This window comes from Arachis ipaensis, chromosome B6, assembly GCF_059453495.1.
Source record: "Arachis ipaensis isolate K30076 ecotype BB chromosome B6, ASM5945349v1, whole genome shotgun sequence".
In the NCBI taxonomy this organism is placed as follows: domain Eukaryota; kingdom Viridiplantae; phylum Streptophyta; class Magnoliopsida; order Fabales; family Fabaceae; genus Arachis; species Arachis ipaensis.
In genome coordinates this window covers 55,407,300-55,479,388 of record NC_142441.1, presented here as the reverse complement: position 1 = coordinate 55,479,388, position 72,089 = coordinate 55,407,300, and the positions used below count along the sequence as shown (strand labels likewise).

At 37.6% G+C, this 72,089-nt stretch overlaps 4 non-coding genes across 4 annotated transcripts; 3 read left to right on the top strand and 1 right to left on the bottom strand.

The window, feature by feature from the left end:
• Nucleotides 1-14,953: 14,953 nt before the first annotated feature.
• On the top strand, nucleotides 14,954-15,061 carry LOC148555652 (small nucleolar RNA R71). Its single transcript, XR_015886979.1, has one exon. It is a non-coding gene; the product is annotated as a small nucleolar RNA R71 (small nucleolar RNA).
• Nucleotides 15,062-40,097: 25,036 nt separating this feature from the next.
• On the bottom strand, nucleotides 40,098-40,204 carry LOC148555651 (small nucleolar RNA R71). The gene has a single exon (XR_015888093.1). It is a non-coding gene; the product is annotated as a small nucleolar RNA R71 (small nucleolar RNA).
• Nucleotides 40,205-43,860: 3,656 nt separating this feature from the next.
• Nucleotides 43,861-43,968, top strand: LOC148555650 (small nucleolar RNA R71). The gene has a single exon (XR_015887079.1). It is a non-coding gene; the product is annotated as a small nucleolar RNA R71 (small nucleolar RNA).
• A 23,138-nt stretch (nucleotides 43,969-67,106) lies between these two features.
• Nucleotides 67,107-67,210, top strand: LOC148555649 (small nucleolar RNA R71). Its single transcript, XR_015886366.1, has one exon. It is a non-coding gene; the product is annotated as a small nucleolar RNA R71 (small nucleolar RNA).
• The last annotated feature ends 4,879 nt before the right edge of the window (nucleotides 67,211-72,089 follow it).

Sequence of the window (72,089 nt, the reverse complement as noted above, 5' to 3'; positions counted from 1 at the left end):
ACTCTGTAGGTTCTTCCTGTGGAAGACCGGAATACTGGCAACTTTGCTGCACCATGATAATGAGCTGAGGATTCAACTCAAAGCTACTGACTCCAATGGAGGGTATGCAGATGCTACTCCCATATGAAGCAGTAGAGGGGTTAGAATATGACCCCAGAGTCCTCCTGGACTGTTCATTTCCGCTTAGATCCATGATGGAGAAAGGGATATGATGTAAAATAGACAAAATATTTTTATTTATTTAATTTATTTATTTAATTCGAAAACAAAATAAATTAAAATAAAATAAATAAAAATGGGTGTAGATTTTTGAAAAAATGAGGAGAGAGAAAGTGGTTAGGATGTTTTGAAAAGGATATGATGATTTTTGAAAAAGGTTTTAAAATTAAAAAAAAATCTGAATTTTAAAGGAAATTTTTGAAAGATTGCTTAAAAATGGAGAGAAAAAATATTTTTGAATTTAAAGAGGAGAGAGAAAAACAATAAGATAGCACAAGATTTAAATTTTTTAGATCTGATGCTCCTTGTTTTCGAAAATTTTTAAGGAAAAACACTAAGGAACACCAAACTTAAAATTTTTTAGAAAACCAAAATAAATTTTCGAAATTTTTTTTTTTTTTGAAAAATCAACAAGAAAACACCAAACTTAAAGTTTGGCACAAAATTTAATAGAGAAAATATTATTTATGAAAAAGATTTTAAAAAGAGTGTACCCAACTGCCACGGGCTTAGACTAATGCTCTAGCCAACTGGGCAGTAAATGTAACACTTGTTTTAAAGAAGGATATTTTTAACCAAGAACAATAATAAGAGACTCTAAACCAAAAAGAAAAATTTTCCTAATCTAAGCAACAAAATAATCCGTCAGTTGTTCAAACACGAACAATCCCCGGCAACGGCGCCAAAAACTTGGTGCACGAATTGTGAATCACACTTTTCACAACTCGTACCACTAACCAGCAAGTGCACTGGGTCGTCCAAGTAATACCTTACGTGAGTAAGGGTCGAATCCCACGGAGATTGTTGGTTTGAAGCAATCTATGGTTATCTTGTAAATCTTAGTCAGGAAGTCAATTATGTTTATCAGTTGAATTGCGAATAAACAAGAGAGCATGGATTAAAGGTTACTTGTTATGCAGTAATGGAGAATATGTTGGAGTTTTGGAGATGCTTTGTCTTCTGAATCTCTGCTTTCCTCTGTCTTCTAATTCACGCACGCACGTCCTCCTATGGCAAGCTGTATGTAGGGGATCACCGTCGTCAATGGCTACATCCCATCCTCTCAGTGAAGAATATGCTCACATGCTCTGTCACAGCACGGCTAATCACCGGTTGGTTCTCGATCCGGTTGGAATAGGATTTACTATCCTTTTGTGTCTGTCACTAACGCCCAGCCTTCAGGAGTTTGAAGCTCGTCACAGTCATTCAATCATTGAATCCTACTCGGAATACCACAGACAAGGTTTAGACTTTCCGGATTCTCATGAATGCCGCCATCAGTTCTAGCTTATACCACGGAGATTCCGATTAAGGAATCTAAGAGATACTCATTCAGTCGGATATAGAACGGAGGTGGTTGTCAGGCACACGTTCATGGTTTGAGGAAGGTGATGAATGTCACGGATCATCACCTTCATCACAGTTAAGCGCGAATGAACATCTTAGATAGGAACAAGCGTGTTTGAATGGAAAACAGAAATACTTGCATTAATTCATCGAGACACAGCAGAGCTCCTCACCCCCAACAATGGGGTTTAGAGACTCATGTCATCAGAGAATACAAGGGTTTGATCTAAAATGTCATGAGATCCAAAATAAGTCTCTAAAAGTTGTTTTTATACTAAACTCGTAGCCTAGGTTTACAATAAATGAGTAAACTATGATGGATGACGCAGAGATCCACTTTTGGGGCCCACTAGGTGCGTGCTGGGCTGAGAATTAAGCAATCCACGTGTAGAGGCCATTTGTGGAGTTGAACGCCAGTTTTTGTGCCAGTTTGGGCGTTCAACTCCAGCTTTTGATCCTTTTCTGGCGCTAGACGCCAGAATTGGGCAGAGAACTGGCGTTGAACGCCAATTTACGTCGTCTATCCTTGTGCAAAGTATGGACTATTATATATTGCTGGAAAGCCCTGGATGTCTACTTTCCAACGCAATTGGAAGCATGCCATTTCGAGTTCTATAGCTCCAGAAAATCCACTTTGAGTGCAGGGAGGTCAGAATCCAACAGCATCAGCAGTCCTTTTTCAGCCTGAATCAGATTTTTGCTCAGCTCCTTCAATTTCAGCCAGAAAAATACCTGAAATTACAGAAAAACACACAACTCATAGTAAAGTCCAGAAATATGAATTTTTCCTAAAAAATATTGAAAATAGACTAAAAACTAACTAAAACATACTCAAAACTATATGAAATTAACCCCAAAAAGCGTATAAAATATCCGCTCATCATTAGGCGCCGGGTACAATGATCACACTCAATTGGATTCGGCCAGGTTCAAGTTAGGTGCCACAACCCACCAAGTTAGGCGCTAGGTCAAGTAGTACACGCCCATTCCTTGCTGCCTCCTCCAAGTTAGGCGCCAGCTATCAGAATCAAAGTGGTCTCCATTCATTCATCAAAACCTACACGAGATATTAATTGATTTTGATTTAACTTTTATTTTATTTATAAATCGGAAAAGATATTATTTGATTTTAGAAAATATATTTTACATTAATTAGGATTAGATATAAAAGGGAAAAGAATCAGCCCTTGATGAGAGGACTTTTGTACGGTTTAGAATTCACAATAGATTCTCGTTGCAAGTATAGTTTCTAAACCAACAATAATCCTTTCATACAAAAATTTTGTTTGTCACTAGTACAAACCCTTAAAATTATAAACCGAAGTATTAAACCTTGGGTCGTTCTCCCTAGGAATTACAATAAAGTGTTCTTATTATTGGTTATAAGATGTATTTTGAGGTTTTGGGGATAATAGGCAAGAAATATAAATGGCAAAGGAAATAAACTAACAACTAGCAAAGCTATTGGCAAGATATGAGAACTAGAAGTCCTATCCTAGTTATTCTCCTCAATTGTGACCACAAATTGTTCATTGCTACCACTTAGTTAACCTCTACAATGGAGGAAAGTAAAGTGGATGAATTAACTTGATTTCACAAGTCCTAGCCAACTCCCAAGGGAAAGACTAGCTTTAGTGGTATCCAAATCAATTAGCAACTTCCAATTATCAATCAACAAAGGAATTAGATAACTCGAGCGTCACTAATTACTCTACCTAGGCCAAGAGGAATAAAAATCTATACTAAAGCTAAAAGAGGTATTTCATCAAACACATAGAAGGCAATAAAAGTAAACAACATGAATTGCAAGAATTAAAGAGAGATCTAACTAGAATAGCAAGAGATTAACAATAGAAAATCAAAGAAAGCACAATTATCATGAATTACCCCAAATTGAATTGAAAGAAAAGAGATGGAACAAGAGTAGATCTACAACAAAGCATAGAAACAACATAAAGGAAATTACAACAAAAGAATAGAAGAATGATGATTGCAACAACAAAGAATTGAGAAGGAGAAGTATATGAAAGCATGAATTAAACCCTAGATCTAAGAACTAAACCTAATCCTAATCCTAAACCTAGAGAGAAGTGAGAGCTTCTCTCTCTAAAACTAAACTAAACTAATCCTAATATGAATGAATGAGTGAAAGTGAGTGAGTGATGCCTTTCCCCTTCAATCCTTGGTCCTTATATGCATTTTGGCGCCAAAGTTGGTTGAAATTGGGCCCCACAGCTCTCAGAAATCGCTGGGCATGTTTTCTAATTAAAAAATCACGTGCGCCCATCGGCGCATACGCGTACAGTGCGCGTGCGCGCCCCTTGAAGTTTTCGCAATCCACGCGTGCGCTTACCGTTCGCGTGCGCGTGGATGATGTTTCTCAAATCTTTGGCTTTTCCATGTGTTCTTCATTTTGCATGCTTTTCTCTTCACTCCTTTGATCCATTCCTAGCCTTTTCAACCTGAAATCACTTAACAAACAAATCAAGGCATCTAGTGGAATCAAAGGTGAATTAATTTTTTTAGGTAATTAAGGGCTAGAAAGCATGTTTTCACACTTAAGCACAATTCAGGAAACAATCATGAGACCATGCTATTTCATTGAATAAATGTGGGTAAAAGGTGATAAAATCCCCCTAAAATCAATACAAGATAAACCCTAAATATGGGGTTTATCAACCTCCCCACACTTAAACCAAGCATGTCCTCATGCTTAAACCAAGAGAAAGCAAAGGGATCAACATTTATTCAATGAAATTTAACTAAATGCAATCTACCTAAATGCAACTATCTAAATGAATGTAATTGTTTAGTCAAAATAAATCAATTCCCAAGAAGTATATATACACAAGGGCTAAGGACTAGCAAGTCTAATCCACAGTTGAATTGAGTTATTAAATATTTTTACAAACTTGCATGAAGAATGATGATCATAGGTGAAAACCTGTAATTGAGCATCAAACCCTCATCGGATGTGTTTGTACTGTATTCGCTCAAGTGTTTAGGGTTGATTCTCTCAATTCCCCTCTATTTCATTCTTTCTAGGATTTATTTTTTCTTCTAACAATCAACATTTATTCAATGCATGCATACAAGTATCATGAGGTCTTTTCATAGGTTGTAACGGGGCTAGGGTCAAGGTAAGGATGCATATTTGGTCAAGTGAGCTTGAAATTTGAATCTTTGATATGCTTAAACTTCCCACCTAACCTATGACATCCTATACAATTTTAAAGCGAACCTAACTACCCATTTTTCCCACTTTTCACATACTCATTCATTTCCTTTTCATTTCACAACACTTATGCATTGACCCTTATTGAGCTTTGCTTGGGGCTTTTTGTCCCCATTTTATTTCTTTTATTTTTCTTTTTCTTTCTTTTTCTATTTTTTTCTTTTCTTTTCCATATATTTTTTTTCTTTTTTTTTCTTTTGTCTTTCTTATTTTTTCTTTCTTTCAAACTATATACAAGAACATCAATGCATAAGGTCTATACATTTTGTCAATATATGAGAATGTACCCAAATTTTAATAATTTCAATAGAAATAAAAAAATTACCCTTTTATTCTCCCAATGTCCCGAGGTTCCCACACTTGAATGATACACACACTAGCCTAAGCTAATCAAATATCCAAATTAAGGACTTTTATTGTTTTTCGCTTCAAGGCTTGTAATGTGCTAAATTAAGAACAAGTGGGTTAAGCGTAGGCTCAAATTTGCTAACAAAGAAAGATAAAAGGTAAGGCTTTTTGGGTAAGTGAGCTAAATGAAATGATGGCCTCAATCATATAAATACATGAATACACAAAATAATGGACATAAAGAATCAAACAAATCAAATATTACAATCATAGAAAGAGAATAATGCACACAAGAAGGAAAATAAGTGGTTATAAAATGTAACCACACAATTAGGCTCAAATCTCACTTGCTTGTGTTCTTAGCCCAAAAACATGATCCACAATATATTTATAATTCAAGCAAGTCCTATGAAAATTTTTCACTCAAATCAATTGATGCCCTATAGATAGAAATCTTGAAGAATCTCATTATTTTGACTAAGCTTATTGTATATATATATGCAAAATTAAGAAAATGCAACAAAATTCCTAAAAACCTAAAAAAATGACATGCAAAAGTGTTGAGATTAGAAACTTGTCACCCAAAATCGCCGAACGGTCGGACGACCTTCCCACACTTAAAAGTTTGCACCGTCCTCGGTGCACTCAAAGATGAGCAAGGGGGTATGGCGACTTTCTGGATTGCTACCTTCAGCTGGTAGATCAACTGGTTGCTGCGCGTTCTTTCTTCCGCTTCCATTTTTGCTTGCGGTGCATCATTCATGAAAAATAGAAAATAACACCATAAGAGGAGAAAACAAAAGCCAGGAAGCATACATTGTTGGCGACGAGGTACTAATCACTAGAGATGAGTGAGTGAATTAGTGTGATATTAATGACAAATAAGTGTGTGAATTCTAAATTGTGCGGTTTAGAACACATACTAGTACAAAAAAGCGATGTCACAAAAGAAGTATACACTTCACTTATCCTAGTGTGTTTGAGATGCTTTAAGTAACTTGTAAGGTAAAACAAGCATTAAATAAGCATGAGAGCCTTCAAGCTAAAAGCATATGGATGGATATGATCATGAAACACAATGCATTAAGATAAATGCACAACATCATCCATCAAGAAATTTCCTAATCGAGGAGAAGGATTCCAATTACATGGTGGCTAGCTACAGCATGCAATTCAAAAGAGTTACAAGCTCAAAGGCAATTCTCATCACTTGGTATTTTTCAAAAGGTAAGCATGAAAAACTCAAAACCAAGTAGCAAAATATAACCTCAATCATAGAATCCAACAAAGATTATCTAAAACTATTCATGCTAAAATAGCATTTAGGCAGTAAGGGGCAGCAATGCATAGTAACTGGTGCGCAGAAATCGTGACGGTTCCATTCCTTGGTAACGGCGCTGAAAACTTTATATGCACGTTCATAATCTTAATTCTTTGTCACAACTTCGCACAACTGACCAGCAAGTGCACTGGGTCGTCCAAGTAATAAACCATACGTGAGTAAGGGTCGATCCCACGGAGATTGTCGGCTTGAAGCAAGCTATGGTCACCTTGTAAATCTCAGTCAAGCGGATTCAAATGTATTAAGAGATTATAGTATACTAAAAGATAATTAAAATAGGATAGAGATACTTATGTAATTCATTGGTGAGAGCTTCGGATAAGCGTGTAGAGATGCTTTCGTCCCTCTAAACCTCTGCTTTCCTGCTGTCTTCATCCAACCATTCCTACTCCATTCCATGGCAAGCTTTATGTAGGGCATCACCGTTGTCAATGGCTACATCCCGTCCTCTCTGTGAAAATGGTCCAATGCACTGTCACTGCATGGCTAATCATCTGTCGGTTCTTGATCATACTGGAATAGGATTTACTATCCTTTTGCGTCTGTCACTACGCCCAGCACTCGCGAGTTTGAAGCTCGTCACAGTCATCCCTTCCCAGATCCTACACGGAATACCACAGACAAGGTTTAGACTTTTTGGATCTCAAGAATGGCCATCCATGGGTTCTAACTTATACCACGAAGATTCTAATATCTCGGACTCGGTCCTCTATATTAGATATCCAAGAGATATTCATTCTAGCTTGTTTTCATGTAGAACGGAAGTGTTTGTCAGGCACGCGTTCATAAGTGAGAATGATGATGAGCGTCACATAATCATCACATTCATCATGTTCTTGGGTGCGAATGGATATCTTAGAATAGGAATAAGCTTGAATTGAATAGAAAAACAGTAGTACTTTGTATTAATTCATGAGGAATAGCAGAGCTCCACACCTTAATCTATGGTGTGTAGAAACTCTACCGTTTGAAAATACATAAGTGATAATGGTCCAGGCATGGCCGAATGGCCAGCCCCCATGAAAGTCTAAGATAGCATAAAACTGATCAAAGATCCCAAATACAATAGTAAAAAGTTCTATTTATACTAAACTAGTTACTAGAGTTTACAGAAATGAGTAAATGATGCAGAAATCCACTTCCGGGACCCACTTGGTGTGTGCTTGGGCTGAGCATTGAGCTTTACACGTGTAGAGGCTTTTCTTGGAGTTGAACGCCAGTTTGTAACCTGTTTCTGGCGTTTAACTCCACTTTGCAACCTGTTTCTGGCGTTTGACTCCAGAATGCAGCATGGAACTGGCGTTCAACGCCAGTTTACGTTGTCTATCCTTAATCAAAGTATGGACTATTATATATTTCTGGAAAGCCCTGGATGTCTAAGTTCCAACGCAATTGAGAGCGTGCCATTTGGAGTTTTGTAGCTCCAGAAAATCCACTTTGAGTGCAGGGAGGTCAGAATCCAACAGCATCTGCAGTCCTTCTTCAACCTCTGAATCTGATTTTTGCTCAAGTCCCTCAATTTCAGGCAGAAAATACCTGAAATCACAAAAAAACACACAAACTCATAGCAATGTCTAGAAATGTGAATTTTAATTAAAAACTAATAAAAATATACTAAAAACTAATTAAATTATACTGAAAACTATGTAAAAACAATGCCAAAAAGCGTATAATTTATCCGCTCATCACAACACCAAACTTAAATTGTTGCTTGTCCCGAAGCAACTGAAAATCAAATAGGATAAAAAGAAGAGAATATACTATAACTTCCAAAATATCAATGAAACTTAGCTCCAATCAGATGAGCGGGACTTGTAGCTTTTTGCCTCTTGAATAGTTTTGGCATCTCACTTTATCCATTGAGGTTCAGAATGATTGGCATCTATAGGAACTTAGAATTTAGATAGTGTTACTGATTCTCCTAGTTCAGTATGTTGATTCTTGAATACAGCTATTTTATGAGTCTTGGCCGTGGCCCTAAGCACTTTGTTTTCCAGTATTACCACCGGATACATAAATGCCACAGACACATAACTGGGTGAACCTTTTCAGATTGTGACTCAGCTTTGCTAAAGTCCCCAATTAGAGGTGTCCAGGGTTCTTAAGCACACTCTATTTTTGCTTTGGACCTTGACTTTAACTGCTCAGTCTCAAGTTTTCACTTGACACCTTCACGCCACAAGCACATGGTTAGGGACAGCTTGGTTTAGCCGCTTAGGCCAGGATTTTATTCCTTTAGGACCTCCTATCCACTAATACTTAAAGCCTTGGATCCTTTTTATTTACCCTTTCCTTTTGGTTTTAAGGGCTATTGGCTTTTTTTTTTGCTTGCTTTTTCTTTTTCTATTTTTTTTTCGCCATTTTTTTTCTTTTCTCTCTTTTTTTTTCTGCAAGCTTTTGTATTCACTACTTTTTCTTGCTTCAAGAATCATTTTTATGATTTTTTAGATTATCAAATAACATTTCTCCTTTTTCCTTATTCTTCAAGAGCCAACATATTTAACATTCATTAACATCAACTTCAAAAGACATATGCACTGTTCAAGCATACATTCAAAAAACAAAAAGTATTGCCACCACATCAAAATAATTAAAATAGTTTCAAGGATGAATTCGAAACCATGTACTTCTTATTCTTTTGTAATTAAAATAGTTTTCATTTAAGAGAGGTGATGGATTCATATTCATAACTTTAAGGCATAGACACTTAGACACTAATGATCATATAGTAAAGAAACAAATATAAATAAAACATAAAGCTCAAAAATCGAAAAACAGAAAATAAATAGACAAGGAGATTAAGGAATGAGTCCACCTTAGTGAGGGTGGCATCTTCCTCTTCTTGAAGAACCAATGGTGCTTTTGAGCTCCTCTATGTCTCTTCTTTTTCTTTGTTGCTCCTCCCTCATAGCTCTTTGATCTTCTCTAATTTCATGGAGGATGATGGAGTGCTCTTGATGCTCCACCCTTAGTTGTCCCATGTTGGAACTTAATTCTCCTAGGGAAGTGTTGATTTGTTCCCAATAATTCTGTGGAGGAAAGTGCATCCCTTGAGGCATCTCAAGGATTTCATGGTGAGAAATTTCTTCATGCTCATGTTGAGGTCCATGATCTCTTATTTGCTCCATCATTTTCTTAGTGATGGGCTTATCCTCTTCAATGAGAATATCTCCCTCTATGTCAATTCCAGCCGAATTACAGAGGTGGCATATGAGGTGAGGAAAGGCTAACCATGCCCAAGTGGAGGACTTGTCAGCTACCTTGTAGAGTTCTTGAGGTATAATCTCATGAACTTCCACCTCTTCTCCAATCATAATACTATGGATCATGATGGCCCGGTCTATAGTAACTTCAGACCGGTTACTAGTAGGAATGATTGAGCGTTGAATGAACTCTAGCCATCCCCTAGCCATTGGTTTGAGGTCATGCCTTCTTAATTGAACCGGCTTGCCTCTTGAGTCAATTTTCCATTGAGCTCCTTCCTCACATATGTCTATAAGGACTTGGTCCAACCTTTGATCAAAGTTGACCTTTCTTGTGTAGGGGCGTGCATTCTCTTCCATCATTGGCAAGTTGAACGCCAGCCTTACATTTTCCGGACTGAAATCTAAGTATTTCCCTCGAACCATAGTAAGCCAATGCTTTGGATTTGGGTTCACACTTTGATCATGGTTCCTTGTGATCCATGCATTTGCATAGAACTCTTGAACCATTAGGATCCTGACTTGTTGAATGGGGTTGGTGAGAACTTCCCAACCTCTTCTTTGAATCTCAAGTCGGATATCTGGATACTCATTCCTTTTGAGCTTGAAAGGAACCTCAGGAATCAGTTTCTTCTTGGCCACAACTTCATAGAAGTGGTCTTGATGGATCTTTGAGATGAATCTCTCTGATGTTGTTTTTTTGGAAAATGAAAAACGAATTCCAAACACACAAATCTAACCGGCAAGTGCACCGGGTCGCATCAAGTAATAAAGACTCACGGGAGTGAGGTCGATCCCACAGAGATTGAAGGATTGAGCAATTTTAGTTTAGTGGTTGATTTAGTCAAGCGAATCAAAAATTGATTTGAGTGGTTTGTATTCGACAAAAGCTAAATTGCATGAAATTTAAAAGGGAGAGGGACAATTGCAGTAAATTAAAGAGCAAAGAAGGTAAATGTGCTGAATCTTAAAGAGCAAGAAATTAAATGGCAGAAACTTAGAACGCAAGAAATGTAAATTGTAGAATCTTAAAGTGCAAGAAATGTAATTGGCTTGAATGGTAAAGGGAATTGGGAAGTGGATTTGCAGAAATTAAACAAGGAAAAGTAAATTGCATTAATCAGACAAGTAGAAAATGACTTGAATTGAACCGGATCTCAAACGGAAATGTAAATGAACTTGAAAAGCTTCAAACAGAGAAATAAAAAGGGAATTTCAGATCTCAGGACCCAAGAGACTAGATAACCAAGTCTAGATCTCAATGCCTTCCTAGATCCAAATGTAGAATTCAATTTGCAAGAAATTAAAGATCAAAACAGAAGAAAGCTTGAATGTAAATCTCAATTCTCCAATGGTGCAGTAAAAGAAACAGAAAGAGATCTCAAGGTGAGATTGAGACAGAATTTCCCCAATTCTCAACACCCAAGACTCAAGACAAGTGTAATTGAAATTGAAAACAAGAAAACTAAGAAGAAGAGAATTCAATTCTCCTCCCCGAAACTCAGAAACTCAATATAATTCCAAAACCAAAAGCTCTCAGCAAAACTAAAACCGAAAAGCTCTAAAGGGAAAAAAACTCCTTGAAAACTTAAATCCTAAGCTATTTATACACTTTCTTCAAATGGTCTTCAAGCCTTGAATTGGGCCTTTGTTCTTGATGGAATTGGGTTGATAAAGGCCTTGGTTGATTGCTCTTGGAGTTGGAGAAAGATCCATTGTGAACCGGGTTGAAAAACATAAAAGCTTGAGTAAAAGTTTGAGTAAAAGTTTGTTTGAGTAAAAGTTTGAGGCAAACTTTTACTCAAACTTTTTATACCAGATGGCTTCACTTTGCTGCTACCAACGTTTGAGCCAAAGTTTGAGGTCAAACTTTTGCTCAAACGTTGGCCCCCTTGTAAATGTGTGTGGCGCCAACGTTTGCCAAAAAGCTTGAGGCAAACGTTGGCGCAAGCTTTTCTCCTCCAGGGTGTGCAAGTGTGGCGCCAACGTTTGAGCAAAAGTTTGACCTCAAACGTTGGCGCAAGCTTTTTCCTCCAGGGTATTGATTTTGTGATGCCAACGTTTGCCAAAAAGTTTGAGGCAAACATTGGCTCAAGCTTTTCTCCCAAAAGTTTGAGCTAAAGTTTGAGGCAAACTTTTGCTCAAGCTTTTTTCCTCTAGAGTGTTTTCAATTCTTCCAAAAGTTTGAGCTAAAGTTTGAGGCAAACTTTTGCTCAAGCTTTTTTTCTCTGGTATGTTTTCAACTCTATTAAAAGTTTGAGCTAAAGTTTGAGGCAAACTTTGGCTCAAACTTTTTGTTCTCTCTTGCTCCTAGCCATTCCTTCTTTCTTCAACCTTCTTCAAAGCTCTTTTCACCTATCATCAATCAATCAAACACATCAAAGCTATGCTCAAAATCATGAGTTTGTTATTCTTTCATAATATATGACAATTATAGCATAAAATCTCATGAAATTGCATTAATTCATACATGGTTGATTGAATCAAAGGAAACATGGAAATCTACCCAATTGGCTTGCTTATGGCTCAAGAAAGTGCATAAATCAATCGAAAACAAAAGAAAAAGGCTAGTGAAACTAGGCTAAGATGACTTGTCATCACTCTCTATCTTCCATGACTCAGAGGTGGAAACAATTGCCTTCCCTTTCCTCTTTCTAGAGGTTTCTCTGGCCTTAGGTGCCATAAATGGTTATGGAAAAACAAAAAGCAATGCTTTTACCATACCAAACTTAAAGTGTTTGCTCGTCCCCGAGCAAAAGAAGAAAAAAAGAAGTAGAAGAAGAAGAGAAATAGAGGAGAGGGAGAGAGAGTAGGTTTCGGCCAAGTAGAAGAAGAGAGGGTTGTGTTGTGTGAAATAGAAGAAGGAATGAGGGGTTTATATAGAGGTGTGGAGGGGTTTAGGGTTCGGCCATTTAAGGTTGGGTTTGGGAGGGGAAATATTTTAAATTTGAAGGTAGGTGGGGTTTATGGGGAAAAGAAGATGGATGTGAGTGGTGAGGGGGTGATGGGAAAGAGTGATTGAAGTGATTGGTGAAGGGCATTTGGGGAAGAGAATTATGAAAAGGGGTGAAGGGGAGAGAATAGGGTTAGGTGGGGATCCTGTGGGGTCCACAGATCCTGAGGTGTCAAGGATTTTTTATCCCTGTACCCTTTAGACGTGTAAAACGCCCTATACATGCAATCCTGGCATTTAACGCCAGACTGCTGCCTGTTTCTGGCGTTAAACGCCACTTCCATGCTTTGTTCTGGCGTTTAACGCCAGGTAGATGCTTGTTTCTGGCGTTAAACACTAGCTTGGTGCCTGTTTCTGGCGTTAAACACCAGACAGATGCTTGTTTCTAGCGTTTAAATGCCAGACTGTTCTCCTCCAGGGTCTGCTATTTTTCAGTCTATTTTTCATTTTGTTTTTGATTTTTTCAGTAGTTTTTGTGACTTCACATTATCATCAACCTAAAGAACACATTAAATAACAATGGAAAATAAATAAATATAATTAGATAACATTGGGTTACCTCCCAACAAGCGCTTCTTTAATGTCAATAGCTTGACAGTAAGCTCTCATGGAGCCTCACATATGTTCAGAGCAAGGTTGGAACCCCCCAACACCAAACTTAGAGTTTGGATGTGGGGGTTCAACACCAAACTTAGAGTTTGGTTGTGGCCTCCCAACACCAAACTTAGAGTTTGACTGTGGGGGCTTCGATTGACTCTGCAGTGAGAGAGGCTTTTCATGCTTCCTCTCCATGGTTACAGAAAGAGATCCTTGAGTTTTAAACACAAGGTTGTCCTCATTTAGTTGAAGGATCAATTCTCCTCTGTCCACATCTATCACAGCTCTTGCTGTGGCTAGGAAGGGTCTTCCAAGGATGATGGATTCATCCTCATCCTTCCCAGTGTCTAGGATTATGAAATTAGCAGGGATGTAAAGGCCTTCAACCTTTACTATCACATCCTCTACTTGTCCATAAGCCTATTTTCTGGAGTTGTCTGCCATCTCTAATGAGATTCTGGCAGCTTGCACCTCAAAGATTCCCAGTTTTTCTATTACAGAGAGTGGCATGAGGTTATCCCTGATCCAAGGTCACATAGAGCCTTCTCAAAGGTCATCGTGCCTATGGTATAAGGTATTAAGAACTTTCTAGGATCCTGTTTCTTCTGAGGCAATCTCAGTTGATCCAGATCACTTAGTTCATTGATGAGCAAGGGAGGTTCATCTTCCCAAGTCTCATTACCAAATAATTTGGCATTCAGCTTCATGATTGCACCAAGGTACTTGGCAACTTGCTCTGCAGTAACATCTTCATTCTTTTCAGAAGAAGAATACTCATCAGAGCTCATGAATTGCATAAGGAGGTTCAATGGAATCTATATGGTCTCTAGATGAGTCTCAGATTCCTTTAGTTCCTCAGAGGAAAACTCCTTGTTGATCACTGGACGTCCCAGGAGGTCTTCCTCCCTAGGATTCACGTCCTCTCCCTCCCTTGTAGGTTCGGCCATGATGGTTAATTCAATGACCTTGCACTCTCTTTTTGGATTCTCTTTTGTATTGCTTGGGAGAGTACTAGGAGGGGTTTCAGTGACCCTTTTACTCAGCTGGCCTACTTGTGCCTCCAAATTTCTAATAGAGGACCTCGTTTCATTCATGAAACTTAGAGTGGCCTTAGATAGATTAGAGACTATGTTTGCTAAGCTAGATGGATTCTGCTCAGAATTCTCTGTCTGTTGCTGAGTGGATGATGGAAAAGGCTTGCTATTGCTAAACCTGTTTCTTCCACCATTGTTAAAGCCTTATTGAGGCTTTTGTTGATCCTTCCATGAGAAATTTGGATGATTTCTCCATGAGGGATTATAGGCGTTTCCATAGGGTTTACCCATGTAATTCACCTCTGCTATTGCAGGGTTCTCAGGATCATAAGCTTCTTCTTCAGAAGATGCCTCTTTAGTACTGTTGGATGATTCCTTCAATCCATTCAGACTCTGAGAGATCATATTGACTTGCTGAGTCAATATTTTATTCTGAGCCAATATGGCATTCAGAGTATCAATTTCAAGAACTCCTTTCCTCATAGGCATCCCATTATTCACAGGATTCCTTTTAGAAGTGTACATGAACTGGTTATTTGCAACCATGTCAATGAGTTCTTGAGCTTCTGTAGGCGTTTTCTTTAGGTGAATGGATCCACCTGCAAAATGGTCCAGTGACATCTTTGATAACTCAGACAGACCATCATAGAATATATCCAGGATGGTCTATTCTGAAAGCATGTCAGAAGGACACTTTTTGGTCAGTTTCTTGTATCTCTCCCAAGCTTCATAGAGGGATTCACCTTCTTTCTATTTAAAGGTTTGAACATCCACTCTAAGCTTACTAAGCTTTTGAGGAGGAAAGAACTTGGCTAAGAAAGCTGTGACCAGCTTATCCCAAGAGTTCAGGCTATCTTTAGGTTGAGAGTCCAACCATACTCTAGCTCTGTCTCTTATAGCAAACGGGAAAAGCATAAGCCTGTAGACCTCGGGATCAATCCCATTGGTCTTAACAGTATCACAGATCTGCAGGAATTCAGTTAAGAACTGAAAAGGATCTTCAGATGGAAGTCCATGAAACTTGCAGTTCTGTTGCATCAGAGAAACTAATTGAGGTTTAAGCTCAAAGTTGTTTGCTCCAATGGCAGGGATTGAGATGCTTCTTCCATGTAAATTGGAATTAGGTGCAGTAAAGTCACCAAGCATCTTCCTTGCATTGTTATTATTTTCGGCCATGTCTCCTTCTTTTTCGAAATTTTCAATCAGATTTTCTCCAGAGAATTGTGCTTTAGCTTCCCTTAGCTTCCTCTTCAGAGTCCTTTCAGGTTCAGGATCAGCTTCAACAAGAATGCTCTTATCCTTGTTCCTGCTCATATGAAAAAGAAGAGAACATAAAAGAAAATATGGAATCGTCTATGTCACATTATAGAGATTCCTGTATGTGAGTATAAGAATAGAAGAATAGAAGAAGAAAAATTCGAACACCAAGAGGAAGAGAGGGTTTGAATTTTGAGATGAAGAGAAGTGTTAGTAAATAAATAAATAATTAGAAGGAGATGAGAGAGGGGGAATTTCGAAAATTAATTAAATTAAAAATAAAATTTAAAGTTAAATTTTGAAAATTAAAATTGAAATCAAATTAAATTAAAAATTAAAATAATTAGTTAATAAAAAAAAAAGAAATTTGAAAAAGAGGGAAGGGATTTTCGAAAATTAGAGAGAGAGAATTTGTTAGGTAGTTTTGAAAAGATATGATTGAAACAAAAAGATAGGATTGATTAAAAAAAATTTGAAAATCAATTTTAAAAAGGTAAGAAGTTAGAAAAGAAGTTAGAAAGGAAGTTAGAAAAGATTTTGAAATTGATTTTGAAAAAGATGTGATTGAAACTTAATTTGAAAAAGATTTGAAAAAGAAATTTAAAAAGATTTGATTTTGAAAATTAAAGTTGATTACTTGACTAACAAGAAACTAAAAGGATATGATTCTAGAGTTTAAAGATTGAACCTTTCTTACTAGGCAAATAACAAACTTAATATTTTTTTTAATCAATCACATTAAATGCTAATAAGATTTTCGAAAATTATGAAAAAGATTTTTGAAAATTTCAAAAATTATGAAAGAAAAATGAGAAAGATTTGATTTTTGAAAAAGATTTGATTTTTGAAAAAGATTTGAAAAAAAAGATAGAGTTTTTAAGATGAAAAATTGATTTGACTCATAAGAAACAACTGAATTTTAAAAAGTTTTGAAAAAGTCAATTCAAATTTTCAAAAATTTATGAGTGCAAAAAGGGAAAGATATTTTTTTATTTTTGAATTTTTAATAAAGAAAGAGAAAAACATCAAAAAGACTCAATGCATGAAAATTTTAGATCAAAACATGTGATGCATGCAAGAACACTATGAATGTCAAGATGAACACCAAGAACACTTTGAATGACAAGATGAACACCAAGAACTTATTTTTGAAACGTTTTCAAGAAAAGAAAACATGCAAGTCACCAAACTTAAAAATTTTTATTCTTTAGACATTAATGTTTCAAGAATGCATATGAAAAACAAGAAAAGACACAAAACAAGAAATTATGAAGATCAAACAAGAAGACTAGCCAAGAACAACTTGAAGATCATGAAGAATGCAATGCTTGAAATTTTCGAAAATAATTTTTTTAGAAAATTAAAAAGATGCAATTGATACCAAACTTAAAACTTGACTCTAGACTCAAACAAGAAACACAAAAATATTTTTGACTTTATGATTTTATAATTTTTTTTATTTTTCGAAAATTAATTGTGAAAACGAAAAAGAAGAAATTATAATTTTTTTATTTTTCGAAAATAAGAAATAAAAAACTTAAAATTAAAATAAAATTACCTAATCTAAGCAACAAGATGAACCGTCAGTTGTCCAAACTCGAACAATCCCCGGCAACGGCGCCAAAAACTTGGTGCGTAGAAATCGTGACGGTTCCATTCCTTGGTAACTGCGCTGAAAACTTTATACGCACGTTCATAATCTTAATTCTTTGTCACAACTTCGCACAACTGACCAGCAAGTGCACTGGGTCGTCCAAGTAATAAACCTTACGTGAGTAAGGGTCGATCCCACGGAGATTGTCGGCTTGAAGCAAGCTATGGTCAACTTGTAAATCTTAGTCAGGCGGATTCAAATGTATTAAGAGATTATAGTATACTAAAAGATAATTAAAATAGGATAGAGATACTTATGTAATTCATTGGTGAGAGCTTCAGATAAGCGTGTAGAGATGCTTTCGTCCCTCTGAACCTCTGCTTTCCTGCTGTCTTCATCCAACCATTCCTACTCCTTTCCATGGCAAGCTTTATGTAGGGCATCACCGTTGTCAATGGCTACATCCAGTCCTCTCTGTGGAAATGGTCCAATGCGCTGTCACTGCATGGCTAATCATCTGTCGGTTCTCGATCATACTGGAATAGGATTTACTATCCTTTTGCGTCTGTCACTACGCCCAGAACTCGCGAGTTTGAAGCTCGTCACAGCCATCCCTTCCCAGATCCTACTCGGAATACCACAGACAAGGTTTAGACTTTTTGGATCTCAAGAATGGCCATCCATGGGTTCTAACTTATACCACGAAGATTCTAATATCTCGGACTCGGTCCTCTGTATTAGATATCCAAGAGATATTCATTCTAGCTTGTTTGCATGTAGAACGGAAGTGTTTGTCAGGCACGCGTTCATAAGTGAGAATGATGATGAGCGTCACATAATCATCACATTCATCATGTTCTTGGGTGCGAATGGATATCTTAGAATAGGAATAAGCTTGAATTGAATAGAAAAACAGTAGTACTTTGTATTAATTCATGAGGAACAACAGAGCTCCACACCTTAACCTATGGTGTGTAGAAACTCTACCGTTTGAAAATACATAGGTGATAATGGTCCAGGCATGGCCGAATGGCCAGCCCCCATGAAAGTCTAAGATAGCATAAAACTGATCAAAGATCCCAAATACAATAGTAAAAAGTTCTATTTATACTAAACTAGTTACTAGGGTTTACAGAAATGAGTAAATGATGCAGAAATCTACTTCCGGGGTCCACTTGGTGTGTGCTTGGGCTGAGCATTGAGCTTTACACGTGTAGAGGCTTCTCTTGGAGTTGAACGCCAGTTTGTAACCTGTTTCTGGCGTTTGACTCCAGAATGCAGCATGGAACTGGCGTTCAACGCCAGTTTACGTCGTCTATCCTTAATCAAAGTATAGACTATTATATATTGCTGGAAATCCCGGGATGTCTACTTTCCAACGCAATTTAGAGTGCGCCATTTGGAGTTCCGTAGCTCCAGAAAATCCAATTTGAGTGCAGAGAGGTCAGAATCCAATAGCATCTGCAGTCCTTCTTCAACCTCTGAATCTGATTTTTGCTCAAGTCCCTCAATTTCAGCCAAAAAATACCTGAAATCACAGAAAAACACACAAACTCATAGTAAAGTCCAGAAATGTGAATTTTAATTAAAAACTAATAAAAATATACTAAAAACTAACTAAATTATACTGAAAACTATGTAAAAACAATGCCAAAAAGCATATAATTTTTCCGCTCATCAGTTACCAAAGTCAATAATCCAACACTTATAATGAAAAGAGAGAAAATAAAATGAAAACTAAACTAAAACTAACTAATTAACTAACCAACTAACTAATTAACTAACTAAAATAAATAGTTATCAATGGTGTTTGGAAGTGTTGGATGAGGGGTAGAAGGAGGGAAGAAGAAAGGAGAAGGAAAGAAATGGAAAGAGGAGAAGAAAAGAAGTGGATTGAAGGAAGGGCATCCGTGCGTACGCGCGCATGGCGCGCGCACTCGGATGGTGGTGCAATGGACGCGACGCGTACGCGTGCATGGCGCGTCCGCGTCGATGGCTTATTTCGAGAGTGACGCGTACGCGTCATGTGCGCGTCCGCGCGAGTTGGTTTATGCCAAAGGCACAATGCGCGCGCAACATAGGCACAACTCTCAGGTCAATGTATGGGAGGTGGAATTGTTCAATCCACACGTACGCGTACATGGCGCGTCCGCGTGGATAGGCGAAAATTCTTGATGCATGCGTACGCGTGCAGTGCGCGTAGGCGTGGATGGTGCTCTATTTTTCAAAAAATTTGCTATGTTTTTGCACCAATCCAAGCATTCTAAACCTCCAAACAGCTGCCAAAACACCATAAAACCTTATTTAAGATACTAAACTACCAAATAAAACTCAACAAACATAACAAAACATGAAATTAAGCTAATTACCAATATGTACAAAAGAGAAAATGAAAATAATTTACCATGGTGGGGTGTCTCCCACCTAGCACTTTTGTTTATTGTCCTTAAGTTGGACTTATGGGGAGCTCCTCTCAAGGTGGCTTGTGCTTGAATTCATCTTGGAACTCCCACCAATGCTTGGTTCTCCATTGTGCCCCAAGATTCCTCATGGATTGAGCCAAGTCTTGATGGAGTTCTTCACAAGCTTAGGGCTCCCAAAGTTGGTCCTCTTCTTGTAATCCGGGATCCCACACTTTGTTTTGACACCCATCTTCTAGTTGATCCTCATGAGTCCAATTGGGTGGCATGACCTTAGAATTCTCAATAAAGTGACCAAACATTCTCCTAGACCCAAGCAATCTAGCTCTATACCAACTCTTGCTATGAAGCTTTGAACATGTCACCATAATGAACCTTGATGTATAATTCCAACCACTAGCCATTTCCCTTTTACTCTTAAAGCCACAAATATGTCTAAGTTGACCATACGTCTCAAGCAAACCATATTCAAGGGGAATAATAAAGCTTAAGTATAAGGAATTTACCCACTTGAATAAAAGAATGGATGGTGGTGGCTTGGGGAGAGGTATCTCCGATGTGCTAGTAAGATTTACTCCCTTGTGGTCTTCCTTGTCAATCTCCACCTCTTCATAAACTTCTTCACTTTCAATCCTTTGTTCATCAATGTCATCTAACTCTTCTCCATCACTCAAATCATAAATGGGAGGAAGAGAAAAATCTACCTCCACATTGCTTTCTATTTCATTGGGAGAAGGCTCTTCAAACTCAAAGGATTCACCACCGAGAAGTTTGGATGCATGGTCTTCATCACCAAGGGAACTCAATTTTTGCTCCATTCCTTCCAAGTCTTCATTCAATAATTGTTTTGGAGGTTGTGCACTCTCCTCCTCAACATCAAATTCACTCTTCTTGGAGAGGTTCTCTTCAACTCTAGGTTCCCAAGGAGGTTCCGCATCTCCTAAGTCTTCAACCACTTCTTCCTCTTCTTCAATGATCATAGGCTCCTCCAATTGCTCTAATACAAAATAACATCCCTCATTTTTCACCGGAGTTTCCAATTTCTCCTTATGCTTTTCAATTGATTCTCCACATGTGACCATGGGAGTGCTTTGAGTGCTCAAATATTGGGAGACTAAAACGCTTACTACCTTGGTCAAGGTAGCCATAAATTATATTGTCTTCCTTTGCATTTCTCCTTGCCCTTGAAGTATAAGGCTAAGGGTTTCATCCTTTGAGGATTGGGGAGGATAAGATGGTTCATTATCTTGGAGAAAGGGTTCATGATAGGGAAGTAGTTCTTCTTGGTAAAGTGGTGGTGTATATTGAGGTGGTTCTTAGGTGTATTGATATTGGCTTGGTGGTTCCATGTATGGCTCATATGGTTCAAAAGGTGGTTGGTATGGTGGATATGGATCAAGGTCATATGGAGGTGTTTGGTGAAAAGAGGCTTGTGAGTGTAGTTGAGGGTTATGTTGAGGGTATGGCTCATAGGCATATGGTAGTGGTTCTTGAAAGTCACAATGAGATTCACCATAGCCATTGGATTGATATGAATCATAGAATGGCTCTTCTTCATAGTGCATTGGTGGAGGTTGTTGCCAAGAGGATTGATCATATGCATATGGCTCCTCCCACCTTTGATTGTCCCATCCTTGATACACACCCCCATTGTAGCTCCCATTTCCTACAACATAATTAGAACCAAACTCATAACCAAAGTGAGAATTCATGGTAGCAAGAGAAAATGAAAATAAAATCAAATAAGAAACAAAGAAAACCAAATCCTAAAACTAGCAAGAACTAACAAAAGCAAACATATTCACAATATTTACATATATACAATAACCAATAGCACAACACCATTGCAATTCCCCGGCAACGGCGTCATTTTGATGAGAGGACTTTTGTACGGTTTGGAATTCACAATAGATTCTCGTTGCAAATATAGTTTCTAAACCAATAATAATCCTTTCATACAAAAATTTTGTTTGTCACTAGTACAAACCCCTAAAATTATAAACCGAAGTATTAAACCTCGGGTTGTTCTCCCTAGGAATTACAATAAAGTGTTCTTGTTATTGGTTATGAGATGTATTTTGAGGTTTTGGGGATAATAGGCAAGAAATATAAATGGCAAAGAAATAAACTAACAACTAGCAAAGTTCTTGGCAAGATATGAGAACTAGAAGTCTTATCCTAGTTATCCTCCTCAATTGTTACCACAAATTGTTTATTGCTACCACTTAGTTAATCTCTACAATGGAGGAAAGTTAAGTGGATGAATTAACTTGATTCCACAAGTCCTAGCCAACTCCCAAGGGAAAGACTAGCTTTAGTGGTATCCAAATCAATTAGCAACTTCTAATTATCAATCAACAAAGGAATTAGATAACTCAAGCGTCACTAATTACTCTACCTAGGCCAAGAGGAATAAAAATCTATACTAAAGCTAAAAAAGGCATTTCATCAAACACATAGAAGGAAATAAAAGTAAACAACAAGAATTGCAAGAATTAAAGAGAGATCTAACTAGAATAGCAAGAGATTAACAATAGAAAACCAAAGAAAGCACAATTATCATGAATTACCTCAAATTGAATTGAAAGAAAAGAGAAGGAACAAGAGTAGATCTACAACAAAGCATAGAAACAACATAAAGGAAATTACAACAAAAGAATAGAAGAGTGATGATTGCAACAACAAAGAATTGAGAAGGAGAAGTAGATGAAAGCATGAATTAAACCCTAGATCTAAGAACTAGACCTAATCCTAATCCTAATCCTAGAGAGAAGACCTAATCCTAATCCTAATCCTAGAGAGAAGTAAGAGCTTCTCTCTCTAAAACTAAACTAAACTAATCCTAATGTGAATGAATGAGTGAAAGTGAGTGACCTTTCCCCTTCAATCCTTGGTCCTTATATGCATTTTGGCGCCAAAGTTGGTTAAAATTAGGCCCCACAGCTCTCAGAAATCATTGGGCACGTTTTCTAATTAAAAAATCACGTGCGCCCATCGGCGCGTACGCGTACAGTGCGCGTGCGCGCCCCTTGAAGTTTTCGTGATCCACGCGTGCGCGTACCGTGCGCGTGCGCATGGATGATGTTTCTCAAATCTTTGGCTTTTTCCATGTGTTCTTCATTTTGCATTCTTTTCTCTTCACTCCTTTGATCCATTCCTAGCCTTTTCAACCTGAAATCACTTAACAAACAAATCAAGGCATTTAATGGAATCAAAGGTGAATTAATTTTTTTAGCTAATTAAGGGCTAGAAAGCATGTTTTCACACTTAAGCACAATTCAGGAAACAATCATAAAACCATGCTATTTTATTGAATAAATGTGGGTAAAAGGTGATAAAAGCCCCCTAAAATCAATACAAGATAAACCCTAAATATGGGGTTTATCAGCCCTTCGGGCTCTTCTCTTCTTTTACCTCATTCCGCACTTTACAGTTTTACAGAACCCTAGTTTTCTCTTTGAGTCATGAGCAACTAAACCTCCACTGTTATGGTTAGGAGCTCTGTTTAGTCTATGGATTAATAATATTATTTTTCTATTTTAATTCATCTTTTGATTTCAATTTCAAGAATTATTTTCGTTCTTTATCTTATGAATCTAGGTGGAATGGAAGTATGACCCTTGTTCTAATTGAGTTCTTGTAAAACTTGGAAAAGCTCTTTGCTTGAACAATAACTTGAAAATAACTTCTATTAAATTTCTAATTATTTGGACTTAACGGGATACGTAACATATAATCCTCTTATATTTGGATAATTAGGATTTCTGTGGCATATAAACTAGAATTGAACTTAACCCTCTAATTGGAATCAAGTGACCAAGGAATTGGCGATTGATGAAGGTTAGAGGAGACTAAAAAGGTCTAAGGAATTTGGGTTTAGTCATATATAGTTTTCCATGAATTTAATCTTGCATGATTAAAATAGTTTGTAAGAAAAGCTAATCCGGAAAATAAATATCTCTGAAACCCTAACTGTTTTATTCATATATTTCACAACCTGTTTACTGCTTGCTTTCTGATATTTTGAATTTACCGTTAATGCTTTTGAACTCTCAAACACCATTTTCTGTTTTTCTATTGATGAGTCCATATTTTACAATATATTTTGGTTTGATTTGAATGGATTTCATCACATAAATCCATATTTATTCACCTAAATAGAATGCATTTGAGATTTCTTCTTGGAAGTGAAAACATGCTCTTTTGTGCTTAATTTAGTCAATTTTAAATCACTTTAATCCCATTTGGTACCTTGATGTATTTGCTAAGTGATTTCAGGTTTCCATGGCAAGCATGGGTTGAAGAAGTGAGAAAAAGAGCATACAAAAGGGAAGAAACCATGAAGAAATAGAGTTTCTCGGCACCCGTGCGTACGCAGAGATATGCGTGCGTACGCACAAGGAGGATATGATAGTAAATACTTGCATGTTGCGTGTTAGATTGAATAAGTTTGGTAAAACAACAAAGAATTTTCAAGAAATCTCTTTTTGGGCATTCCGTTGATTAGATTTGAAAATTATTTTTGAACTTGCTTGAAGTATCTTTTTATGGAACATAGAAAAGAGCTTGAACAAATACCAAGTGAGATTTGAGTTTAAATTGTGTGGTTGCATATTTTCAATCACAAATTTTGTTCTTGTGTGTTATAAACTCCTTTTATGATTGTGATCTTAGATTTACTTTAGTCTATATATCCTATATTTGTTGTTTTGGATCGCATTTAGTATGATTGAAGCCATATTTGTGTAGCTCACTAACCCATATGGCCAACCCTTGCATCTATCTTTGTAAACCACTTTTTGAGCCTTTAATTCCCCTTTGTTCTCATTATAAGCACATCATTCACCCTAAGTGAAAAACCATTATGTCCATTGATTGTATCTTTGATTAGCTTGGGCTTGAGTGTGTGTGTTAATCAAGTGTGGGGGGAATTTGTGGAAAACATTGGTAGTTAGTGCTTTGGGTATTCATTGAAAATATTTGAAAAAATGGGTAATCACTCATGCATCTAATGCTTAAAAACATATACATCTCTCTTGTATGAAAAAGGAAAAATTTCGGGTACATACATTGTTTAAAAAAAAAGAAAGAAAAAATGATGATAATAAGAATCTAAACAAGAGATGCATATGTGGATGAATTGGAAAGAAGCATGTATGAGTGAATGTGAGAAAGGAACAAATGGGTAGTTAGGATTGTTTTGTTATGTATATAGGATGATATATAGGATTAGGTGGGATGCTTGAGCTAATCAAAGATCCAATCTAATAGCCCACTTAACCATATTAATCCTACCCTTGCCTAAGCCCCATTACAACCCACAAAAGTCCTCATGATATTTGTATTCATGCATCAAATATTAGTTGATTGTTAGACGACTTGCAAATCTTTGAGAAACATGAGTAAATGAGGATTGAGTGATTAAACCCTACACACTGAGCGATTAGAGTGTAAACACATCCGGTGAGGGTTTCAACTGCTCAATTCTATGTTTCCATTGATTATCTTGTGTCTTCTTGGAATTTGTTGAACTTAATTTTGAAAATTTTAAATCAAATCTTTGGACATTGATCATATTGCTATATTTGCTTTGCATTGGCCCTAAGTTTCTACTTTGGATTGGTTGAGATTCTTTTGTTTGTTTTTACCAAACTCAATAAGAAGCATATTGTAGATATAAATAGATAGCATTTAGTATAGTTGCATTAAATAAAATGTTTACCCTTTCATTCATCTCCTTTTGGTTGTGTTTAGCATGGGGACATGCTATTGTTTAAGTGTGGGGGAATTGATGAGTCCATATTTTACGATATATTTTAGTTTGATTTGAGTGGATTTCATCACAAAAACCCACATTTACTCACCTAAATAGCATACGTTTGAGATTTATTCCTAAATTGTGCTTGAAAGTGAAAACATGCTCTTTTGTGCTTAATTTAGTCAATTTTAATTCACTTTAATCCCATTAGGTGCCTTGATGTATTTGCTAAGTGATTTCAGGTTTCCAAGGTAAGCATGGGTTGAAGAAGTAAGGAAAAGAGCATGCAAAAGGGAAAAAACCATGAAGAAATGGAGTTTGGAAGTTTCGGCACACGTGCGTACGCACAGATATGCGTGCGTACACATAAGGAAGATTTGCGAGCGACGCGTACACGTGACCCACGCGTAAGCATGGATGGATTTTTGGCAGGGCGACGCGTACGCGTGACCTGAATTACATTAGGTCATTAATTGCAAATCGCTGGGGGCAAATTTTGGGCCTCCAAGACCCAGTCCAACTCATTTCTGAAGCTATATGAGGCAAAAGTGAAGCTGAATGAAAGGGGAGGGGCAATTAGGTTTAGTTTTTATGATGTTTTCTCTTAGTTTCTAGAGAGAGAAGCTCCTCTCTCTCTCTAGAATTAGGGTTTTTAGCTTAGTTTTCTTTTAATTTCAGCACTTTAATTATTGTTTTAATATAGTTTCCTTTATGTTTTCTTGCTTCCTTGTTTTTATCTTCTTAATTCTTCTTGTTATTTCCTTTATTTTGCTATTTTTATGTTCATGGATACTCTCTATTAATTTTACTTTCAATTAATGCAATTTATGTTTTATGTTCATTTATTTCCTTCTTTAGTTGTTATTATGATTTTCTTGCTTTTGGTATCTTAGATTTTATTTCTAATGTAATTTAATATTATTTTATTTTCATGCACACCAAGTGTTTGATAAAATGCTTGGCTTAGTTTTTACTTAGTTTTTCTACACTCTTAGCTTGAAATTGATGACTTTGGTGATCCTTGAATCATTAATGCCCATTCTTGCTTGATACATTAGAGTAGTTAGTTTATTTGGTCTCCATTGACTCTATGTGACCCTTAGTATTGACATAGGACTTATGGATTGGAATTTACTATGCCTATTTGACTTATCCTCGATGTAAGGTTGACTAAATAGGATTAACTCTTCATAATCATCATGTGTTTGTGGTTAATGGCTAGGATAGGTAAGCTTAGCTCTCAATTACTTTCTAAGATGTTTTCTTGAATTTGAAGTTTTCTTTCCTTGCATTTAATTGCTTTGATGTAAATTCCTTGCATGTTTAGTTTTCACACTCTTGGTTGAGAAATTGGGTGTTTGGGTGGAATTGAGTTGTGGATGTCAATTCTGCATTGTGTGAGAATAGTTAATTGGTTTGGTTTCCATTGACGCTAGTTTTTCACTAAGTAATTAGTGAGTTGACTAGGACTTATGGATTGAGATCAATTATGCCCTTTTGACTAATTCTCAAGGAGGATTGACTAATTTGAATTGATTCAACACAATTGCCATGTTTGTGGTCCATAACTAGGATAGGAATCCTAAATTCCCCACGTCTTGCCAAGAGCCCTTTTTGCTATTTGATTTCTATTTGCATTGCTTTTGATTGCTTTCCTTTTAATTCCTTGCATGCTTGTTTCAATTCTTGCTATTTACATTTCTTGCTCTCTTGCTTTCCCGATTCCCCATGCTCTCTCTCATAGCCAATAATTCTACATTTCATTGCAACTCCTAGGGAAGACGACCCAGGAGCTAAATAGTGTCGGTTATTTTGTATTGGATTTAATATTTGATGTTTAGAATTCATTGTTGGTTTAGACTATGCTACTAATGAATTGATTCTTGTCTTTGATTGATTCTAAACCAGCAATAATTCTCATTGTCATCTAACTAAGTGAATCACTCAATTATTATTGCTTACTCTATCAATGCTCGTAGGATCAACTCTCATTCACTTCAGGTACTACTTGGTACGACCCGATGCACTTTTCGGTTTGTTTGTGGGTTATAAATTCTGCACCAGGTGGCCGTGTCAGACTGGATGGGCCTGAGGCCGTGGTTGGTATGTTTGAGGTCTAGTTCTGTATAAAGTATCTAACTGGTTCAGCCTAGACTTAATGAACCTATGCTTGGAACAGGATGATCATTTATACCGCGTAGGTAACTACTTTCAGGTTGATGGTCTAGTAAAGTATGAAAAATTAAACTCTTACAACATAGACTTAATTGAACCTATGCTTGGGACATGTTGGTCATTCATACTATCTAGGAAAACTTTTAAGGTTTTACCAGAAAGGAAAAAGGTTTTAGATTTTGAGGAATTAACTAAGTTCTCTTTTGAAAAGGATTTTTAGATTTGTGAATGTGAACCTGGATATTTGAGAAGATATATAAGACGAGAAGTGATCACTGTACTTTAAAAATAGTTTTATTTTACGTATCCTATTATAGCAATTATGTAACCTTATAGTGAAAACCCGGGAGGATGATATAGGCGACAAAGTTCGGAAGAGCTTATTTCATTTTCTATTTTTTCGTTATTTTGTATTATCTGATGCATGTGCATCATTTGTAGTTTCTAGTTGTTATTTTAGTTAGTCTTTAGTTTATTTTCATGCAATTTTAGCTAATAAACAATTGATCTCATGAAATATCTCTTCCTGAAATGAATCATCAAGCATAAATTGAAATTGTAGCTATTTCATAAATATACAAGGTGAATTTGATGCAATAGAATGTACTAAGTGAAGTTGTCACAAGCATTATTGTCACACTTAGTATGTAAGTCATCATGTATATTACTTTGATGCACTATCTATAATGCTTGATAGGTGGGCAATGAGAAAAGCATGCATGAGAAATTATTATATGACTGGAGGAAGTGTTGAGCCCCAGGATCAAACCTTGGTACTTTCACAAGAAGAAGTTCAAGGATGAAATGGCAACCTAAACTCTCTATACTCCAATACGAATAACATGAGCTATAGAGATCTAAATGGTGCACTTCCAACGTCATTGGAAACAAGACATCTAGGGCTTTCCAACGATATATGATAGTCTATATTTCCATACCATTTGGGCCATGCAAAAGGAGCAACAAATTGACGCCCAAATGCTGAAATGCCAAATCGGCGTGTGAAATGCCCACTAAGGGTGTCTAAAATGCCCAAGACACCACTTGGCGCCTCAAACACCCATTAAGTGCATCTAAAACACCAAGACTATCAGAGGCATGAATTGTGGGCTAGATTTGGCATTTTGAATGCCCAAAACTAAGCCCCAAACGCCCTCCTTCATCACACCTTCCAGGGAGCAAGTTTGAGCTTCCAACTTGGCATTTTAAACTTCATTTGTGACATCTAAAATGTCAACCTTTGAGCTTTCAAATGGCACCAACTTGGTGCCCCAACATTGGCCTCGCATTGCTGTACAAAACGCCACCATCTCAAGATTCCAGGGGCACCAACTTGGTGCCCCAATTCTTGCTCACCCTTGTCACATCTTCACCCCCAATGTAAGAACTGTGATAAATTAACTGATGAATTAAATAAATAGCCCAAATAGGATCCAAAAATTTAGAATGTAAATTAGAAATTTTAAATACGATATTCGGACTTAGTAGATTTTTCTGAGTGAGAAAAATAAAATTTTCTGCGAAAAACTGCATAAAAACTCGAACTGTTAAATGATCCGGCAGTACCGACTTAAGTCTGTCCGGTACTATGCGAGAATAACTAAAAACAGTAGAGAACCTTAGAAAAATGTTAGAAATTGAAAACCGGGCATAAATTTTAATGGTTTGGCTCGAAATTGGGCCAAACGGGTCAAAAATGCTAACGGATTGGACTGGATCTAAATTGGGCCCAAGCCCAACATATATAAGCTCATTAAATAAGCCCCATTCAGCTCATTTAAAACAAACACAACACACACACCAGCTGAAAGGAAGAGGGGAAGAAGAGAGAAAGTTACTATTCACTCTCTTCTTCAATCCATCATATCTTGAGCTACGATGCTCCGATTCGTGTGCCGTTAGTGGCTACACGAAGCTCTCACCGAGTCCGTCAGTTCTAGCTAAGCCTTATGGTAAGCTTCTTGAAATTACCTGATCAATTTCCTGCCCTAAGAATTTCGAGTTTTTGGGTTTTGTATTAAGTAAAATTTTGTGATTTTGGGTGGTTAGGTACACTCTAGCCTTTGGTTCCTATTGGGTTTGACCTAATCAATCTTGGATAGAGTAAGTTTATTCTCAACCCTTGTGAAATTGTAATTTTGATGAAACCCTAGGTTGATTTAGTTATGAATTATGTGTATATAGCTTGAATTGGTGTTGTGTGGAGAATGCTGGTGACTTGAATAGCTTGGAAGTGGATTTGGTGGCTTGAGAACTTGTGGAATCTTGATTTGTACTCAATCTTCGGTTTTGTGTATATTGAGAATTGGCCAAGGTAAGGTTTTGGTTTCCTCTATGTAATATATAATATTTCTGGACACTTAGGCTAGTGACCCATCGGATAGGTTGGATTGAAATGGTTGTTGAGATTGTTGAATTAGGATGTATGATGCTTTTATGAAATTGAATATTTTAATGAATTGTGATGTTGAGGTTGATAAATGATATTTGAAGTTTGAGATTGAAGTTGAATGAGTTTGATAATGATGATTGTTAGTGATATAATGGTGATTGATGATTGTGTTGGGTGAGAAATTATTTTAATATGATATAATTGATCATTGGAGTTGAGAATTGGGTAATGTGAATGGAAACTTGGTAAGTTTTTTAGAATGAGACACAAAAGGGGTAAATTCTGAGGTAAATTGGAGTTCGGTATGGTTTTGGATTGGTTTTGGTTAAGAATTTTAAGGATTTGAGAAATTAGTGAACTTTAGTAAAATTGGATTTTTGGTAAACTTTGACGGATCATAACTTAAATTAAATTAAAGATGGCTTTGAGAGCTTTAAATTGATATAAAGTTTTTAAAAAATAGATTTTTGTAGAGAAAGTTATGACTGTTTAAAGTTTGGTGTCAAAATCTGAATTCTGTGATGTTGCAGAGTTTTATGATTTATGGTTTGTGTGCGCATGCACACTTCTGTGCACGTGCTCCCATCAGTGGCAATTTTTGACTTGTGCGTACGCACAGCCTTGTGCGCACACACATAGGAAGGTGCCTACTGTTGGAAGCGCTAGCACACTTTGGTGCGCATACACACCCGGCGGAATTTGCAAGCAGTGCGTACGCACAGCCTCGTGGGCAGGCACACACTGGGAATGGCTGTTAGTTCAGCGCGATCTCACGTATCTGTGTGTGCGTTTAAAATGACAACTTTTTCCTTCTGTGCGTACGCACACTTCTTAAAAATTCTTCTGTGCGTGCGTACGCACAATCCTATACGTACGCACAATGTCCTGTTTTTCAATAAAAATCTATTTTTTGTCTATTTTACCTTCCCGGCAAGCTTGTAAACTTCCATAATACTTATCTAAGATCCTTTAGCTTGTTTTTAGGTGTCAATACATGGGGGATGCTTTGGGAAAATTTAATTAGATATTTTTCTTGTAAAAAGTTTAGAAAACGGAGGCTTAGGTTTCTGGAGTACTGAGGATGAATTTGGTTGAGTGAGAAAGCAGCGTATTATGTTGATAATCATGACTATAAATTGTGGAAAATTATGAATTGATGCTAGTTGAGACGAGTCTGGGACTCAGAATGGAATGATGGATTCCTGATATACTGAAAAATGATTTCTGAAAACCACTAAATCACTGTTTTATACTGAGATTGTTGAGACGCTATGCGCCTGGCAGGGATGGTAGGTTAATCCCGCCTGTCGAGGTTGCGGTGGCGACGTAAGGACGGTAGGTTTATCCCGCTTATGTTGAGATGTGAGGTCCGTGGCAAGAGTATCCCGCTCAAATCCCTTCGGATCACTAGAGTGTGCAGGCACTATATCTTGGACCGTGTTCCAGGAACGATATCTCAGGGGTTCCCATTATGATACTGGAGGGCAACATCTCCATGGAGATGTGTCGGGTTGGCAGTTGAACCGAAAATGTGATATCACAGCCAATAGGACAGGCATTCATCATGTGCATCTTCTATCTGTTTGTTTGCTTTGCCAACTTGAACTGCTTGCCTAATTATATAACATGACTAAATGCTACTTGAATTTCTTGATATACATGCTATACTTTTGCTTTACTTGCATTGTTATCTATCTGTGTATTTTACTATGATTGAGGAGGTTCAGAAGGCAGGGGCGATGGGATCACGTGGTGGTTAGGCAGGCGAAGGCTGTGGGACAATGGAGAATTGTTAGTTTAGAATTCCCTAAGTTAGATTACCCCTTTTTCAATGTTGTTTTAAAGTTAATGTTTTAAATTTACTTATGGTTTAAGCTTGAATCTCATGATGGATATGAAGCTCTAGGATTGCCTCTGGCGTTTGGTACCACGAATCCCCACACTTTTGTACTGTTGTACTAACAATTGCACTGGGTCGTCCAAGTAATACCTGAGCGAGTCAGGGTCGATCCCACGAGGATTGTGGTTTGAAGCAAGCTATGGTTATCTTGCAGGTTTTAGTCATGCAAATCAGAAGGTTGATGGATTAGAGGAAACTATTCATAATTTGTATTTGTAAATAAATTATATTGGATTGAGACAAGGGCAATCAGTAATAGGAATATAGTTGAGGATTGGAGTTGCTTTGTCTTTCTGAATTAACTCTGGTATTACTGTTCTCTTTGCTTGTGAGTGATTTCTTCAATGGCAAGCTGTATGTGATTGACATTGGTTTGAGCAGCTGCTAATACTCCTCCAGATTCGAAACCAGGTTTAGTGCGGATCCATTCTGATTAAGGGTGAAGCTCGTACATCCCATTCTCCTTAATGATCCTACTCAAAACGTCATAGACAAGGTCGGATCTTCCGGATCAGAGAATGATGCATCTTTGGGTTCTAGCCTCTACCACAGAGACCCTAATCTCCCCAAAAATTGGCTGAACTGATGTCTCGAGAATTCTCCAACGAAGTCGTGCATTAGCCATCTGAACCCAAGCTGTTGGTTCGTCATTGTCCGGTGAAAGACGCGCTCTGAACCCAAGTAGACGCAGGTGTTTTTCAGGCACGTTCTTCTTAATGTGATAAATAGAGCTAATTTGTTAGATCATCCTATTCATCACGATGAAGTACGAATATACATCTTAGAATTAATCAAACACGGATCGAAGGGAAATAGTAGTACTTTTATTAATTCATAGGACTCAGCAGGGTTCCTCCCCTCAACCTAGGAGGTTTAGAAACTCATACAGAAGTAAAGTAAAATGTAAAATGAAAATACGGCTGAATGGTATGCGTGATGTCTAATGATTATGTAAAATACACTTTAAATACTAAACAGATGGCTAGTAAGGGTAAAACAGTCTATTTAGTGCTAAAATCCACTTCTGGGGCCCACTTGGTGAGTGTTTGGGATGAGCTTTGATAAGACCCACGTGTTGTGAGGCCTCTTGGGCGTCGAACGCCCGCTAGGGGATCCTCTTTGGGCGTTTGTACATTGGTCTCTGCTCTTTGGCCACTGGACGAAAGGAAGGGGGCAAGAAGCTAGCGTTGGACGCCAGTTTTGGGCCTTTAATCCGAAGCAAAGTATGGACTATTATATAATATTGGAAAGCTCTGGAAGTCATCTTTCCATAGCTGTTGTGAGTGCTCCATTTAGATTTCTGTAGCTCCAAAAAAGCTCTTCCGAATATAGGTAGGTCATATCCGGATAGCATCTACAGTGCTTTCTCTGTCTCTGAATCAAACTTCTGCTCCATAAACATAAGAACTCATAGTATAATCCAAAAAATGTGAATTTAACAGTAAAACCTATAAAAACTCAATAAAAACTAAACAAAACCTACTAAAAACTATATTAAAGTGATGCCAAAAAGCGTATAAAATATCTGCTCATCACAACACCAAACTTAAACCATTTCTTGTCCCCAAACAACTAAAAACATAGTAGGATAAGAAAGAAAATTAAGATACAATAAATTTCTAAGTTTCCAATGAAGCATAGTTACAATTAGATAAGAGGAACTTAGTAGCTTTTTGCTTCTGAATAGTGTTGGCATCTCACTATCCATTGAAACTTAGAATGCTTGGCATCTTTAGGAACTTACAATCCAGATGATATCATTGACTCGCTTGTGCACGGAATTGTGATCACAGTTTTCACAACTCTGGTACAACTAACCAGCAAGTGCACTGGGTCATCCAAGTAATACCTTACGCGAGTAAGGGTCGATCCCACGGAGATTGCCGGCTTGAAGCAAGCTATGGTCATCCTATAAATCTTAGTCAGGTAGGTTCAATTGGTTATGGGTTTTAATAATTGAAAGATAAATGAAACGTAAATTGAAATAAAGATACTTATGTAATTCATTGGTGGAAATTTCAGATAAGTGTTTGGAGATGCTTTGTTGCTTCTGAACCTCTGCTTTCCTATTGTCTTCATCCAATCATGCGTGCTCCCTTCCATGGCAAGCTGTATGTTGGTGGATCACCGTTGTCAATAGCTACCATCCATCCTCTCGGATAAAAAATACCAGGCACAGCTACCGCATGGCTAATCATCTGTCGGTTCTCACTTGTGTCGGAATAGGATCTCTCTATCCTTTTGCACACTGTCACTGTGCCTAACATTTGTGAGTTTGAAGCTCGTCACAGTCATCCCATCCCAGATCCTACTCAAAATACCACAGACAAGGTTTAGACTTTCTGGATCTCAAGAATGCTGCCACGAAGGTTCTAATCTCATGGATTTGAATGCTCTGTTGTCAGGAGAGGCAAGTCAAATCCGTGGATCAGAGACCCAAGAGATTATACTCCGAGTGTCGTCCAATGACTACGTTGAACATTATGTAGACCGCTTGTGGTTGTCAGGCACGCGGATCTTGGCTAAGCGAGTAACAAAGATAGTGGGTGATTATGATGGGTCACCCCTTCATTCTGACTTAACTGAATTAAGTACGAGATTATATCTTGGAGAAGAAGTAAGTGTGAATTGAAAGAAAAACAATAGTACTTGCATTAATTCATGAAGAACAGCAGAGCTCCGCACCTTAATCTATGAGGTGTAGAAACTCCACCGAAGAAAATACATAAGAGAAAAAGGTCTAGGCATGGCCGAATGGCCAGCCTCCCAAATGTAACATAATAGTCTAAAGATCTGATAAAAGTTCTAAAAGATCTATATGCCAATACAATATGAAAGACTAGTATTTATACTAAACTAGTTACTAAGGATTACAGAATTTGAGTAACTAAGTGTAGAGAGTGCAGAAATCCACTTTCGGGGCCTACTTGGTGTGTGCTTGGGCTGAGCATTGAGCTTTACACGTGCATACGCCTTTTTTGGAGTTAAACGCCAGCTTGGATGCTAGTTTGGGCATTTAACTCCAGTTCTGGTGCCAGTTCTGGCGTTTTACGCCAGAAAAGGGTCTCTGGTGGGCGTTTAAACGCCAGTTTGGGCCATCAAATCTCCGGCAAAGTATGGACTATTATATATTGCTGGAAAGCCCAAGAGTTTCTGTAGCTCCAGAAAATCCGCATCGAGTTCAGGAGGGTCATAATCCAACAACATCTGCAGTCCTTTCTCAGCCTCTGAATCAGACTTTTGCTCAGGTCCCTCAATTTCAGCTAGAAAATACCTGAAATTATAGAAAAACACACAAACTCATAGTAAAGTCCAGAAATGTGATTTTTGCATAAAAAGTAATAAAAATTTAATAAAAAGTAACTAAAACATACTAAAAACTATATAAAAACAATGCCAAAAAGCGTATAAATTATCCGCTCATGACAACACCAAACTTAAATTGTTGCTTGTCCCCAAGCAACTAAAAACAAAATAGGATAAAAAGAAGAGAAATAAAATAAATTTCAAAATATTAATGAAGCTTAGTTTGAATTAGATGAGCGGGACAAGTAGCTTTTTGCTTCTGAACAGTTTTGGCATCTCACTTTATCCTTTGAATTTCAGAATGATTGGCATCCATAGGAACTCAGAATTCAGATAGTGTTATTGATTCTCCTAGTTTAGTATGTTGATTCTTGAACACAGCTACTTTATGAGTCTTGGCTGTGACCCTAAGCATTTTTTTTCCAGTATTACCACCGGATACATAAATGCCATAGACACATAATTGGGTGAACCTTTTCATTTAAAGGGTTATTGGCTTTTTGCTCTTGCCTTTTGGTTTAAAGATCTATTGGCTTTTTCTTCTTGCTTTGTTTTTTCTTTCTTTTTCTTTATTTTTCGTCCTTCTTTTTTTTTTGCAAGCTTTGTGTTTTTCACTGCTTTTTCTTGCTTCAAGAATCAATTTTATGATTTTTTAGATTATCAATAACATTTCTCTTTTTTCATTATTCTTTCAAGAGCCAACAATTTTAACATTCATAAACTTCACTATAAAAAATATGCATTGTTCAAGCATTCATTCAGAAAACAAAAAGTATTACCACCACATCAAAATAATTAAACTATTTTCAAGATAGAATTCGAAATTCATGTACTTCTTTTTCTTTTTCAGAAAATATTTTTCATGAGTGGGCCCTCTAGTTTGCTTCATCCTCTTTCTAATGATGGGCTTTTTAGATGAATTTCTAAATCTCCCATGACTTAGAGTTGGAAGCAACTGCCTTCCCTTTCCTCTTCCTAGAGGTTTTTCCGGCCTTAGGTGCCATTAAAAAAGCTGAGCTTTTTTCCTCACCAAATTTAAAAGGTTTGCTCATCCTCGAGCAAAATAAGATAGAAGGGAGTAGAAGAAGAATGATGCAATTAATTTTGAAAACTTATTACTGTATATAAGAAAAAGAGTTGAAAAGAATTTGAAAAGATATGTAAGTTTTGAAATCGTTTTGGAAGGAATTGAAAAAAAGAATTAAAAAGAATTAGAAAGATTATTAATATTTGAAAATAGAAATTGAAAGATGAACGTTTAAAATATGTTTGATGCAAAAAATTATGAATTAAAACATGAAAAATTGAAAAAATTGGAATTGGAAACAAAATTACCTCCCTTGTGTCTTCCTGGCGTTAAACGCCCAGAATGCTATCCATTTTGGCGTTTAAGGCCCACTTGACTGCCTCTTTGGGCGTTTAACGCACAGTTAGATACCCTGGTTGGCGTTAAACGCTAGGAATGCTTCTTTACTGGGCGTTTTTCTGAACGCCCAGAATGCTGCCATTACTGGCATTAAACGCCCAGAATGCTGCCCATTCTGGCGTTTAACACCCAGAATGCTGCCTGCGTGGGCGTTAAATGCCCATTCTGCAATCCTTACTGGCGTTTAAATGCCAGTAAGCCTGTCCTCCAGGGTGTGCTATTTTTGATGCTATTTTTGATTCCGCTTTAATTCTGTAGCTGTTTTTATGACTCCACATGATCATCAACCTAAAGAAAACATTAAATAACAATGGAAAATGTAATGAAAAAGTAATTAACATAGATAAATAAGATTAGGTTGCCTCCCAATAAGTGCTTCTTTAATGTCAATAGCTTGATAGTGAGCTCTTATAGAGCTTCACAGACACTCAGAGCATGACGGTGGCCTCCCAACACCAAACTTAGAGTTTGAATGTGGGGGCTCTGCTTGACTCTGTATTGAGAGAAGCTTTTTATGCTTCCTCTCCATGGTTACAGAGGAAGATCCTTGAGCCTTAAATACAAGGTAGTCCTCATTTAATTGAAGGACTAACTCTCCTCTTTCCATATCAATCACAGCTCCTGCTGTGGCTAGGAAGGGTCTTCCAAGGATAATGGATTCATCCTCATCCTTCCCAGTGTCTAGGATTATGAAGTCAGCAGGGATGTAAAGGCCTTCAACCTTCACTAAGACATCCTCTACAAGTCCATAAGCCTGTTTCATTGATTTTTCTGCCATCTCTAATGAGATTCTTGCAGCTTGTACCTCAAATATCCCCAGGTTCTCCATTACAGAGAGTGGCATGAGGTTTATACCTGACCCCAGGTCACACAAAGCCTTCTGATGCGTGAACATCTTTCCTATATTTTCCTAGTGAATTTGCATCTAAATTGTTGAGTTTAATAAAGAATTAATTATCTTTTAGCCAATATGGATGCTACTTTGAGTCTTGTGCAATTCTGTTTATTTTAGGTAGCGTTCAGCTGGATTTGATGGAGTTTCTGCAGAAGAAGAGATGAAGGCAAATGATGCTGTCAACCCTGACCTCTCTACACTCAAACCTGAATAACTCGAGCTACAGAGGTCCAATGGATGTGATTCTAGCGGCGTTGGAAAGCTAACTTCCAGATCTTTCCAACGATATATAATAGTTTATACTGCTTCTCCGAACTTGCTGCCAAGGCTGCGCCTAACTTGATATTTCTCAAGTTAGGCGCAAGACACAACAACAATACGCGAGATTGGTCCTACCCACTTCAAGTTAGGCGCACTAAAGCCCAAGTTAGGCATAGCTTCACTCAACTAAACTCCAATTCATGCTGCCAAGCCCAAGTTAGGCATGGATCCTAGTGAAGCCAAGTGGTCCCCATCCATCAATTGAAGATCTGCTGATTGTTATAATTAATTCTAATTTAAATTCAAATTTTAAAAATAGAAAAAGATATTATGTTAGTTTTTAAGATAGGTTTTTAAATTAATTAGGATTAGATATAAATAGGGGGATACCACCTCAACATTATTCAATCCCAGACTACCAAAATACATTTTATTAGAATCCTTATTTTCTACTCTGAACCATGAGCAACTAATCCTCCATTGTTAAGGTTAGGAGCTCTATCTATTTCTATGGATTAATTTTATTGCTTTTTCTATTTTAATTTATGCATGGATTTATAATTTAAGAAGTGTTCTCGCTCTTCATCTTATGAATTTGGGTGGAACGGAAGTATGACCTTTTTTCTAAATGCGTTCTTGTAAAACTTGGAAAAGCTCTTTACTTGAACAACAGCTTGAAAACATATTCTCCTAAATTTTAATTATCTGGATTTAACAGGATACGTGACATATAATCCTTTTATTTTTGGGTATAGATTTTTTGTGGCATATAAACTGGAATTTGATCATCACCTTCTAATTGGAATTAATTGACTAAGGAATTAGCAGCTAATGAATTTTAGAGGAGACTAGGAAGGTCTAAGGAATTAGAGTCTAGTCACATATAGTTTGCCATAATTTAAATCCTACATGATTAAAATAGTTAGTAAAAAAAAGTTAATCCGGAAAAATAGATAACTCTAAAACCTTAACTGTCTTCTCAATCTTTTACTCCCAACTTATTCACCTGCCTGTCTTCAAACTCTTCTTTATTGTTTAATGCTTTTGAACTCTCAATTACTCTTTTTTGTTTGTCTAACTATGCCTATCAAATACTATTGTTGCTTAATCCATCAATCCTCGTGGGATCGACCCTTACTCACGTAAGGTATTACTTGGTACGACCCGGTGCACTTGCCGGTTAGTTTGTGGACTTTAAATTCCGCATCAAGTTTTTGGCACCGTTGCCGGGGATTGATTGTGATTGACAACTACTCGTTGTTTGATTTCTTAGATTAGATAATTTTTCTTTTAATTAATTTTATTTTAGTATTATTAATTTTTGTTTATTTATTTGTTTATTTTTATTCCCGTAATTATTTTTCTTTTATTCTTCCTTTCATTCTTTCACATGTACCCCCTCCTCTGCTGTTTCGTTTTGGTTTCCCATCCCTGCCCCCGTTTTATTTATTTATTTATTATTATTTTTTTTACTTCCGTTTAAATTTTTTTATTTAAATCTCGTCGATTTTTTTTATTTTATTTCTCTTTTCATTTTTTTCTTCTTCGTTTTACTTTGTTTCTTTTTTGTTATTTTTTTTACTTTTTATATTCTATTAGTTTTATTTTATTTTTATCTTTAAAAAAAATAATAATAAAAAAATAAAAAAATAAAATAGCACTAAAATTTTTTTTAATTTCTGAAATTAAGTTTGGCGTTACCCAATGGATTTTATTTTAATTTTCCTGTTTATTTTTCTTTTTAAATTTTCAAATTTTTTTTTTTAATTTCAGTTATTATTTTTGAAATTTTTTTATTTAGTATTTTTATTTTATTATTTTACACAAGTTACCTCACAGGGACTTCTCTGTACGCTGATGTAGAGAGTCCCATCTTTTCTTGTCTTCTGTTTGTTTATGCGCAGGGACAGAGACAAAGAACTTCTCTTAGACTTTGATCCTGAACCTGAAAGAACTTTCAGGCGACGTTTACAACAAGCAAGACTTTACAAGGCTACAGAATCCACTATGGATCCTAATAATAATGCTAATGCCAATGTGGCAAATCCGAATGGGGATGAGCAATAAAGGGAGTGCTTGGCTCTTATTTTGCCTCTACTGTGGATCTTTATGGAAAAAGTATTGTGATGCCTCCTATAGCTGCAAACAACTTTGAGTTGAAGCCACAATTGGTCACCTTGGTGCAACAAAATTGCCAGTATCATGGACTTCCTCATGAAGATCCAAATCAGTTCATATCTGATTTTCTGTAGATATGTGATACTGTGAAGACAAATGGAGTGAACCCAGAGGTGTATAGACTCATGCTCTTCCCGTTTGCTCTGAGGGATAAAGCAAAGCTATGGCTAGATTCCCAACCAAAGGAGAGTCTGAATACTTAGGAAAAGGTTGTTACAGAGTTTTTCACTAAATTTTTCCCACCAAAGAAGCTGACTAAGCTTAGGTTGGAGGTTCAAACCTTCAGACAGAAGGAGGGTGAAACCCTTTATGAAGCCTGGGAGAGATACAAGCTACTGACTAGGCAATGCCCTCCGGACATGTTCTCCAAATGGACCCAATGCAACTAGATATCTTCTATGAAGGCTTGGGCGAGATGTCCAAGATGAGCTTAGATACTTCTGCAAGCAGTTCACTGCACAAGAAGAAGACACCAGAGGAGACTATTGAGCTGATTGAATTGGTTGCAAGCAACCAATATTTATACTCATCTAACAGGAATCCTGTGAACTCTGAGACCTCTCAGAAGAGAGGCATGCTGGAAGTGGAAGCTGTTAATGCTCTTCTTGCTTAGAACAAGCTTATGTCCCAGCAGATAAATCTACTTACTCAACAGATGGGTAGCATGTAAGTCTCAGCTATCAACACTCAAAATCCACCCCAAGAGACCTCCTATGACATGGCAGGTAACTTTATGCAAAATGATAATTATGATTATGCTCAACCTTCTTCTGAACAGGTCAATTACATGGGGAGTGGTCCTAGAAATCCCAATAATGATCCATATTCTAAGACATACAATCAGGGGTGGAGGAATCACCCAACTTTTGGATGGAGGGACCAACCTCAGAGACCTCAAAACTTCAACAATAATTCTCAGGGCGACTTCCAACAGAACAATTACAACAACTGGTCTAAAGCAAAAAGAGTGTGCTTAAGAGCTCTGGACACCTCTAACTGGGGACTCTAGCAAAGCTGAGTCACAATCTGAAAAGGTTCACACAGCTCTGTGTCTGTGGCATTTATGTATCCAGTGATAATACTGGAAAAAAAAATCCTTAGGGTCATAGCCAAGACTCATAAAGTAGCTGTGTTCAAGAATCAACATACTGAACTAGGAGAATCAATAACACTATCTGAATTCTGAGTTCCTATGGATGCCAATCATTCTGAACTTCAAAGGATAAAGTGAGATGCCAAAACTATTCAGGATTGCAGTTGTAAACCACACTATAAGAAGAGACATGAGCTTAATTGAACTCTCATTCTCATGAAAATTCACATCCTAAGCTTATATTAGTTCTGGATGCTCAAGGACAAGCAACAGTTCAAGTTTGGTGTTGTGATGCGTGAGCATCTTTCCTATCTTTTCCTAGTGAATTTGCATCTAAATTATTGAGTTTAATAAAGAATTAATTATCTTTTAGCCAATATGGATGCTACTTTGAGTCTTGTGCAATTCTGTTTATTTTAGGTAGCATTCAGCTGGATTTGATGGAGTTTCTACAGAAGAAGAGATGAAGGCGAATGATGTTGTCAACCCTGACCTCTCTGCACTCAAACCTAAATAACTCGAGCTACAAAGGTTCAATGGACGCGATTCCAGTGGCGTTGGAAAGCTAACTTTCAGAGCTTTCCAATAATATATAATAGTCCATACTTCTTCTCCGAACTCGCTGCCAAGGCTGCGCCTAACTTGAGAAATTCTCAAGTTAGGCACAAGACACAACAACTATACGTGAGATTGGTCCTTCCCACTTCAAGTTAGGTGCACTAAAGCCCAAGTTAGGTGCAGCTTCACTCAACTAAACTCCAATTCATGCTTCCAAGCCCAAGTTAGGCATGGATCCTAGTGAAGCTAAGTGGTCCCCATCCATCAATTGAAGATCTGCTGATTGTTATAATTAATTCTAATTTAAATTCAAATTTTAAAAATAGAAAAAGATATTATGTTAGTTTTAAAGATTGGTTTTTAAATTAATTAGGATTAGAGATAAATAGGGGTATACCACCTCAACATTATTCAATCCCAGACTACCAAAATACATTTTATTAGAATCCTTATTTTCTACTCTGAACTATGAGCAACTAATCCTCCATTATTAAGATGGATTAATTTTATTGCTTTTTCTATTTTAATTTATGCATGGATTTATAATTTAAGAATTTTTCTCGCTCTTCATCTTATGAATTTGGGTGGAACGGAAGTATGATCCTTTTTCTAAATGCGTTTTTGTAAAACTTGGAAAAGCTATTTACTTGAACAACAGCCTGAAAACATATTCTTCTAAATTTTAATTATCTGGATTTAATCGGATACGTGGCATGTAATCCTTTTATTTTTGGGTAATTAGAGTTTTTGTGGCATATAAACTGGAATTTGATCATCACCTTCTAATTGGAATTAATTGACTAAGGAATTAGCAGCTAATGAATTTTAGAGGAGACTAGGAAGGTCTAAGGAATTAAGGTCTAGTCACATATAGTTTGCCATAAATTAAATCCTACATGATTAAAATAGTTAGTAAGAAAAGTTAATCCAGAAAAATAGATAACTCTAAAACCTTAACTGTCTTCTCAATATTTTACTCCCAACTTATTCACCTGCATGTCTTCAAACTCTTCTTTATTGTTTAATGCTTTTGAACTCTCAATTGCTCTTTTCTGTTTGTCTAACTAAGACTATCAAATACTATTATTGCTTAATCCATCAATCCTCATGGGATCGACCCTTACTCACGTAAGGTATTACTTGGTACGACCCAGTGCACTTGCCGGTTAGTTTGTGGACTTTAAATTCCGCACCACCTTCTCAAAGGTCATGGTGCTTATGGTACAAGGTATTAAGAACCTTTCGGGATCTGGTTTCTTCTGAGGTAATTTCTATTGAACCAAGGCATTCAGTTCATTGATGAGCAATGGAGGTTCATCCTCCCAAGTCTCATTACCAAATAACTTGGCATTCAGCTTCATGATTGCTCCTAGATATCGAGCAACTTGCTCTTCAACAATATCTTCATCCTCTTCAGAGGAAGAATACTCATCAAGGCTCATGAATGGCAACAGTTAGTTCAGTGGAATCTCTATGGTCTCTATAGGAGCCTCAGATTCCTTTGGTTCCTCAATAGGGAACTCCTTATTGGTCAGTGGACGTCTAGCAAGGTCTTCCTTACTAGAAATCACTGCCTCCTCCTCCTCTATAGGTTTGGCCACTTTGGATATATTGATGGCCTTGCACTCTCACTTTGGATTCTCTTATGTATTGCTTGGGAGAGTACTAGGAGGAGTTTCAGTAACTCTTTTACTCAGCTGACCCACTTGTGCCTCCAAATTTTTTATGGAGGACCTTGTTTCAGTCATGAAATTGAGAGTGGTCTTAGATAGATCAGAGACTATGGTTGCTAAGTCAGAGATACTCTTCTTAGAATTCTTTGTCTATTGCTGAGAAGATGATGGAAAAGGTTTGCTATTGCCAAACCTATTTCATCCATCATAATTATTATTGAAGCTTTGTTGAGGCTTCTGCTGATCCTTCAATGAGAAATTTAGATGATTTCTCCATGAAGGATTATAGGTGTTTCCATAGGATTCTCCCATGTAATCCACCTCTTCCATTGTAGGATTCTCAGGGTCATAATCACCTCCTTCAAAGGAAGCTTCTTTAGTACTGCCAGGTGCAGCTTGCATTGCAGTTAGATTTTGAGAAATTAGATTGACCTGCTGAGTCAATATTTTATTTTAAGCCAAAATGGCATTCAGAGTATCAATCTCAAGAACTCCTTTCTTCTGAGTCATCCCATTCTTCACAGGATTTCTTTCAGAAGTGTACATGAACTGGTTATTTGCAACCATTTCAATGAGTTCCTGGGCTTCTGCAGGTGTTTTCTTCAAATGAAGAGATCTACCAGCAGAGTGGTCCAATGACATCTTAGACAATTCAGACAGACCATCATAGAATATACATAAGATACTCCATTCTGAAAGCATGTCAGAAGGACACATTCTGATCAATTGCTTGTATCTCTCCCAAGCTTCATAGAGGGATTCACCTTCCTTCTGTCTGAAGGTTTGGACTTCCACTCTAAGCTTGCTTATCTTTTGAGGTGGAAAAAACTTGGCCAAGAAAGCATTAACCAACTTTTCCCAAGAGTTCAGGCTTTCTCTAGGTGGTGAGTCCAACCATATCCTAGCTCTGTCTCTTACAGCAAATGGGAAAAGCATAAGTCTGTAGATCTCGGGATCAACCCCATTGGTCTTAACAGTGCCACAGATTTGCAAGAATTCAGCTAAGAACTGATGAGGATCTTCCAATAGAAGTCCATGAAACTTGCAATTCTGCTACATTAGAGAAACTAATTAAGGCTTAAGCTCAAAGTTGTTTGCTCCAATTGCAGGAATTGAGATGCTTCTTCCATAGAAGTTGGAAGTTGGTGCAGTAAAGTCACCAAGCATCTTCCTTGCATCTCTAGCATTGTTGTTGGGTTCGGCTGCCATGTCTGCTTCTTTTTCAAAATTTTCTGTTAGGTCCTCTCCAGAGTGTTGTGCTTTAGCTTCTCTTAGCTTCCTCTTCAGAGTCCTTTCATGTTCAGGATCAGTTTCAACAAGAATTTCTTTATCCCTGTTCCTGCTCATATAAAAAAGAAAAAAATAGAAAAGAAGAGGAATCCTCTATGTCACAGTGTAGAGATTCCTTTATGTGAGTAGGAGAATAGAAGAATAGAAGAATGAGGTAGAAAGAGAAGATGAATAATTCGAACAGAGAGAAGAGAGAGGGGTTCGAATTATGAGTAGAAGAGAAGTGTTAGTAATTAAATAAATAAATAGAAAGAGATAAGAGAGAGAGTATTCAAATTTTAAGAAGAGGGAAAAGAAAAATTTTTTTATTTTTAATTAATTAATTAAGTTAGTTTCAAAAATATTCAAAGAAATAAAATTAGAATTTAAAACAATTAGTTAATTAAAAAAATTTGAAAAGTGGTTAGTGATTTTTGAAAATTAGTAGAAAAGTAGTTAGGTGGTTTTGAAAAAGATAAGAAATAGTAAACTTTTTAAAATTAAAACAAACAAGGCAAGTAGTTAGTTGAAAAAGATTTGAAAATACATTTTGAAAAGATAAGAAGTTAGAAAAAAATTTTTAAATTAAAATTTTAAAAAGATATGATTGAAATTTATTTTGAAAAAGAATTGAAAAGGAAATTAAAAAGATTTAATTTTTAAAATTAAAGTTTATGACTTGACTAACAAGAAACTAAAAGATATGATTCTAGAATTTAAAGATCTAGCCTTTCTTAACAAGAAAGTAACAAACTTGAAATTTTTGAATCAAAACATTAATTGTTAGCAAGTATTTTCGAAAATATGAAATAAAATTAAGAAAAAGATTTTGAAAAATTAGTTTTAAAATTTTCAAAAACATTAAAAGAAAAATGAAAAAGATTTTGAAAAATTTTAAGAATGAAATTCGAAAATCATAAAAAAAATGAAAAAGAATTGATTTTGAAAATGATTTGAAAAGATAAAGTTTTTAAATTGAAATTTTGACTTGACTAACAAAAGACAACTAAATTTTAAAAATTTTTGACCAAGTCAATTCAAAATTTCGAAAATTATGAGAAGAATAAGGAAAAGATATTTTTTTTTACTTTTGAATTTTTAATGAGGAGAGAGAAAAACAACAAAATGAAACAAAACATAAAAATTTAAGATCAAAACAAATAATGCATGCAAGAACACTTTGAATGTCAAGATGAACACTAAGAACACTTTGAAGATCATGATGAACATCAAGAACATATTTTTGAAAATTTTTAAGAAAAGAAAGACATGCAAGACACCAAAATTAGAAATTTTTAATGTTTAGACACTATGAATTCGAAAATGCATATGAAAAACAACAAAAAAACACAAAACAAGAAAATAAAAAGATTAACAAAGAACACATGATGAATTTTTGAAAATTTAACAAAAATTAAAAACATACAATTGACACCAAACTTAAAATTTGACACAAGACTCAAACAAAAAACACAAAAAATTTTTGGTTTTTATGATTTTATTAAATTTTTTTTTGTATTTTTTTTCGAAATTATTTTGGGAAAAGAACATAAAGAAATTAAAAATTTTTAATAAGAATTCCAGGATTCATGCAATGTTAGTCTAAAGCTTCGGTCCAAAAGAATTAGACATGGCCAAAGGGCCAGCCAAGCTTTAGCACAAAATTATAAATGAGAATCCAAAGGATCCTCCAATAGCTGCAATGATAAGTGGAAGCTTCAGTCCAAAAGATTAGACATGGCTTAATAGCCAGCCAAGCTTCAACATATCATCATGGAGTTCTAAGGTGGAATTCATTCTTAAAAATTCTAAAGAACATTTTTCTCGAAAACTTTTTTTTATTTTTTTTTGAAATATTTTTAAAAACTTTTTGAAAAGAAAAATAAAGGTTGAAACAAGAAAGAAGGTTACCTAATCTAAGCAACAAGATGAACCGTCAGTTGTCCAAACTCGAACAATCCCCGGCAATGGCGCCAAAAACATGGTGTACAGAATTGTGATCACACTTTTCACAACTCCGGTACAACTAACCAGCAAGTGCACTGGGTCGTCCAAGTAATACCTTAGGCGAGTAAGGGTCGATCCCATGGAGATTGCTGGCTTGAAGCAAGCTATGGTCGTCTTGTAAATCTTAGTCAGGCGGGTTCAATTGGTTATGGGTTTTGATAATTGAAAGATAAATAAAACGTAATTGAAATAAAGATACTTATGTAATTCATTGGTGGGAATTTCAGATAAGTGTTTGGAGATGCTTTGTTGCTTCTGAACCTCTGCTTTCCTATTGTCTTCATCCAATCATGCGTGCTCCCTTCCATGGCACGCTGTATGTTGGTGGATCACCGTTGTCAATGGCTACCATCTGTCCTCTCGGATGAAAAATAACAGGCATGGTTTCTGCACGGCTAATCAACTATCGCATTTCTCGTCTCGGATGAAAAATACCAGGCACAGCTACCGCACGACTAATCATATGTTGGTTCTCACTTGTGTCGGAATAGGATTGATGTGTATTTTTGGAAAACAAATTCCAAACACACAAATCTCACCGGCAAGTGCACCGGGTCGCATCAAGTAATAATAACTCACGTGAGTGAGGTCGATCCCACAGGGATTGAAGGATTGAGCAATTTTAGTTTAGTGGTTGATTTAGTCAAGCGAATCAAGTATTGGTTGGGTGATTTGTGATTGCAGAAACTAAATTGCTTGAAATGTAAAGGGAGAGGGGTAGATTGCAGAAAATTAAAGAGCAAAGAAAGTAAATAAGCTGAATCTTAAAGAACAAGTAATGTAAATTGCAGAAACTTAGATTGCAAGAAATGTAAATGGCTGAATCTTAAAGTGCAAGAAATGTAAATTACTTGAATTATAAAGGGAATTGGGAAGTGGGTTTGCAGAATTTAAACAAGGAAAAGTAAATTGCACTAAACTGAAAAGTAGAAGAAGAATTGAATTGAACCGGATCTAAAACGGAAATGTAAATAAACTTGAAAAACATTAAACAGAGAATTTAAAATGAAAACTCCAGATCTCAGGACCCAGGAGACTAGATAACCGAGTCTAGATCTCAATGCCTTCCTAGATCCAAATGTAGAATTCAATTGCAAGAAATAAAGAAAAGTAAATTGCAGAATGAGTAGAAGAAGAGGCAATGAACAGAAATTGAAATTCACTTATGCAGAAAATTTAACAAGATCCCAAGGTGAGATTGAAACAGAAGTTCTTCAATTCTTCACCCAAGATCCAAAGCAAGAAAAGTAAAGAGTGCTAAGCAAGAACAAGGAAGAAGAGAGATCAATTCTTCTTCCCAATTCTTTAGAATTCTAAAGCAACAATTCCAAAATGTAAAGGTGAGCTCTCTACTGTAAGTATGTAAAAAATTCTCCAAGGAAGCTCTCCGAAAACTTAAATCCTAAGCTATTTATACACTTTCTTCAAATGGTCTTCAAGCCTTGAATTGGGCCTTTGCTCTTGATGGAATTGGGTTGATAAAAGCCTCTGTTGATTGCTCTTGGAGTTGGAGAGAAACCCATTGTGAACCGGGCCATGAATCATAAAAGCTTGAGTCAAAGTTTGAGGCAAACTTTGGCTCAAGCTTTTCATATCAGCTGCCCCCCTTTTGCTGCTATCAACGTTTGGGCTAAAGTTTGAGGTCAAACTTTGAGCCAAATGTTGAGCCTTCTTGTATGCCTTGTGGCACCAACGTTTGCCAAAAAGCTTGAGGCAAACGTTCGCGCAAACTTTTGCTCTCCTGGGTGTGTTGATGGTGGCGCCAACGTTTGCCAAAAAGCTTGAGGCAAACGTTGGCGCAAGCTTTTTCTCCCCTGGGTATGTTGGTGTGGCACCAACGTTTGCCAAAAAGTTTGAGGCAAACGTTGGCGCAAGCTTTTCTCCTCCAGGGTGTTGGTGTGTGGTGCCAACGTTTGCCAAAAAGCTTGAGGCAAACGTTGGCGCAAGCTTTTGCTCCATCCAATGTGAATTCACTCTTCCAAAAGCTTGAGCTAATGTTTGAGGCAAGCTTTTGCTCAAGCTTTTTGTTCTCTCTTGCTCCTTGCCCTTTCTTCTTTCTTCAAACTTCTTCAAAGCTCTTTTCACCTATCATCAATCAACCAAACACATCAAAGCTATGCTCAAAATCATGAGTTTGTTATTCTTTCATAATATATGACAATTATAGCACAAAATCTCATGAAATTGCATTAATTCATCCATGGTTGATTGAATCAAAGGAATTATGAAATTCTACCCAATTGGCTTACTTATGGCTCAAGAAAGTGCATAAAAACAATTGAAAACAAAAGAAAAAGACTAGTGAAACTAGGCTAAGATGACTTGTCATCAAGGATCTATGTATCCTTTTGCACACTGTCATTGCGGCCAACATTCGTGAGTTTGAAGCTCGTCACAGTCATTCTGTCCCAGATCCTACTCAGAATACCGTAGACAAGGTTTAGTCCGGATCTCAGGAATGCTGCCAATTTGTTCTAGCCTCTACCACGAAGGTTCTAATCTCACGGATTCGAATGCTCTGTTGTCAGGAGAGGCAAGTCAAATCCGTGGATCAGAGAACCAAGAGATTATACTCCGGCTGTCGTCCAATGACTACGTTGAACATCATGTAGACCGCTTGTGGTTGTCAGGCACGCAGATCTTGGCTAAGCGAGTAACGGAGATAGTGGGTGATTGTCACGGGCCACCCCTTCATTCTGACTTAACTGAATTAAGTACGAGAGTATATCTTGGAGAAGAAGTAAGCATGAATTGAAAGAGAAACAATGTACTTGCATTACTTCATGAAGAACAGCAGAGCTCCGCACCTTAATCTATGAGGTGTAGAGACTCCACCGTAGAAAATACATAAGAAAAAAAGGTCTAGATGAGTGCAGAAATACACTTCCGGGGCCTACTTGGTGTGTGCTTAGGCTGAGCATTGAGCTTTATATGTGCATAGGCCTTTTCTGGAGTTAAACGCTAGCTTGGATGCTAGTTTGGGCGTTTAACTCCAGTTCTGGCGTTTTACGCCAGAAATGGGTCTCTGGTGGGCTTTTAAACCCCAGTTTGGGCCATCAAATCTCGGGAAAAGTATAAACTATTATATATTTCTGGAAAGCCCAAGAGATCTACTTTCCAACGTTATTGAGAGCGCACCAATTGGGCTTCTATAGCCCCAGAAAATCCTTTCCAAGTGCAAGAGGGTCAGAATCCAACAGCATCTGCAGTCCTTTCTCAGCCTCTGAATCAAACTTTTGCTCAGGTCCCTCAATTTCAGCCAGAAAATACCTGAAATTATAGAAAAACACACAAACTCATAGTAAAGTCCAAAAATGTGATTTTTGCGTAAATAATAATAAAAATATAATAAAAAGTATCTAAAACATACTAAAAACTATGTAAAAACAATGCCAAAAAGCGTATAAATTATCCGCTCATCACTCGCCTACATAAGCTTATTTTGATTCTTGAACACAGCTTTATGAGTCTTGGCCATGACCTAAGCACCTTATTTTCCAGTATTATCACCAGATACAATAATGCCACAGACACTTTAACTGGGTGAACTTTTTCAGATTGTGACTCAGCTTTGCTAGAGTGCCCAGATAGAGGTGTCCAGAGTTCTTAAGCATACTCCTTTTGCTTTGGACCACGACTTTAACCGCTCAGTCTCAAGCTTTTCACTTGACAACTTCATACCACAAGCACATGGTTAGGGACAGCTTGGTTTAGCCGCTTAGGCTAGGATTTTATTCCTTTGGGCCCTCCTAACCATTAATGCCCAAACCTTAGGTCCTTTTACCCTTGCCTTTTGGTTTAAAGGGTTACCTGTTTTTTTAATCTGCCCTCCTTTTCTTGCATTTTTGGGTAGTAATGGATTTTTCTGCTTTTTATTATTTTTTTCTTTTTCTTTTTGCTATTTTTTTATTTCTTTTCGCGTGCATAATAATTTTTTTTCTTTTGCAACATGCTTTTTCTTTTTCTTTTTTTTTACTGCTTTTTCTTGCTTCAAGAATCAATTTTTAGATTTTTCAGATTATTAATAATATTTTTCCTTTTTCTTTATTCTTTCAAGAGCCAATCATTCTAAAATTCCAACTTCAAATATGCACTGTTTAATCATACATTCAGAAAACAAAAGCAATGCCACCACATCAACATAATTAAACTATTCCTATTTTAAACTTGAAATTCATGTATCTATCAATTATTTTCAAATAAAATTTTCATTTAAGCAAGTTGAGAGATATATTGGAACATTTTACAACTTTTAAGACATCAAATGCAAATGATCATGCAACAAGAACAAGAGAACAGATAAATAAATAGACAGAAAAATAACAGGAAAAGAGTAAAAGAGAACGAATCCACCTGAATGATGGTGGCTAGTGCTCCTCCTTGAGGATCCCATGTAGTGCTTGATCTCTTCAATGTCACTCCTTTGTCTTTATTAAGGCTGCTGCACAGGTTCATGTGCATGCTTTCTAGTTTGCTCCATTCTCTTCTTATGGGGGCAAATGTGATGACAAGTCATCTTAGCCTAGTTTCACTAGCCTTTTTTTTTTTGTTTTCAATTGAATTATGCACTTTCTTGAGCCATAAGCAAGCCAATTGGGTAGATTTTCATGCTTCCTTTGATTTAATCAACCATGGATGAATTAATGCAATTTTATGAGGTTTTATGCTATAATTGTCACATATTATGAAAGAATGAATATCTCATAATTTTGAGCATAGCTTTGATATGTTTGGTTTATTAATGATAGGTGAAGAAAGCTTGGAGAAAGGTTGAAGCAAGAAGGAATGGCTAGGAGGAAGAGAGGACAAAAAGTTTGAGCAAAAGTTTGCCTCAAACTTTAGCTCAAACTTTTGGAATAAGTGAAAATGAACCAGGGAGCAAAAAGCTTGAGCAAAAGTTTGCCTCAAACTTTTTGGCAAACTTTTGGCATCACAAATCAACACCCTGGAGAGCAAAAGTTTGCGCCAACGTTTGCCTCAAACTTTTTGGCAAACGTTGGTGCCATGAACAACACACCCTGGAGAGCAAAAGCTTGCGCCAACGTTTGCCTCAAAATTTTTGGCAAACGTTGGCGCCATGAGTGTGCAAGGGGAGGCCAACGTTTGAGCAAAAGTTTGACCCCAAACTTTAGCTCAAACGTTGGTAGTAGCAAAATGGGGTGGCTAATATGAAAAGTTTGAGTAAAAGTTTGACTCAAACTTTTACTCAAACTTTTACTCAAGCTTACATGATTCCAAACCCAGTTCACTTCGGTTCTTCTCCAAACTCCAAGAGCAATCAACCAAGGCCTCTATCAACCCAATCCCATCAAGAGCAAAGGCCCAATTGAAGGCTTGAAGACCATTTGAAGAAAGTGTATAAATAGCATAGGATTTAAGTTTTTAAGAGAGCTTTCCTTTTAGTTTTCATAGAGAGTTTTCAGAGATCTTTTGGTGTGGAGTGAATTTTAATTTCTAAGTCTCGGGGAAGGAGAATTGAATTCCCTTCCTCTTAGTTTTCTTGCTTTCAATTTCAATTACAATTGTCTCGGATCTTGGGTGGGAGAATTGAAGGAATTCTGTTTCAATCTCATCCTGAGACCTCTTTGTTTCTTTACTGCACAATTGAATTTAAATTTCTGTTTATTGCTTCTTCATCTACTTTCTCTGCAATTTACATTTCCTTTGCAATTGTTCTTGTTGGATCTAGGAAGGCATTGAGATCTAGACTTGGTTATCTAGTCTCTTGGGTCCTGAGATCCGGATTTCCCATTTTCAATTCTCTGTTTACTGCTTTCAAGCTCATTTACATTTCTGTTTTAAGATCCGATTCAATTCAAGTCATCCTTTACTTCTCTGCTTGTTGCAATTTTACTTTTCCTTGTTTAATTTCTGCAAATCCAATTCCCAATTTCCTTTACAATTCAAGCCATTTACATTTCTTGCACTTTAAGATTCTACAATTTACATTTCTTGCGTTCTAAGTTTCTGCCATTTAATTTCTTGTTCTTTAAGATTCAGCACTTTAAATTTCAGTTCTCTTTAAATTCAATGCAATTTACCCATTCCCTTTACTTTCCATGCAATCTAAATTCTGCAAATCACAAATCACTCAACCAAATCTTGATTCGCTTGACTAAATCAACCACTAAACTAAAATTGCTAAATCCTTCAATCCCTGTGGGATCGACCTCACTCCCGTGAGTTATTATTACTTGATGCGACCCGGTGCACTTGCCGGTGAGTTTTGTGTCGGATCGTTTTCCGCACATCAAAATGCCTTTCCATTTCTTTTCCTTGAGGTTTCACCAATCTTTGGTGCCATACTTAGGAGTGGTAAAAGTCAAAAAGCAAAGCTTTTGCAACACCAAACTTAAGAGTTTTGCTCGTCCTCGAGCAAATATGAACAGTAGGGAAGAATAGGGTAGAAGAAGGTGGAGTAGGTGGAGCTTCTGTGGAACCCACTGGTCTTGAGAGGTTAGGGAATTCCAGATTCTCTGCTCTCTTGCACTGGCATTTGAACGCCCAGGGATTGCTCCCTGGTTGGCGTTCAATGCCAACAGTGCTGCCCATGAGTGGCGTTGAACACCCACTAGGTATAGCCTAGCTGGCGTTCAACTTTAACACTACATCCAGAGTGTTCTGTTTGCACTGCTGTGAATTCTGTCTCTATTCTGATTGCTGCTTATGATCATGACCCTAAAAGAAAAACAAAACAAAATAAAATGAAATAAATAATTAAGGTTGGGTTACTTTTCAACAAGCACTTCTTTAATGTCATTAGTTTGATGGACAACACCTTTCTAGGAGGAAGATAGTCATAGAGGAATAAATCTCTACTCCTTACTAGGAGCTTCTTTCCTGTGCTCTTATGGAATAGTGTAATATGCTCAAGAGATAGGATGTTGTTCGCTGCCTGAGGTAGGGTTGGGCTTGCAGCAGTATGCTGGTGTCCCTTTTTGTCACTTCCCTCTTCTATGGTGAATACCATGATGAGATAAGTGAATACCACCATCTTCCATGGTGAAAAGCCCTTAGCAGCGATATTCTTGCTTTTCCAACCCCTAGGTATCTTCCTTTTGGGGCCTTCCTCCTTTGTGGATAGTGTACATCCAACACCAAACTTATATTTGGTCTTAGGAGGGATTGAATGAGTTCCATCTAAGGGAGGAGGCTTGGATGCTGAATCCTTTATGCAAGTGCCTCTTTTGTCAAGGGGCAATGGAAGGTAAAGAACCTTGAATATCATCAAGTCCTTATGCAAGGTAATCCTTCTTCCCTCTTGGATTTCCAGCTTCTCCATTACTATACTTGACCCTGGGTCACACAGAGCCTTCTCAAAGGTCATGGTGCCTATGGTGCAAGGAATGAGAAAGCGTCCAGGATATAGAAGCTTCTGGGGTAGCTCCTTCTGAACCAAAGTACTGAGTTTTTTGGAAAGCAATGGATGTTCTTCTTCCATAGGCTTTGTACCAAATAGCTGGACATTTAGCTTCATGAGAGCTCCTAGGTACCAAACAACTTGCTCTACCCTAGTGTCATTATCCTCATCAGAGGATGAGTGTTCATTAGAACTCATGTACTGCAGGAATGCATTCAAAGGAACCTCAATGGTCTTTATAGTTTCCTTTGGTTATGGGATAAAGGGTTCTTAAGTGGGTTTTAAGGACTCAAAGGGTGTGCTTTCACTGGTGTTCAACGCCAGCTCTGATAGCTTATTGGGCGTCAAACGCCCATGCTGTGCACCCTTACTGGCGTTAAACGCCAGTCCCTCTATCATTTTGGGCGTTGAACATCCAACAAGGGTATCCTTGCTGGCCTTTAACGCCAGGTTCCCTGTTTGGTTGGGCGTTGAACGCCCAGTGAGGGATTCTTCACTGGTGTTCAGCGCCAGACTGCCTGCCTGTTTGGGCATTGAACGCCCAGTGAGGGGTTCCTCACTGGCGTTCAGCGCTAGAGTTCTGGGTGTTTGGGCGTTGAACGCCTAGCTAGTGCTCCCTAACTGGCGTTCAACGCCAGCTCTGCTGCCAGGATGGGCGTTGAACACCCAGTGAAGGCTTCCTCACTGGTGTTCAATGCTTTCCCAGTTTCTCAAGGTTCGGCCTCTACCTTAGTGGAAGCTATCAGATTTAAACTTAAGCCAAGATCATACAGGGCTTTGTCAAAAATGATCTTTCCAGTAGTCCGTAGGAGCTGAAAGCTCCATGGATCTGACATCTTCCTTGGTAGCTCATGCTGAATTAGGATACTGTACTTCTCAGTAAGTATCTCTATTTAATCTCCCCTTAGGTCCTTCTTTTCAAAAAGAATGTCTTTTAGATAGGCCGTATAGGGAGTCCTTTTTCCCAATACCTCTGCAATAGAGATATTGACTTGTAGCTCCTTAAGGGCTACTGGGAGATGGGCTAACTGCTCATCTGCCAGTTCTTTCTGCATGCCTAGGAAATGTGGCTCTTGAGGTTCTTTCACCTCTCCATGGGCGAGCTCTGTGATCATCACAGGCTCCTCTGGCATGCCCTGAGAAGAATCAACTTGAGGTTCCTTCTCTTCTGTAGGGTCGTGCTCAATGGTATTCACAGGATCCTCCTGGTTCTTGATTGCCTTAAGTTCCTCAGTAGCATGCTCCTAAGGTTCAGCCTCCTTGGTGAAGTCTACTGTCTCATATTCTTTTAAGGTCTCCTTCCCAGAGAGAATCAGGCTTTCTATGAGGGCTAGACACTCTTCTCTAGGATTCACTTCTGTATCTTTGAGAAGAATGTTAAAGTGTCTCTGTAGTTTCTGAGAAAGGTTCCTTTGAATCACTACATTGCACTCCTTAGTAAGAGCTACTATCTATACTTCCCTCCAATCCTTCTTATGACTCAAGATGTCCTTCATGAACTTAGCATAAGATGGTATCTATTCAAGAGCTTCTGCAAAAGGGATCTTTATCTCTAATATTCTGAGATACTCCGCAAAGCGGGCAAACTATTTATCCCTTTCCTCTTGACAGAGTTTCTAACGAAATGGCATGTTAGCCTTATAATCATCAACCTTGGTTGATGGAGGCCGAATGCCTTGTATGCTGGAATGAGGGTTACTAGCTTGCTTAGGAAGGTTGTTATCAGTGAGTGGATGACTTCCCTTGCTTGGGCGTTCAACGCCCATGCTGCTGCCTGACAGGTGAAAAAATGTCGGTTAAGAAATTCTTATAAAAACAGCGTTGCAAGTACAGCTCCTAACCGACAGAATTTCTACTATCAATTTAAAAGATGTCACAATTAAGAATAATAACTGGGAGTAGAATTCCTAGGTCATTTCCCAAAGAGTTGACACAGAGGTGTAAATTATTGATCAGGAATTTTCTGAGAAATTTTATAATTGAGACTGAGAAAAATAAATAATTGGAAAATTAAAGTAATGAGCAGCAACAAGAGATGTTATATAATTGAAATAAAAGGACTTGGCAAGGAGAAGATTAATTAGAATTTCTATCCTTGTTGTCTTTCCCAAGTGTAATAGTAAAAGTTATTGCTTCCACTCAGTTATCCTCTTGTAGTTACAAAGGAAGGTCAAGTGGGTAACACTAACTCTAATTAACAAGTTCTAATCACTTCACAAGGAAAGATTAGAGTTAGCAAAAATTGAGTTAGCCAGCAATTTTCACTTACAAATTAACACTTGAGTATTCCAACTCAAGGGTCTCCAATTAATCAAGTCCAAAGCCAAGTTGGGAGCTCTACTCCATTAACATGAATGCCATTTTCACAAACATGTAAAAGGAGTAGATAGGAGACATGGTAATTAAAATTAAATTAATAAAATCAAATTTGGAGCTGATGAATTAATTGAAAGGAATCAAACAAGTAATGGAATTAAATATAAAAAATAGTTCTTTGCATTAATAAATCAAAAACTAACAATATCCAATTATGACCACGAGTAATTTAAATGGAAAAGAAAGGAGTAGAGTGATAGGAAAGGCAAACTATAACAATGAAGACTCTAATCGAAGGTAGGAGTAGCTCTCTCAATATCCATTCCACAAGCAAAATCTAAGAATGCTAAGAACCTTAGGAGAAGTAGTGTTTCTCTCTCTAGAATCCAAAAAAAAAACTAAACTAAAACTGAAAGTAAAGTGAAAGTGAAGTGTATCCTAGTCTCTGCTACACCCCTGCCCTTAGTCTGTGTTTTTTGGGCTTGAAACTGGGTCTAAAATTAGCCGAAACTCGGCCCCTGCGAGTTCTGATTAATGCAGCACGTCGCTCTATCATGCGTACATGTCAGTCACGCGTGCGCGTCACTGGTCTTCTGTGCTTGTCACGCGTACGCGTCAGTCACGCATACGCGTCGCTATGCGACTTTGCTGGTCATGCGTACGCGTCAGTCATGAGCACGCGTAAGCCATGTGTGCACGTCGATCCTCACTACTTAGCTCCTTAGTTTCTTGTGTTCCATCCACTTTAGGATGCTTCCTCTTCATCTTTCAAGCTATAAATGCCATGTAAATCTGAAAACACTTCACAAACACATCACAAAATTAGGAAGAATTTATAAAACCATGCAGTTTTTATGAATAAGTGTGTAATTAATTAATAAAATCCACTTAATTTAGCACAAGATAAACCAAAAAGTAGTGGTTTGTCACTGCCCCCTTGGGCTTTTGAACACCCAATCTCTACCCTTTCCTAGTGTTCAACGACAAGAAGGATACCTCTCTGGGCATTTGAACGCCCAGCCTCTGCCCTTTCTTGGCGTTCAACATCAAGAGGGATACCTCTTTGGGCATTTAAACGCCCTGAGTTATCTTGTGCTGAGACATGGTTATCCTCTATGGGCTTTTCATTTTTATTATACTGAGGTTGGGTGCTTATGGTTTTCCCACTCTTCAGTTGGATAGCCTGGCATTCATCCATTATCTGCTTAGATAACTATTGTCTTATTTGACTCAAATAGGCTTCTACATTTCTGTTAGAAGCCTGAGTTTCTCGTAGAGCCTCTTGCAGTTCCAGAATTTGCTGGGCAAGGGCGTGCAGTTGCAGAGTCAATGGGCCATCCTGTTCTGGAGGGTTAGGTTCAGCAGCTACTACCTTAGCCTCTCCTTTTATAGAGGCCTCAAGAGATTAGTACAGATGCTGATTATTGGCAACTGTCTCAATGAGCTCTTGAGCCTCTCCAATGGTCTTTCTCATGTGTATGGAACCACCAGCAGAGTGGTCCAAAGACTTTCTAGCCATGTCTGAAAGCCCATAATAGAAGATGTCTAATTGTATCCATTCTGAAAATATTTCAGTGGGATATTTTCTTTGCATCCTCCTATACCTCTCCTAGGCATCATAAAGAGATTCACTGTCTCCGTATTTGAAGCCTTGGTTGTCCAGCCTCAACTGGGTCATCTTTCTTGGGAGGAAGTATTGATTTAAAAACTTGTCCACTAACTGTTTCCAAGTTTTTAAACTAGCTTCAGGCTGGTTATCCAACCACCTTTTTGCTTGGTCCTTTACAGCAAAAGGAAAAAGCAATAATCTGTAGACATCTTGGTTTACTCCCTTACTATGTACTGTGTCAGCAATCTTTAAGAAATCTACCAGGAATTCTGTAGGTTCTTCCTGAGGAAGCCCAGAATACTGGCAGTTTTGCTACACTAGAGTAAAAAGTTGAGGGTTGAGTTCAATGCTACTACCTCTGATGTGAGGTAGGCCAATACTTCTTCCATAAAAGTCAGCAGTGGGATTTGTATAAGATCTCAGAGTTCTTCTGAACTCTTCATTCCCACTTGGGCTTTTGATTAGGAAAGGTAGAAGATGAAGAAGGAAGAAGATAGAAGGAGTAGAAGAAGAGATAGAAGAAGAGAAGATAAATAATAATTGAAATATTTTTTCTTTTTTCTTTTATTTATTTTAATTTAACCAAAATTAAAAATAAATAAATGTTCAAAAAAGAAATAGGAAGTTTGAAAAAGAAGAGAAAGAGAGAAGATAAGCAATTAATTAAAAAGAGATTTGAATTTAAGATTTGAAATTTGAAAATTTAAATTTAAATTTTGAAATTTAAAATTGAAATTTGAATTTTGAAAATTGAAATTTGAATTTTGAAACTTTGAAGGTTGAAATTTGAATTTTGAAATGAGATAAGATAATAATTTTGAATTTTGAAAAAGATATGATTTTTAGAAAACACAATTTTCGAAAATCAAAAGAAAAATAACAAGAAAACACCAAACTTAAAAATTGAAACAAGATTTAACCAAAGAAAAATTATTTTTGAAAGATTGTTAAAAGGAAGATACTAAAAAAAATCAAAAATTGCTGTAATTAATAAATACAGAGACTCAAAGAAGCAAAAAGTTACCAAGAGCATAAACACAAGACTCCAACCAAAAACAAAAATTGAACAAAGAAAATAAAAATATTTTTGAAAAGCTTTTTGAATTTTTTTTCGAAAAATTGAAGTAGAAGAAAATAAAAATAAAAGATTCAACAAGAACATAAGACTCAAACAAAGAACAAATATTAAACAAAGAAAAAAATATTTTTGAAAAGGTTTTTAATAATTTTTTTCAAAAAATAAGAGAAAAAGAAAATAAAAATAAAAGGCCCAAACCGAAAAAAAGAAAGTTATACTCTTGCAAAAATCAAAGACAATACCTGATCTCGGGAGCAAGACAATCTGTCAGTTTATTCAAACTCAAACAATTTCCGGCAATGGCGCCAAAAACTTGGTTGCACGAATCCCCACACTTTCGTATTGTTGTACCAGCAAGTGAACTGGGTCGTCCAAGTAATACCTGAGCGGGTCAGGCTCGATCCCACGAGGATTATAGTTTGAAGCAAGCTATGGTTATCTTACAGGTCTTAGTCACGCAGGTTAGAAGGTTGATGGATTAGGGAAAACTATTCATAATTTGTATTTGTAAATAAATTCAGTTGGATTGAGACAAGGGCAATCAGTAATAGGAATATAATTGAGGATTAGAGTTGCTTTGTCTTTCTGTTTTAACTCTGGTTTACTGCTCTCTTTGCTTGTGAGTGATTTCTTTAATGGCAGGCTATATGTGATTGACACTGCTTTGAGCAGCTACCAATACTCCTCCAGATCTAAACCCTAGGTTTAGTGCAGATCCATTCTGATTGAGGATGAAGCTCGTACAGTCCATTCTCCTTAATGATCCTACTCAAAATGCCACAGACAAGGTCGGATATTCCGGATCAGAGAATGCTGCATCTTTGGATTCTAGCCTCTACCACAGAGACCCTAATCTCCCCAAAAATTAGCTAAACTGATGTCTCGAGAAGTCCCCAACGAAGTCGTGGATTAGTCGTCTGGGAGACATATATTCAAGCTGTTGGTTCGTCATTGTCCAATGAAAGACGTACTCTGAACCCAAGTAGACGCGGGTGTTTGTCAGGCACGTTCATCTAAATGTGATGAATAGTGCTAATTTATCAGATCATCCTATTCACCACGATGAAGTACGAATATACATCTTAGAATTAATCAAGCACAGATCGAAGAGAAATAGTAGTACTTTTATTAATTTAGAGGACTCAGCAGGGCTCCTCCCCTCAACCTAGGAGGTTTAGAAACTCATACTGAAGTAAAATACAATGTAAAACAAAAATAGGGCTGAATGGTATGCGTGATGTCGAATGATTATGTAAAATACACTTTAAATACTAAGCAGATGGCTAGTAAGCGTAAAACAGTCTATTTAGTGCTAAAATCCACTTTTGGGGCCCACTTGGTGAGTATTTGGGCTGAGCTTTGATGAGACCCACGTGCAATGAGGTGTCTTGGGCATGGAACACCAGCTAGGGGTTCCTCTTTGGGCGGTTGTACATTGGTCTCTGCTCTTTGGGTGTTGGAAGCCAGGTGATGCGCGGAAAACTTGTCTCTCAACAAATCTCCCTTCGGCAAGTGTACCGAATTTGTCGTCAAGTAAAAACTCACAATAGAGTGAGGTTGAATCCCACAGGGATTGATTGATCAAGCAACTTTAATTAGAAGAATGTTCTAGTTGAGCGAATCCAGAATTTGGGTTGAGAGTTGCAGAAAATAAAAATGGCGGGAATGTAAATAAAAGAAAAGTAAATGCTAGAATTAAAGGACTGGAAGTAAATGACTGAAAATAAATTGCAAAATTGTAAATGGGAATGGGGGATTTGCTCATAAAAGTAAATGGCAGAAATTAAAGAGAATGGGTAAGATCAGAGATGGGGAGTTCATTAGGCTTAGGAGATGTTGCAATTCTCCGGATCAAGTTCATTTTCATCTCTTCCTCAATCAATGCACTCATTGATCTCCTTGGCAATCTTAAGTGATTGAATTACAATTTCTTGCAATTCGATCTCTCAAATCTTGATCAATAGCCAATTCCTTGGTCAATTGCTCATGAGAAGAGATGAAGTATGGTCACTGATTATACCACATGCATTTCCCAAATCAAGTATTGAGAGGGTTATAGTCACATACCCATCCAAACCCAATTTGGTCCAGCATGAGAAAGCATTTCTAGCTTGATCTCTTCATTCCTCTTTCAAGGTTCAAAAGATATCCAAGTTTGAGTAGCTTCTCTTCTAAGATAACTACTCAATTGGATGAAGATCGAAAGCTTTCAAGTAAAATCAAGAGGAAAGATAGAAGAAGAATAATGAAAATTAGTATTGATCCATCAAATTACAATAGAGCTCCCTAACCCAATAAAAGGGGTTTAGTTGTTCATAGCTCTTGAAAATGAAAACAAAGATGGAGAATACATTATAAAACTAGAAATTGCAAAGAAAGTAAAATACAGAGAATAGTTCTCTTTTTCTCAGCCTCCAGAACTCTTTCTCAATTCAAAGCTACTCCTATATATACTACTCTTCTTAGCTTCTAGTGTGATTCTTCAAGTCTTGGGCCTTTGGATCTTGAGTTTGAAGCAGTTCCTTTCTTTATTTGGGCTTGGCTTTACTTGCAGAGAGAAAGTGCGAAGTGGGCGGAGACTTTTGTTCAGGACGTCAGGGGTGTTAATATTTAGTGAGAATATAAGTTCGAGGACGTTAGTGACACTTAACATTGTCACTAACGTTCCAATGCACCCCTTTGCATCACGTTAAAACCCACGTTAACTAGGTTAACGTGGCTTTTAACGTTGCCTTGTTAACCTTCGAGAACTTTAGTGACACTCAACATTGTCACTAACGTTCCAGTGTGCCCCTTCTTGCTTCACATTAAAGCCCACGTTAACTAGGTTAACGTGGCTTCTAACGTAGCCCTTGCCATCCTTCGAGAACGTTAGTGACATTCAACATTGTCACTAACGTTCCAATGTGCCCCTAGGTTTCACGTTAGAGTCCACGTTAACCTAAGGGGATGATCACCCAGAAAAGGACTTAGCAGCCCTAGCACGGCTCTCGAAAGAGGAAGATTCGACTATTTCCCAACAATTTGATAAAAGAAGGTCTCTCAAGTGTCCCGGTGAATGCAACATTCGTAGACAAGTTCCCTTAGTCGGTGCTGCTTGAGTCGTTCTTGCCTCTTTTGCACCTTCTTTCAGAGACCGGACCGAATAGAAGCCCCTAGGCCTTATTAGGGCTGTAATCTCAGATGAAGCAAAGAAAGAGTTGACCTTACCCTTTAGCTTGCCCCTAGGCAAAGGCCCTATTCGTCTAAGGGGGGTAGCTGGACCAATCCAATTTCTAGTTAACGTGGCTTCTAACGTGGCCATCTTTAGCCATCCCAACGTTAGTGACAATGTTGAGTGTCACTAACGTTGGCTCATTCTTCATTCCTCATCGTTAGCTTCCACGTTAACCAAGTTAACGTGACTTTTGGGGGTTGTGTGGTTGCTTCAACGTTAGTGACAATGTTGAGTGTCACTAACGTTGTCGACAACTCTTCATCCCTTACGTTAGTTCCCACGTGAACCAAGTTAACGTGGGAGTTAACGTGGTACTTTTCACCATAGGCCAACGTTAGTGACAATGTTGAGTGTCACTAACGTTGGCTTCTCTTCCCCCCTTAACGTTAGAGGCCACGTTAACTAGGTTAACGTGGCTTCTAACGTGGCCGCTTATGAGTAATTGCCAACGTTAGTGACATGTTAAGTGTCACTAACGTTGGCTCAACTTCTCTTCTCCACGTAAGAGTTCACGTTAACTTAGTTAACGTGACTCTCTAACGTGGGCATTGATGGCTTTTTGAGAGTGTTATTGGCAATCACTTTTCTCATTAATCTTGCAAGTTACCTCCCCTTTTCTTGCTTCCTTTTGGTCCTGAAATCCAGCAATAAAGTGCATCAAAGCTCTAGTCTAAGTCATGAGTAATGCAACATAATAATTGTCACTAAACTTATGCAAAATCCTCATGAAATTATGTAAAATGCACAATGTATGGTTGAATCAAGGCATAAGTGAATATCTACCCAAAACTAGCTTATTTCCTAAAGAAATGCATGAAACTAACCTAAAAACAGTAAAGAAAAGGTCAGTGAAACTGGCCAAGATGCCCTGGCATCACAACACCAAACTTAAAGCTTGCTTGTCCCTAAGCAAGTATTGGAACAAGAGAATGATGAATGGAATATCCAGAGGAATGAGTCATTCTTGTGGAAGTTATGTTACTGATTTTATGGTGGTTTCATGCATAGCAACTTAGGTTCATTCCATTACTGGATTTCAGACCTTTATCATGTCCTAAAACACCCACTTTGTTTATATCCCATGAGACCTTTATTCATTGATCCTTTTATTGTTGTTATTTCAAGGGTTGTTTGTGTTATTTAGGCTAAGTGCTCTGTAAAGGGGCAACTCTTTAAGATAAGCTTTCAGGCAACACTCCTGAACCAGTTGGTTCAAGGTGCTAGGTGTTGAGACACCCCTAAGGACTTACTCCCTCAAGCCTATCCCCCATACATACACACTACAGGCATTTAGTTTATTTATTTTCTTTTCTTGAGACCTTGGTGTCCAGCACCTCTTTGGGTTACTAAGTGTTCTGTAGTGAAGGTTACTCTTGATAGTGGACTTTCAGCTGATAATCCCGAGTTAGTTAACCCAAGTTACCAAGTGATAAGGCACCCCTAAGAACTTATTCATCCAAGTAGATCCCTCACACAGGAGCACCACAGACACTTGCCTCAAGATTAAAACCATTGATGCCTAGCCTTATTGCTTACTCTTTTTCTTTTGTTTTTCACTTCCATTGTTCTTTCCCTTTTCTCTTATTAGGATCTTGTTATTAACTTAGTCTCATGAGTGTATCCAAAGCAAAGTATTCAGGCCAGATAATTGTCATCCCACCCTTGTGGTTGAACCAACTTAGCTAACTTATGACTACCCCAAAGATTCATGAATGCACTTCCACATTATGAACTCTACTCTGGTCTTTTAAAAACATAATCATTCTCTTCTTCAATTTGATTTAAAATGGACAAGCTTACAAGTAAATAAGGGAATGATGCAGTGACATTTAAACCAGAATTCATGGACCTATTCAGAAGGAAAACTTAAAAGACAAAATTTTAAAAAGTTTAAACATAACATGGAAGCAGGTTCTATTTCATACAAGATCTTCCTTATTTAAAGCATAGAAAACGATGGACTAAAAAGAACTCCACCACCTTTCATTCATGTGGATGTCCATGCTCCCATCCTTGTTTGTCCTCATTGTATCTCTCTTGAGTGCTTGTACTTCCACTTCCCTTGCCTTTTCCAAGCAGCTTCCTCTTTTGCCTCTTTGAGCTTGATGATGCCATGACTTGAGTTGTTGTTTGAGGGGGTTTGAGGCTTCAGATAGATGAAGAGTGGGTTGGTTAAAGCAATGTGTGATGAAGGGTTTAGTGTGCCAATAGAAGTGTGGAGAGTGGGGATTTGAATGTGAGGAGTGAGCATGCACTAAGGTTCACTTATATAAGAAAATCATGAGTGAATGAAGGGTGTGGATTGCATGAATGTTTACTAGATGGACGGATGGGGTTGTGTATGAAGGAAAGACAAGGATCATCACTTAATGAGAGTGATTGGTTCGGTCTTCACAGATCTTCTTTCTCCAATGTTGCATGGCAGCGTTTCCCCATGCGTTCCCTCTTGAGACATGTGTGTAGTGCTCTTCATTAAGTGGCGAAATCTCCCCCATTTAATTGTCCAATCAATCCCTTTTCATGCTTCTTTTCCTTTCCTATAAAGATTTGAAATAAGGAAATTAATATCATAAAAAAAACTTAAACTCTACGGCTAGAAAAAAAAACGAAAGAACGGATTTGATTGTTTATTTATGAATTTCAACTAACTAACTAACTATTGGTGGGTCCTTATATGCATTTTGGTGGCACCATGAGGTGACACCAAATTTAGTTTGGATCACTGTGATGGAAGTTTTGTGTTCAAAGCTCCCAAGACTAGCATGCATCTTGGTTTGCTTTGAACACCAAACTTGTTCCTCACTATATTCTGCATAAGAAGATTTTCACTAATTGCTTGTCAAGTTTGGATTGAAGCTCATGAAGATTGACTTATTCATTATCATCTGAAAGCATATAAAACATGGGTTGCCTCCCATGAAGCGCTTCTTTAGCGTCACTAGCTTGACGTTTTTCCTTCATCATGGTGGTTGGTAGTGCTTAAAGTCCTCCCCTCTTGCTGTGGACTTGTATCCATTGGTTGGATCAATGATCTCCACATGTTCCAGGGAAAGAACTCTGTTGATAGTGAAGACCTTAGGTAATTCAGATGGCACAGTAGGGAGATTAGGGGGAATATCTGGGAAGTAAGCTGAGACAACTCTATCCCCTGGAGACAAGTCTTCCGTAGGGATCTTCTTGTTCCTCCATCTCCTTGGTACCTTCTTCTTTGTTTCTTTTGAGGTTGCCTTCCCCTTGGTGACCTCTTTTCTCCAAGCAGTTGTGATGCTGTCTTCACCTGCCTCTAGAGGTTTGGGTTCCTCTAACTTTTCCTTGAGCTGTGGCAATTGCTGTTTTCCTTGTTTGTCAGTTAAGGGGGTCTCAGAATGAGCTGGATGTGATTCAGTGCTTCTTCTTTCTTTCAGTGTCTCATTATCATTTGTGCTTAGTTCCTTGTCCTCTTGATCTATTTCTTGTGAGAGTTTGAAGACATTAAAGCTAAGTCGTTCATCATGGATTCTCAATATTAGCTCCCCTTTCTCTACATCGATAAGTGCTCTGGCTGTAGCTAGGAATGGTCTTCCCAATATGATTGGGTGAGTGTAACTTTCTTCCATGTCCAGAATGACAAAGTCTGTTGGGAGAAAGTACTTCCTAACCTTCAGCAACACATTTTCCACTACTCCTATTGCTTGCTTTTGAGTTTTGTCAGCCAGTCTGACAATGAAATCTATGGGCATTATCTCATTGATCTGCAGCCTCTTCACCAGGGATAAGGGCAGTAAGTTGATGCTGGCCCCCAAATCACATAGTGCTCTGTCGAACATATTTTCACCTATGGCACAAGGGATATGAAAACTTCCTGGGTCTCTTCTTTTTGTAGGCAACTCAGGTTGAATAAGGGCACTACATTCCTTGTTCATCACTATAGTCTGCCCTCCCTTGAGTGAGCTTTTTCTGGGAAGAAGTTCCTTCATATACTTGATGAATGCAGGCATTTGTTGAATTGCCTTGATGAATGGTATGTTCACATGCAGAGATGCAAACAAGTCTAGGAACCTTAAGTATATTCTCTTTCCCACAGCACCATTGAGCAGTTGAGGAAAGGGTGCATAGAGCTTCAGCAACTCTTGTTGTGACATTTCTGGTTCTTTGTGATCTCTATCCTACTCCTTTATTGAGTTGTCTTCAGGTTGTTTGAGAAGTTTGCCTTGCTTGTCTTCAGTCTCTTGATCACTTGTAGTGACCATTTTGCAATCTTCCCATCTTACTTTCTTTGCTTCTCCTTTGGGGTTTTTCTCCGTGTCACTTAGGAAGCTATCTGTAGGTTTTGGAATCTTCTCAGCTAAATATCCCACCTAGAATTCCGGCCTCCTAATGGTCTCTCCCTGGTTCTTAATATTGGCTCGCACCTCCTCTTTGAACACCTTATTTTCTTGAATCTCTTGGCATATTCCTTCAAGTAAGGCTTCAATCTTAGAGAGCTTGTCATCAATTGATGAGTGGTTCGGAGCAGATGTGCTGTTTTGGTTTTGATAAGTGTGTGGAGAAGTGTTGTTGTGAGGGTGTTGAGATGTCCTCTGGGTGAATTGCTGGTGAGCTGCATTGTTGTTGGGGTTGTAACGTCTTTGGTCTTGGTTTTGATCTTGCTCACTTCCCCACCCAAAGTTTGGGTGGTTTCTCCATCCAGGGTTGTAAGTCTTGGAGTATGGATCATAGTTTTTCCTTGGTGAATTCCCAATGTAGTTGGCTTGCTCCTGACTCCCCTTCTGCTTCTTCATTCACTCCTTCTTGGATTGTTGATGAAGATGAGATTGCTGCTACTTGGTTCCTCTCCATCTTCTTGGTGAGGTCAGCTAGCTGCTGGGTAATGAGCTTGTTTTGGGCCAACAGAGCATCTACATTGTTTAGCTCCATCACTCCTCTTGTGTTCCCTCTTTCGGAAGCATAGAAGTAGTCGTTTTCTGCTACTGTTTCGATAACATCTATGGCTTCCTCAATGGTCTTTTTCTTGTTCAAAGATCCTCCAGATGAATGGTCTACGGCCTTCTTTGACTCATAAGAGAGACCTTCATAGAAAATATGCAGCTGCACCCATTCGTTGAACATGTCAGGTGGACACCTCCTTGTTAAGTCCTTGAACCTCTCCCATGCTTCATACAGAGTCTCACCATCTTGTTGCCTGAAAGTTTGAACCTCAGCTCTCAGCCTATTAATTTGTTGAGGAGGGTAGAATCTTGCTAAGAATTTGTTCACCACATCCTCCCAAGTTGTCAAGCTCTCCCTTGGGAAGGATTCCAGCCACTTGGCTGCCTTGTCCCTGAGTGAGAAAGGAAATAAGAGCAGTCTATAGGCGTCAGGATGAACACCATTAGATTTCACTGTGTCACATATTCTCAGGAAGGTGGTCAAATGTTGATTGGGGTCTTCTTGAACACCTCATCCAAACGAACAGTTGTTCTGAACAAGGGTGATGAGCTGTGGTTTAAGTTCAAAGTTGTTGGCATGGATTGTTGGCTTTTGGATGCTACTTCCACAATTGCCTGGGTTTGGATTGATGTAAGAGCCCAAAACTCTTCTATCCTCCCCAGCATGATTTGCTCCACCTCCTCTGCCATGGTTGTGAGTCTCTTCTTCATGATGATTTTCCATGTTTTCTTCCATGTTTTCTTCCATGTTTGGTTCAAAATATTCCTCAAAATGTTCCTCCTCTTCTTCAGCACCAACTACACGTTTTTCTTTTGACTCCCTCCTTAGTCTAAGGAAGGTTCTCTCAGGTTCAGAATCAAAGGAAGTTGAAGCCCCGCTTCTTCTCCCTGTCATACAACCAACAAGTACAAGCAAGGAAAATATGTGCAGACAGTATTTGTGTCAGAATTACTGTTAGTTGTAGGTGATGCAATATATCAAACAGTTAGTGGGTTAGCAAACAGAATTGAAAATAACAAAGAAAAACAAAAGAGTAGAGGGGGAAGGGAAGAAGTTTAACTAAAACAAAAAGTAAATCACTCAAACAGAAAATGAAATTCACAAAATAAAAATGCTCAATCTAGTGATCTTCCAATTTAATCATTGTTGATGCACAATCAATCCCCGGCAACGGCGCCATAAACTTGATGCGCGGAAAACTTGTCTCTCAACAAATCTCCCTTCGGCAAGTGTACCGAATTTGTCGTCAAGTAAAAACTCACAATAGAGTGAGGTCGAATCCCACAGGGATTGATTGATCAAGCAACTTTAATTAGAAGAATGTTCTAGTTGAGCAAATCCAGAATTTGGGTTGAGAGTTGCAAAAAAAAAATGGCGGGAATGTAAATACCAGAAAAGTAAATGCTAGAATTAAAGGACTGGAAGTAAATGACTGAAAATAAATTGCAGAATTGTAAAGAGGAATGGGGGATTTGCTCATAAAAGTAAATGGCAGAAAATAAAGAGAATGGGTAAGATCAGAGATGGGGAGTTCATTGGGCTTAGGAGATGTTGCAATTCTCCGGATCAAGTTCATTTTCATCTCTTCCTCAATCAATGCACTCATTGATCTCCTTGGCAATCTTAAGTGATTGAATTATAATTTCTTGCAATTCAATCTCTCAAATCTTGATCAATAGCCAATTCCTTGGTCAATTGCTCATGAGAAGAGATGAAGTATGGTCACTGATTATACCACATGCATTTGCCAAATCAAGTATTGAGAGGGTTATAGTCACATACCCATCCAATCCCAATTTGGTCCAGCATGAGAAAGCATTTCTAGCTTGATCTCTTCATTCCTCTTTCAAGGTTCAAAAGAGATCCAAGTTTGAGTAGCTTATCTTCCAAGATAACTACTCAATTGGATGAAGATCGAAAGCTTTCAAGTAAAATCAAGAGGAAAGATAGAAGAAGAATAATGAAAATTAGTATTGATCCATCAAATTACAACAGAGCTTCCTAACCCAATGAAAGGGGTTTAGTTGTTTATAGCTCTTGAAAATGAAAACAAAGATGGAGAATACATCATAAAACTAGAAATTGCAAAGAAAGTAAAATACAGAGAATAGTTCTCTTTTTCTCAGCCTCCAGAACTCTTTCTCAATTCAAAGCTACTCCTATATATACTACTCTTCTCAGCTTCTAGTGTGATTCTTCAAGTCTTGGGCCTTTGGATCTTTGGTTTGAAGCAGTTCCTTTCTTTATTTGGGCTTGGCTTTACTTGCAGAGAGAAAGTGCGAAGTGGGCGGAGACTTTTGTTCAGGACATCAGGGGTGTTAATATTTAGTGAGAATATAAGTTCAAGGACGTTAGTGATACTTAACATTGTCACTAACGTTCCAATGCACCCCTTTGCATCACGTTAAAACCCACGTTAACTAGGTTAACATGGCTTTTAACGTTGCCTTGTTAACCTTCGAGAACGTTAGTGACACTCAACATTGTCACTAACGTTCCAGTGTACCTCTTCTTGCTTCACGTTAAAGCCCACATTAACTAGGTTAACGTGGCTTCTAACGTAGCCCTTGCCATCCTTCGAGAACGTTAGTGACATTTAACATTGTCACTAACGTTCCAATGTGCCCCTATGTCTCACGTTAGAGTCCACATTAACTAGGTTAACGTGGCTTCTAACGTGGCCATCTTTAGCCATCCCAACGTTAGTGACAATGTTGAGTGTCACTAACGTTGGCAAATTTTTCATTCCTCATCGTTAGCTTCCACGTTAACCAAGTTAACGTGGAAGTTAACGTGACTCTTGGGGGTTGTGTGGTTGCTTCAACGTTAGTGACAATGTTGAGTGTCACTAACGTTGTCGACAACTCTTCATCCCTTACGTTAGTTCCCACGTTAACCAAGTTAACGTGGGAGTTAACGTGGTACTTTGCACCATAGGCCAACGTTAGTGACAATGTTGAGTGTCACTAACGTTGGCTTCTCTTCCCCCCTTAACGTTAGAGGCCACGTTAACTAGGTTAACGTGGCTTCTAACGTGGCCACTTATGAGTAATTGCCAACGTTAGTGACAATGTTAAGTGTCACTAACGTTGGCTCAACTTCTCTTCTCCACGTTAGAGTTCACGTTAACTTAGTTAACGTGACTCTCTAACATGGGCATTGATGGCTTTTTGAGAGTGTTATTGGCAATCACTTTTCTCATTAATTTTGCAAGTTACCTCCCCTTTTCTTGCTTCCTTTTGGTCCTGAAATCCAGCAATAAAGTGCATCAAAGCTCTAGTCCAAGTCATGAGTAATGCAACATAATAATTGTCACTAAACTTATGCAAAATCCTCATGAAATTATGTAAAATGCACAATGTATGCTTGAATCAAGGCATAAGTGAATATCTACCCAAAACTAGCTTATTTCTTAAAGAAATTCATGAAACTAACCTAAAAACAGTAAAGAAAAGGTCAGTGAAACTGGCCAAGATGCCCTGGCATCACCAGGAAGAGGGCAGGAAGCTGGCGTTGGACGCATGTTTTGGGCCTTTTAATCCGAAGCAAAGTATGGACTATTATATATTGCTGGAAATCTCTGAAAGTTCGCTTTCGATACCCATTAAGAGTGCTCCATTTGGACTTCTGTAGCTCCAGAAAAGCTCTTCCGAATGCAGGTAGGTCAGATCCGGACAGCATCTGCAGTGCTTTCTCTATCTCTGAATCAGACTTCTGCTGCAGCTCCCCAATTTAAGCCAGAAAATACCTGAAGTTATCCAAAAACACAAAAACTCATAGTAGAATCCAAAAAATGTGAATTTAACACTAAAAGCTATAAAAATTCAATAAAAACTAAACAAAAACTACTAAAACCTATATGAAAGTGATGCCAAAAAGCGTATAAAATATCCGCTCATCAGCGTTCAAGAGTCTTATATCTTATATCACTTGGCATTGTTACCATACTGAGAACCTCCGGTTCTCGTTCTATACTCTGTTGTTATTTTTCAGATGCAGGTCGCAACCCACCTCGGTGAGTTGCTTTGATAGTGACAAAGCGGAGGATGTTCACTATGTTTTGAAGTCTTTGATTATTTTGCTTAATTCTCTCACCTTTTATATTTATATTTGTGTTAGAGGGTTACTTTGAGAGGAAGCTTGTCTAAGCTGTTTGATAAACCACTAGTTTATTGTATATTTTGGATTAAATTGAGTGTATATTGTCAACTATTCTCACACTTATTCATGTAAATTGCATGTTTTTAAGTTTCCTTCCAAATTCTGTGCTGTGATTGAAAACATGCTTCCTAAGCCTTAAAATCGCTAATTTTTAATCCTCTTTTATTATCGTTAGATGCCGTGATTCGTGTCTTAAGTATTTTCAGGGTTTATACGGCAGGAATGGCTTAGAGGATGGAAAGAAATCATGCAAAAATGGAAGGAACACAAGAAATTGAAGTTTTGAGGAGCTGATGTCCACGCGCACGCATGGCTGAAGCGTACCCGTGACCGGTGCAAAAGACAAAAGACGCACACACGTGGATGAGGCATACGCGTGGACCTTGCAGAGTTCAGATGACGCGTACGCGTGACAAGCGTCACGTGCTGCACTAAACAGAATACGCAGGGGGCAATTTCTCGGCTACTTTTGGCCCAGTTTCAAGCCCAAAAATGAAGATTAGAGTCTGCAGAGTGGAGCTGGAAGGGCGATTCATTCACTTTTTATTCAAACACATTAGGTTTTAGATGTAGGTTTCTAGAGGGAGAGGCTGTCTCCTCTCTCTAGGTTTTAGGGCTTTTAGTCTTGTTCCTTCTTAGCTTCAGAATTCTACCTTACTTTAATTTAGTTTTCTTCTACTTTTATTTGTTCTAGTACTTTAGTTTATCTACTTCTCTTGTTGATTTCTTTATGTTGCTAATAAACCACTATTCTATGGCTTATCTTGTGCTAATTTGAGTTGTTTTTATCAACTCTTTACTCACTTATTTATATAAATTGAATGGTTTTACATTTTCCTTCCTAATTTTGTTCTATAATTGGAAACTTGCTTCCCAAGCCTTTAAATTACCAAAAATTAATTTCCCTTTATACCATTCGATGCCGTGATATGTGCGTTAAGTGATTTCAGAAATTACAGGGCAGGAATGACTTAGAGGATGGAAAGGAAGCATGCAAAAC